This window comes from Primulina tabacum, chromosome 18 (genome assembly GCF_025594145.1).
Source record: "Primulina tabacum isolate GXHZ01 chromosome 18, ASM2559414v2, whole genome shotgun sequence".
Lineage (NCBI taxonomy): Eukaryota > Viridiplantae > Streptophyta > Magnoliopsida > Lamiales > Gesneriaceae > Primulina > Primulina tabacum.
Genome location: NC_134567.1, coordinates 26,514,009 through 26,573,200, shown reverse-complemented (window position 1 = coordinate 26,573,200; position 59,192 = coordinate 26,514,009). Strand labels below are relative to the sequence as shown.

The 59,192-nt window shown below is 36.9% G+C and overlaps 8 protein-coding genes across 12 annotated transcripts in view; 2 read left to right on the top strand and 6 right to left on the bottom strand.

The window, feature by feature from the left end:
• Window positions 1-4,125: 4,125 nt before the first annotated feature.
• Window positions 4,126-8,161, bottom strand: LOC142532567 (cyclin-dependent kinase G-2). 2 transcript variants are annotated; one of them, XR_012816558.1, is made up of 7 exons: window positions 5,903-8,161; window positions 5,361-5,496; window positions 5,197-5,285; window positions 5,088-5,110; window positions 4,888-4,999; window positions 4,697-4,803; window positions 4,126-4,608 (listed from the first exon to the last, which is right to left on the bottom strand). XR_012816558.1 is itself a non-coding variant. In XM_075638862.1 (6 exons), the coding sequence occupies exons 1-6, from the start codon at window positions 7,582-7,584 to the stop codon at window positions 4,506-4,508; spliced, it is 2,229 nt and encodes a 742-aa protein (XP_075494977.1). In that variant the 5' UTR covers window positions 7,585-8,161; the 3' UTR covers window positions 4,126-4,505. The 2 variants fall into 2 exon arrangements, 1 of the variants encoding a protein (XP_075494977.1); XM_075638862.1 differs by lacking the exon at window positions 5,088-5,110.
• A 1,942-nt stretch (window positions 8,162-10,103) lies between these two features.
• On the bottom strand, window positions 10,104-16,532 carry LOC142533712 (uncharacterized). Of its 2 annotated transcripts, XM_075640577.1 has the most exons (8): window positions 16,377-16,532; window positions 16,129-16,206; window positions 15,278-16,018; window positions 15,009-15,117; window positions 14,592-14,712; window positions 13,774-14,505; window positions 11,042-12,686; window positions 10,104-10,832 (listed from the first exon to the last, which is right to left on the bottom strand). In XM_075640577.1, the coding sequence occupies exons 3-8, from the start codon at window positions 15,468-15,470 to the stop codon at window positions 10,414-10,416; spliced, it is 3,219 nt and encodes a 1,072-aa protein (XP_075496692.1). In that variant the 5' UTR covers window positions 15,471-16,018; window positions 16,129-16,206; window positions 16,377-16,532; the 3' UTR covers window positions 10,104-10,413. The 2 variants fall into 2 exon arrangements, with proteins under 2 accessions (XP_075496692.1, XP_075496691.1); XM_075640576.1 differs by lacking the exon at window positions 16,377-16,532 and having other exon boundaries at window positions 15,278-16,356.
• Window positions 16,533-20,160: 3,628 nt separating this feature from the next.
• LOC142533706 (protein Iojap-related, mitochondrial) lies at window positions 20,161-22,523 on the top strand. Its single transcript, XM_075640566.1, has 4 exons — window positions 20,161-20,539; window positions 21,347-21,434; window positions 21,834-21,931; window positions 22,118-22,523. The coding sequence occupies exons 1-4, from the start codon at window positions 20,219-20,221 to the stop codon at window positions 22,187-22,189; spliced, it is 579 nt and encodes a 192-aa protein (XP_075496681.1). The 5' UTR covers window positions 20,161-20,218; the 3' UTR covers window positions 22,190-22,523.
• Window positions 22,524-23,194: 671 nt separating this feature from the next.
• LOC142533345 (TLC domain-containing protein At5g14285-like) lies at window positions 23,195-25,605 on the top strand. 3 transcript variants are annotated; one of them, XM_075640085.1, is made up of 2 exons: window positions 23,195-24,339; window positions 25,457-25,605. In XM_075640085.1, exon 1 carries the CDS (start codon window positions 23,573-23,575, stop codon window positions 24,326-24,328), a length of 756 nt encoding a protein of 251 aa, XP_075496200.1. In that variant the 5' UTR covers window positions 23,195-23,572; the 3' UTR covers window positions 24,329-24,339; window positions 25,457-25,605. The 3 variants fall into 3 exon arrangements, with proteins under 3 accessions (XP_075496200.1, XP_075496201.1, XP_075496199.1); XM_075640086.1 differs by lacking the exon at window positions 25,457-25,605 and adding an exon at window positions 24,615-24,766; XM_075640084.1 differs by lacking the exon at window positions 25,457-25,605 and having other exon boundaries at window positions 23,197-24,485.
• Window positions 25,177-29,214, bottom strand: LOC142533346 (uncharacterized). The gene is made up of 9 exons (XM_075640087.1): window positions 28,994-29,214; window positions 28,833-28,915; window positions 27,224-28,458; window positions 26,962-27,135; window positions 26,356-26,460; window positions 26,165-26,260; window positions 25,923-26,020; window positions 25,802-25,843; window positions 25,177-25,471 (listed from the first exon to the last, which is right to left on the bottom strand). The coding sequence occupies exons 3-9, from the start codon at window positions 27,341-27,343 to the stop codon at window positions 25,423-25,425; spliced, it is 684 nt and encodes a 227-aa protein (XP_075496202.1). The 5' UTR covers window positions 27,344-28,458; window positions 28,833-28,915; window positions 28,994-29,214; the 3' UTR covers window positions 25,177-25,422.
• Window positions 29,215-30,150: 936 nt separating this feature from the next.
• LOC142533523 (lysine histidine transporter-like 2) lies at window positions 30,151-33,676 on the bottom strand. Its single transcript, XM_075640335.1, has 7 exons — window positions 33,381-33,676; window positions 32,710-33,093; window positions 32,217-32,610; window positions 30,970-31,075; window positions 30,719-30,810; window positions 30,558-30,626; window positions 30,151-30,476 (listed from the first exon to the last, which is right to left on the bottom strand). Exons 1-7 carry the CDS (start codon window positions 33,560-33,562, stop codon window positions 30,378-30,380), a joined length of 1,326 nt encoding a protein of 441 aa, XP_075496450.1. The 5' UTR covers window positions 33,563-33,676; the 3' UTR covers window positions 30,151-30,377.
• A 1,707-nt stretch (window positions 33,677-35,383) lies between these two features.
• Window positions 35,384-53,714, bottom strand: LOC142533522 (uncharacterized). Its single transcript, XM_075640334.1, has 3 exons — window positions 52,241-53,714; window positions 40,982-41,815; window positions 35,384-36,104 (listed from the first exon to the last, which is right to left on the bottom strand). Exons 1-2 carry the CDS (start codon window positions 52,919-52,921, stop codon window positions 41,120-41,122), a joined length of 1,377 nt encoding a protein of 458 aa, XP_075496449.1. The 5' UTR covers window positions 52,922-53,714; the 3' UTR covers window positions 35,384-36,104; window positions 40,982-41,119.
• Window positions 53,715-54,982: 1,268 nt separating this feature from the next.
• LOC142533524 (uncharacterized) overlaps window positions 54,983-59,192 on the bottom strand; it is a 4,507-nt gene continuing 297 nt past the window's right edge. Inside the window, exon 1 of the mRNA XM_075640337.1 lies at window positions 54,983-59,192. This exon is cut by the window's right edge and continues 297 nt beyond it. Coding sequence (XP_075496452.1) covers window positions 57,963-58,697 — 735 coding nt within the window. The 5' untranslated portion in view covers window positions 58,698-59,192 and the 3' untranslated portion in view covers window positions 54,983-57,962.

Genomic DNA, 59,192 nt, shown 5'->3' with positions numbered 1-59,192 from the left:
TTGTGATGAAATAATCCTCCATTATAAATTCATACCAAACATCATGTTATTTATCCGACCATATTATTAATCCATATCTTTCATTCTTTAATCCCTTTGATTACTAATCATTCAGTTATATCATCACTCGTATCAAACGTAGTACAATTATCTGACATAATGCATAAGATAGCTAGCTAAAGGCAAGGAGAAATGCCTTTAATATATCTTGCTTCATTTTGTGTGTGCAGTCACTGAAAAGTTTTCTTCATCACAGAAAACCTCGATGTCTGTAAAAGAAGGAAAAATGGCAAAAACTTCCGAGCTTTACGAAAAGCTCTATGTTTGGGATACGCAAATCAGCTGGCGGAGGGCATGATGCGACATAATGGTTATCGGACACTTGGTTTTAAGTCACAATTAGCTCAGGTAGATGATTCAGTGATCCAAGAATTACAATTTTTCTTGGTTTTGCAAATTTTAAAGAAGCGAAACTTCTGCCATCATTAAAGTGACTGACGTTGTAATCTTAAAACGATCAGCGTTCCAATAATTCTTCTTGAACCCAACTCATGTCATTTATGTTGTTCATGCAGGTTCATCCAGCATCAGCACTGAAACCAGATGAAGATGGAAAGCTCCCGACTTACGTTGTGTGTCACGAGCTCATCGCTACGTCAAGACCATTTATAAGGAATGTTTGTGCAGTCGAGTCCCACTGGGTCGGAGGGCCAATCTTGGCGAAACTTGATAAATTAGATGTCGGCAAGCAAAGGTACAATCTAACCATTTTTACAAATATGTTAAACTTCATCTCAGGACCTCGAGTCTATAGACTCCACGAAGCCTGCCTGAGTCTTGATTGATCTTTCCAGTCGTGGAATTAAGGAAGTGCCATGAAAAACCTCTAGTGGATAACTCCGACCAACCCAAAGATAGTGCTGATATTGCTCCACTTTCTGATGACCCTGATGCTAAAAATAGCAGCAGCTCGCGAAATATTTCTCGCTGAACGAGCCCGTCGATAACAGTGAAGAGAAACATAAGCCATGGGATTTTATAAGCCTTACAATGCTGCCAATTTTAGAGTTTGACAGGGAGGTTGAAGTTGTATTCGTTGCACACTGACATCGCAATTTCTAACACCGCCTGCATTTAAACATCGGAGACATGATCCCGCCGTCACATCAAGATATTTTGGCCGTTCATGCTACCAGTTAAAAGTATTATTATCTTATAAATTAGCTATAGAGAGATTTTTAATCTGACGTGTCACAATATGAATTTTATCAGGATAAAATTCCCAAATGTAAGGTTTAGTGATTTGGAAAAGTGAGGTGATTAACCTTTTAGAAGTGGGCGTTAAGAAAAATTTCAGAAGTTGAGAAAGATGCACTTAGAGTCGGACAATGGACATTATAATGGAAAAATCCACGAACCTGTCAACCAACACAACCTGAATATTTACGTTTTGACGCATCATTTCTCATCTACTCGCCTATAAAGACTTCAACAAAGACCGCATTTGAAATTTCCCAAGCTCTTATCATATCATCATAAATTCAAGCTTTTATTGTTGGCCAATTCGCATTTGTTCCGTGGCCTGCAAAATTCTAACACAACCTCAGTGCACTAAGAACATGCAACGAGACCTCATTCCTCACCTCATTTCAAGTCATCAAGTCCTAAATTCCCTTCACAGACCAGGATATGATAAGAAAACACAACCCCACATAGCAGGCTTGTATTCAAATTATCCAATAAACGCAAACAAGAAAATTACCCCATAGCAATGTGAGCCCTACATTGCAGTAAAGAGTTGAAAGCTGTCACACCAAAGCGGCAGAGATGGTAGCTCGACCACTCATTTCTAGCGAAAATGGACTTACATATTACATGAATTCGTGGGTTTGGGTAGCAAGTGAAAGTGGAGACGGGAAAAATGAAGGATTTGAAAAGGGCTTCTGAGATGTCAAATTGGATTTAAATGTATGTGCAATAGATAGCGAGAAATCAATAGGTATGATCTTCATGGCGATGGTGTCCTTAGCTTGCGAGAATTTCATGTAATGATGCTCACGAACCATCAACCAGATGTCTATTATCTCCCCTATCCGAACTTGAGTCACTTGTATACATCTTCGGAACACTATCAGAACCTTTGATGCACAACCTACATAATATATACACATGCATATAAATTTTTTTTTATTGAACAGGGCTAGTGGTCACAGTTAATGTATTAAACAAGAAATTGAAGACGAAGGGGAGCAACAGATCTGAAATAGCCAACCGCCTTTGACATAGCCACAAAAAAGTATCCATTCTTCAATCGCAAATGAATTGGTACGATCCATTCAATCCTACGATTTTTGGTCTTTCAAGTTGTACTGTGTATCATGGGTCAATTTTATTGAATCAAGATTCAACCAGAGAGGAATTTCAGAGTTAGACATAAATTTCACGTTTTCCCTGCATTCTCCAAACCGACTCATAGAAGAAACAAGGATCAGAAGTGCTGATCGCTAAGAAATCCATATGCAAAAGAAATACCTGCTTGTTGTAATAAAACTCTGCCTGAAAATCTCTGAGATATAGTACCTGTGTATCACTTGGAGCAGCAGAGAGTTCCATTAAGGTAAAAGTTCTATCCGGTCTCTTTCTATAGTGCTCAAATTTCAGGTAAAGAATTTCACTGGCTGCAAAATAGTTGAAAAGTATATGCTAATCCACGAAGTATTTTGGTCATGATTCGCCCACCAAATGGAAAGCTATGGAGGTATACTCGAGTTTGATCCAGAATGGATCTTGTCAAACAAGCCATCGCGGTTCAGAAACTAAAACAATCAAGACCACATTCATATAATATGAATTGTCAAGATCACGAGTAAAACGCTAAATATGGTAGATGACTGATTGTTTAGATGCTTCAACAGATTTAAATGCAACAAAATGTAAAAGAGCATATCAAAATCAAAAACGCATAACAAGAAAAGCCTAAGAAAATACAAAAAAACCAGTTTGGGTAACTTCATAAAGTAATTCCAAATATAATGATGAATATGTATGTAAAGCCAAATTTTCAAAACCATTGAGGAACAAGAAGCCGTTGAGGAATAAGAAGCATAACAACTCTCTTAAAAAGCTTTAGCCTCACAGCGAGATCAAAGAAAAGACAGCAAGGGGAACCAAAAGCGATAAAAAAAAACACGATCAACACTTTCCAACTAAAAAACAACTGTGGTCAGGATTAAACATAACACAAAATGTAAGTAAAATATCGCAGTGTACCTCTTTTAATCTGCGGTATACATAAAAGTGTATTTGTATAAATGGAACAGTGATTTGAATTTCAATAAACGTACTTCGACGTCGTGAATTCCCCAACCTGCTTGCTTGGATACTGCAATAACATTTCAGGTTGATGTCATATAAATTCAAATCCATTGTCAAAATCATCATTTTGCCATTAAAGATGGGGAAATATGAGATTTTATGTTCTTAGCAGGATGTACAAGCTAGTCAAGCAATATCTCCATTCATTTTATGAAAAACGCCAAGCTAAAACAAATGAAAAGGTAGGCTCCATCAGACACAAATACTGATAGGACTTTCAATTGCTGCAACTGGCATGCATTTTCGATTCCTAATAGTACTTTTTTAAAAAACATTTGCAGTACAGACACTTCAATCCAATGATTGAAGTTCTACAGGAGTCAATTCTCAGTTTGATAGATTTTCTATTAGAAATGAAAAAGGTAAATTAAGATTATAACAAATTGGAAGTCAAACCTAGAAAAGAAAAGGAAGGAAAATGTAAAAGTCTACAGTGTACAATACACGCAATGATAGCACCTTAATACGGCCACAATGTTGCTTAGGGGCAAACAATAAAAAGCACCGCCCAAAAGCAAAATGACATCATGACATATGAATCAATGACCAAGTCATGATGCCGTAGGCAAAATATTCCACGTGCGCAGAAAACTCTTGCCCCCGTTTCCTCCAAGTAACCAGAACTAATACTCACATTTAGGATGCAATGCTACCCGTCAAATTCTTTGAGATGAAAGTAAAAGAATGTCCCATACACTTAACTCCCCACCTCTTCCAAACATAATATAAGGATTAAATAAAGACAACATATAAAAACAACACAAACAGAATTAATTTAGCATTCAAACTTAATTTTGAGAAAATTGTCTGCAGTGACAAGTATAAAATATGTTACATGAACTAGAATAACCAGAAACAGTTTCGTAACAGGAAGTGCCCAGTGGCATTCTTGGGCAAGGCATATTAAAAAACCATTCCTGGGAGCAACAGATTCTAAAATATAACTGCACCAATTTTGATCCGAGCAGAAGCCATAGAAATGCTTATCCACCTAAATCATTGAAGTACCTGCTAAATTACAGTAAATTATTCATCACATAAACAATGCAGCACCTTCAATCCCATCCACGGCTCTCTCTCAATTGTCTCCCACATCTCCCAGAAACCAAACAGGAGAGAGATTTTGGAACCTATTGACCAAATAAACCAGCAGTGCCAAATTCTCCTTGTTGCAACTCCTTCCTCCGTTGCTCTTCTAATGGATCGGGACTCTTCATCACTCTTCGCATGCGCCTGAAAATCAAATTAATTACAATGTATTATAAATTGAAAATTCTAATAATTTATGTTAAATGTAACAAATTTTGATGTAAAAAAAGACCTGTCTTGTGCATGCTGAGCTGGAAAAGTAGGCATAAATTCCTTAGATTTGGGAAGCGGAACCTCAAGAAACCACGGATGATTGAGGGCCTCTTCAGCAGTCATTCGCTGACAGTTTACACAAGTGAAATTACTTACTCAAAGTTTGGATATGCTTCATCTAAAAATTTGAAACAATAGATAATGGAATACCTTGTCAGGATCATATGTTAACAGCTTGTTCAACAGGTCAAATCCAGCATCAGAAAGTACAGGTGACCCAGTAAAAGATGTTGCTGGAAATTTTCTGCGTAAGAGATTGTACCTGAAATAAATATGTCACTGGTTAGAAGCAACAAGATGTCTAAGCCAAGTATCTGACACTGTCACCAATGGAGGCCAGAAAGCCAGACCAGAATCACCCAAAGCTGGAAGCCTGGGAAAACAGTGGCAAAAAGAAGAGAACATAAATTTTGAGACCAAAATTGGAATGAATTAAAAATATACGAATCTGGTACTTACTTATGCTTCACAAAGTTCACCTTGACTCCAGGAAGTTTAGAAAACCCAGGCCAGATTGTCTCATTCGGGGTGCCAAGGATCTTGAATATCTGCCTCATTACCCCAACCTTATCAAACTAGATAAAATATATAAATTGGCCAAAAAAACCTCAATGAAGATTTACCTTGTCAAGTTGCTCAACTTCTGTCTTCCCATTGAACAACGGTTCTTTTGATAATAGCTCAGCCATAATACACCCAAGAGACCACATATCAATTGCAGTAGAATACTGTTTGGCTCCCAAAAGAAGTTCCGGTGCCCTGAAAATAAATCAATGATTTAGATGTCCTTCAATGAATAAACCAAGAGAAAGTGGGAATGCAAAATATCATTCAGAGCAGTACAGTATACTAACACAATAAACTTCATGATAGGACCATAAAGAAAATGATAGGTTCATGGACATTATTGTGCCAACATTAACATCAGAAAAGCACAAGTTCTTTTCTCAAAAACTGGTACAAATACAATGACTGAAGGATATTGAAAATGGGGCAAAATAGAAGATCAGATATTGATAGGATCTAAAGATAATCATCGAGAAACTAGTTACACGCGTTAGCTGACAAAAGCACCCTAAGTACACTGAAACCATGTATTTAGTTAAAGCAGATGACTTTGAATTATAAATTAAAAAGATTTTTACGCGCATAAGTTTAAACTTACCTGTACCATAGAGTAACCACCAAACTAGTATAAGGTTTCAGAGGACTCCCATATTGACGGGCCAGACCGAAGTCACATATCTTCAACTCACCACGATTATTTAATAATAAATTTGATGTTTTCAAATCCCTGTGAAGCACCCAGTTATCATGAAGATACTTGACACCACCTAAAAGCTGAAGCATAAGACATTTAACTTCACTTTGACTAAAAGGCTGTTTGATGGTCTCCATCAATCCCTTGAGATCATGTTCCATGTACTCCATGACCATAAATATGCTATCAAGATTGCTACCCACAACCACTTCTTTTACATCGACAATGAAGGGGTGATGAAAAGACAGAAGAATGTTTATTTCCCGAAGAGACGTCAACGGAAAGCCTTCTCTCTCTTTCTCCATCTTGACCTTCTTCAAAGCAACAACTTCTCCAGTCTTCTTATCTCTGGCTCTGAAAACAACCCCATAAGTGCCTTCATCTATCTTGTTCAGTCTCTCAAACTCATCAACATTTCTGCATCCCTGAAGCATATTAAAACTCCTCTGAGGGGGGTGTGCTGGCTCTGGTGTACCACGAGAATCATGATCGTCCCCAGATTCCATGTCAGACTGGCTAACACTGGTAGCATCGTAATTGCGAACATCATCTACATCCATAGAGTCATTTTTCTCATCATTGTCATGGTTACTATCTCTACTGGAATACCTAACCCGTTCCTCAGACCCAAAGGACCTCCTCGTAGTTCCTTCAGAACCTTCTCTTTTCACCTCTCCAAGGTCTGGACTTAGTGATTTTTGAATTCTCCTTTCATTTGACTCAGAAAGAGAATTCCTGCTTAATTGCCGAACATCTTCATGATCAGAAATCTCACCTTCGTCAACCGGGGAATCAATATCGTCTGCCCAACGAGAGGACTTTATAGTTCGTGTAGTAGGCACTTCTTCATCGCCATCTACTGCATCAATTCCATGTTTATTCAATAATTCTTCAGGTTGTCGATGGGATGTTTCAGCAGAGAAATCTGACAAATCAGGTAGTAATTCCATTGAGGAAGCTTGGGGCACATCACACTCCTTCTCATCTTCAGTTTCAGTCTGTAAATTCACATCAAACATGTGGTCAATAGCTGGTGATTGGTGCTTAGGTTTTGATAAAGGAGGCGGTGGTGGTAAGTTAATAGTCTCTGAAATTTTTCTAGTCTTGAATGCTGTATCATCTCTGTCCCAAACAATTGGCGAAAACTTCCTCTTATTAGTTAGCAAAGGAGACAACTCGTTCCCATTTAAAAACTTATTGATTTCTGTCACTTTAATAGCTTGAATTTCTGAATCAATGGCCTCATCAGACCCATCACTTGATAGCTCCCCAGGTTCCCGATCCATGGTGTGAACCGCATATCCACGTCTCCTAGGGCCACCACCACCACTTCCTGAATCGCTCCTGCTGGAAGTAGAGTGATATTCACCATTCATCACCTCCCTTTCCCTAATATCCTTCTGTCTGATCCTAGCCCTGTTTTCAAGAATATCTCGACTCCTGACCTTACTTTTCTCATATTCTCGAGCCCCATTACCCTCATAGGCACCTTCTGAATATCCAACCTCTTTCCTTGATAACCCGAAATCACCCTCACGGTTTCTAAACTCATTGTCTCTGTAACCCCCATGTCTTCCAGCAGCCATAAATCTAGAGGTGAATTTCTGTCTATATAAAGCAAACGAAACCCTACCTCACCCACCCAACTCCCCTAAATTGATTATTCAGGTAAAAACCCAAGCTTCAACCCTAAGCACTCCGATTCAAGCAATTCCCAGGCAGATACCCTGTACTTTTTTTAGATGAACACTACTAACTCACGAAACAGCCTTCCAATAAATTTTATTTTGTATTGAACATTCAAACACAGATCTAATAAAGCACCGTATCCAAAAACACGACAAACGACGTGTAACAGCTGAATAGCCACTCAAATTTCAAATTTCCAACAACTAATAGAGAAACCAAAACAAAAATCATGCGATCGAGAAAAGAAACCCTAGAAAAGACCCAGCGTAATAAACACTTCACTTTCGCCCACTTCCGTTAATGAGAACACGGGATTGGAAGCGCTTACCGACTAGGTTTATCGTGAATACGACGCAGGCGAGTGCTGAGGAGAAATAACGAGGCGGCCGCAGGCGCTTGTAGAGAGAGAATATAATAGCAACGACAGAGAAGCCAAGTTGAGGCCGCGTAGAAAGAGAGTCACCTTATATGGCCGAGTATCTTTTAAATCCGAAAAATCTCCCTCATTATATTCTTTTAATTAATAATAAATAAAAAAAACGATAATGATAATAATAATAGTTAATCTATTTTAATTATATATAAAAATTGCTCTAATAAGAATTTAAAAAACAATTATTCGGTTTTCTATTCCATCTAAAATAATATTTAATTAATCAATCCAAACAAATCAAAAAAATAGATGCCTGACGCGCTGGTATTTTTTTCGTTCGTTTACTTTTTCTTTTGTTGATTATGAATTCGTTTCTTCAAATTACTTGTTTGTTACTGTTCTTTTGTTTATTAATACCAGTCAGAAGAAATTTAGAAGAATTCCGTATGTTTTTATTGATGATATATAGTCTTCGCGATGGGGATTTTGGGGATTGTGGGGAAATTTCATGGATATCATCACACCGAAGCAAGAAGCAATGACATTCATTGCGTTTCTTACCTTCATAAAAGAGTTTTCTCAGACTGTTCTAGCAGAATCAATACCCAAGATCGAATTTTGCCAGTCTTGATCGTGGGTGCCGGGCCTGTGGGCATTGTTCTCTCAATTCTTCTTACGAAATTAGGTACTCCTATCTCGATTACACGAAATTGTTTGATTTTATTTTCAATTTTGTTATGAGGATTATAAAATTTGAATCTCTGTTGCCTTTTTCAATCAAATTTCCAGCTCTATGATGTCCATTGTTCTAAACTGTGGGTACTGCATTTATCGAGGATTGATAATGCATGCCTGTTCGGGGAGGAAAGTGTTTGAAGACCATATGCACAACACCACAAAGTAACTGCGTATCAAGGTTAAATTATCGTTTCAACTATTTCTCATTTTACATCTAAAAAATGCTACTCATCCTATTAGGTAAACACTCAGTTAAATTCAGTATCCTGCAAAACAGTATGTCAAGTAAACAACACTTGATAAACCATATATAACATGTTCGTCCCAAAAAGTGTTGGACTCACTCACCTATGTTTAGTGCGATTCTTGTATCTATGTAACGAAGATGTTGAGCGGCCTCTCTGTGACCACTAGGTGCCAACATCTCGGCCATCCTGACCAACACCTACCTGTCTTGAGGTGATGTGTGCAACACATGCACTGGGCGGCTGAATTTGGCCCGTGGCTCTGGGAGTTCTTGGATGTTGCATCAAACATCTCCGTGGAATCGACACATCCCATTTGCTGCTCGTGGCTAAGTACTCGAGCCACAAATTCAAGTCCTAACCATTGCTGTTAGATATATGTGCAGCATCCTAGCTGCCGGCCTAAAAGTTCGAGTCATTCAGATTAAATTTGGTGTTTGTGCGAATGCGTTTTTTTTTTTTTGGCTCGTTTATTATCATAACTATTCATATAGACATACACATTACTTTGTAACCAATAAGTGACGCAAATGCGTATGCTTTGACACGGAAAAATTGACAAAGATAAAGAGAGTTTCAAGTAATTCAAAAGTAAACATCAAAATATCATGCACGTATATTTTTATCGTGTGTTAAGATTAAAACTTGGATTGACCTAATTATAGGCAGTCCAACACATAACGGTGGAACCCGAGTTATGATATCATGTTAAGATTGTAACTTGAACCTAACTCAACCCCGAAAGCTAGCTCAAGAGGAGAGGATTGTCAAAGTTCATATATACAACTCTCAAATTATTTATTCAATCGATGTGGGACAATTAACAACATGTCTTTGGAATTTTGTATTCTCCACCTGAACTGTTCCCTATTTGTCTGTATTAGGATTTATCATTACTTTTTTTCCCCAACTATATTATTACACGTATTTTTCTGTGCTTTCTTAAATCGGCGAAAAAACCCGTCTAATATTTATTAGCGATTTGATCATGCAAAATTCCTTTATTTAAATATTTATTTTGCGTTCGTATATTAAATAGAAAGTGACGAGGCCCCATAAATCCAATTTCAATACGAAATGTATATTTCAAGTGCAACATTATTTACCACCAACAATTACAAATAACCATCCGAATGCAATTTCCTTGAGCGTCGGAAGAAAAGAATTTACCACAAAACCAAATACTAACAAACAAGAATATTGCAATTCCTCTATTATGATCAGCCTAATAATAGAATCAGAACTTTACAAGAATGATCAAATCTCTAAGCGGGAAGTGTATGTATTTTTCTTACAAAAGAATTAGAACCAACAAAAGGCCTGAAAATGATGGTAGAAACACATAGCAATGCCACAGCTGCCGGAGAATCCTACATGATTGTGCAATTACACTTGGACTCCAACTTTGGAGGCTTCATGCTGTCCCACTTATATGGAGATTTAACTACGTGTGGAATGAACTTCGCTTCCGTTTCAGCATCAATGGAAGCAGGTTTTGGGTCGGTTTCCAACTTCTTCTGTCGAGTTTTCTGGGATCTGGAATTACGATTCCCAGTGTTTCTTGACCGGATCTCCGGTCTGTCTGAATTGGATTTCGCAACAAACGGGATCTCCGGTTGTAGAACTGGTTCCACTCGTGGTGTTTCTTTATCTATAGCTATGTTCACAGCTTCGTATGCGAGATTGTGGACAATGGAGCTGCAGAAGAGGATTGCGTCTGTTGCTTCTTCTAGAGTCAAGCTTCGGGACTTTCTTCCATCGGAGTCTTCCACCATAATAGTTGATTCTTCTACAATTAGAGTGAAAGTTTCATGAATTAGAGAAGAGAATAACACTTGAAAAGGTTTAGCCTTCCACTGCAGAATAAGACTAGGACACAATAACAAGAAAAAATCGTCAAATATGGGGAAGGAAGAATAAAGAATAAGAAGCTCGAACATAAGATAAAAAATGAAAGAGAATCAGAAACACAAACATTCGAAATTCTGATGCACATACCAGGGGCACCACGGGCTGAATCTGAAATATAAAATTCTTCCAAAGTTGTTATAACATTATTCTGTGCCACTGAATCAGAGGGCTCCAGTAATTCATCTGTGTGGGAATTATTGGAATCTACATCAGAATGACAATCAGCAGCAACAATATCAGCACTATCTATTTCCATTTCGGGTTTAGTATCCAAAGAGCTTGGAGTGTGAGCTTCTTCAACATCCACTACAACAGGGCACGGGCTTTGCATCTCACCTTCCCCATGACCACAGGGCTGCGAATGTGCAGATAGTGTATCTGCATCCATTGAATTATTAGAATCCGAAATCGAAACTGGCAAAACTGAAATATCTTCGGAGTGGACATTCATGAGATGGTCAGTTAATTCAGCAGCAGATTTAAAGATGTGGCTTTGAGAATCCATATATTCAGAAGCCAGAGATTGTTCACTAGGATCTACACATTTTACGGCCCCAATACTATCTTCGTGGCAACTTGATGCTGCACTTTGGACCTGGAAGCAATGACTTGAAGCACCGGACAAAGATGAGGCAGATTGTTTGTGCTTTGTAGGCATATCAAGCATCCAATTTTCTGTATCTGATTTTCGGCCACTTGATTGCCTTTGAACCCGAGTTTCTATTTTTCTCGAATAGCCCATATCAACAGAAGATGACACAGATGCACTGATGTGCCCAATGGAGCTTCTTATGCTATTCATAGAGTCCCTCATATAGGAGAAATCATCACAGCAGGTGGTACTCGCAGTAAAACTCCTGCTTTGGACAATGGGTCCTCTGCTGCTACTTGATTTCTTCAGCAACAAAGAAATGCCCGCACCTTCAGGAACTTCCACCTTAGAATTTAAATTGGCCCCGCCATGCTGCAACTGCTGGTGGCCAAAGTCTCCATACAGCTGATGAATAATCTCTTGATCGGTGGCAGAAGTCGTTATCCCTTCCTCAACCAGAAGTGCTGCAGGATTCTGACTTGGCTCGCTATATGAATCTTGACCCTCAGCAGTAACCTCATCAAGATAATCTATCACAATGTTACCAGAACAGGTAGCTTTCAATGGTTCTGGAGTAGACTGGTCCAAAATCTCAAGCGAACTATGCCTTGTATTTATTTCCAAATTCGCACACTTAGCACAAAATTGTAAGTATCCTTCCATCACATCTTCATCTGAAGGAAACTTGAGGCCACATTTCGAGCATATTGCCATATCTGGTGGACCATCACCATTTGAATAATCATCCATAGCTGCAGCCTTGTCAAGTTGGCTATTTCGGTCAGCAACACCAAACCGAGAATTTACTATGGAGGGGCCATCATGCTGACTAAGAGTGGACTCTTTCATGATCTTGTTCCCAAAATCTTCATTCAAAGCATCAGCTTGATCCATAGAAAATATTTCATCCTGCAAATTAAGATATTGTGCTTTCACACTTTCACGGGTCAAATCTTCCTGGTTTAGCTCAATTTCTCTTGTATCAAGTGCTCCACTCATTCCTTGGTCAGAACTGGCATTGCTGCTAGTTGTGATTGAAGAATTTCGGGATGTCAGAGAACGATGATGTACACTTGCAAAAGTTGAACTGGGGACACTGGACAAGAGGGGTCTAAACATATTCTGAGGGCCCTTCTTATCCTGCATACAATTACATGGAAAAAAATGTCACCTCGTGAAATCAGTTAAAAGATACAGCAATAAAACATGCTTCAGGAAGTGACATGGCCGTATCATATTTGACCTGTTGGGAAACCATCATACAGACCAAGTCGTGGTCCACAGTCGAGAATAGGCAATAATTATTAATCTTGAGTCCCTCCACCTTATATTAAACCATTCTACTTCACCCATCCCAAAACTAGTTTTAAGTATCCTTCAAATTGTAATTTCATCATGCATCAGCCATTACCACTATTTTTTCCGTGCACAAATGCAAACAAGTATTTCCTTGTTTGATGATGATTATGAAGAACTCGTGAAGTCATGTTTTATTTTTTGATGGTTACAATCATTTTCTGAAAGGTGAAGCCTAGAAGTAGAAGCTCATGCATGGCTCTTGATATCAAGTTAGTAATATGGTGCAGCCTGGCGAGTTAAGTTGATGGATCAAGAAGCTATAAGCACATCATAGCAGGAAAAGTGAGAAAAAGATTAACTACAACCTTGGTATCCATGACCTTACTATCAGAGAAAAATAAATCCAATCACAGCATCAAACTAAGCAGTTTGGTATATGCATATATTGACACGTGGTATGCAAATTTTAAGTAAACATATACAAGAAAATACTTTCCTCATCAACTATAGAGTCAATATTAAATAACATTAAAAAAACTCAAACTAAAACTAGCACTAAAAAAAAGAAAAATAGTAAATAGAACAAACACCATCCAGAAAATCTGGTGAATAGTGCCAAAAAAATCAGCATTCTATGATTAACCACAATGTTGCACTTCCGCTGTGCAAGGAACAGATGGACACAACAGCATTTATTAAAGACTGTGCACATGCAAAAATAGACACACATACAAGATATATTGAGAAAAGTAAAGCCATTTAATTTTCAATTAAGAGACATGGTCGGTCACTTAATATAGCAAGTCATTGTTGAACTGCATTTTGACACTGAGCAGAAGGAAACAAATATCAGACAACTGGAATAACAAGATAGTGTGATCCATTACCAAGAAACCAAAGGGAAAACTAATACAGAAAGTTGCCTAACCATTTGTCGGAGCGCCAGGTCGAAGGATCTTTTGGGGGCGGAGCTGTACAAAATTTTAGACGGTTTCTTGGAATATCCAACAGTCCTCATGTTTGGGAGAGTCCCTATGCTTCTAGGAGCTGAACGGTCTGAGCTGCTGATAGGTAAGGATTGTGGCGACTCAGCATCATCATCACCAGATGATGCAACTGACGCTTTGCTATGGACACTAAATGGATCCCTATCATGACTGTGTGACGAACTGACACTTCTAGAAGCGGTTGGAGACATGGATTGTCTTCCAGATCGGGAGCTGTTCCTTGATGCTGGAGAAGTACCTCGTACATATGATGCTGGTCTATCAGCCAGTGAGGTACGAAGATTAGGTGGGGCCTCTGAAGAAAAGCCAGGGATGTTAGATTGCCATGTGCTTATTTTTGGCGAAGCAGAGTTCCCCCGACTCGTCTTGATGGGGGAGGCACCTCTAACTCCCGATGGGGAGACACCATTGACTGAACCAGTGCTCATCCTCCTTGGGCTGGGTGTACTAGACCGCAGAGCAGGTTTTGGTTTACTCGGTGGGGACGACAACCTTCTTAAAGCAGAAGGCTGTCGCAAAGTAGGCGGTGGGCTTGAGTGTGTAGCAGAAAGCGGCCTACTTCTTGATTGCAGTGTATTGTTACTCGACTGAGGAGATGGGCTCAAGCGTTGAGGACTTGCGCTACCTCTACTATTTGTGCAACCCTTCTCTGTCTGCAGTTAAAACACATTTATGAACAATTTCAGACGAACATAAAAAACGAGTCATATCATAATCAAGTCTTCTTGTAAGATCATACTGAGGATGACAGCGGGACTGGAACAGGTTGACTCCTTGACCTCCCCCTAGGCGCAAGATTAATTGGCGGCGCATCATCATCCAAAGAAGTAAAAAGAGGAGTTTCAGGAGGCGTTATCAACCTGCAACATAGTTTGAATGACACGGTAAGGAACACAAGGAGAATGAAATACCGCCAGTCATCATTTTATGCAATCACTGATGGGTATTACTTTTGCCCGAAGTTCAATATCAGAACTTCTAAGTTTCAATAACATGGATAGAATCATCAGGAAAATGTTAATGCGCAAAATGGATTTTTGCTATATCCTGAAACCACATCGATAGTTGCTTTTAGCCCTTTTTTTATACCAACAAAATTCAAACGAGAGAAAGAAAAGAAAATCAAGAACAAAATAACAAAAATAAAAGAACAAACCAATCATAGTCATTTTTATCTCCCTCTGTGTTCAGCAGGTCACTACTCTCACCCCTAGCAGGAATGGAGATTCCAAGCTTGTGATCTGGTAAGTACCTCAACTTTGTAGCTGCCAAATGCCATAAACGAAAAAACAAAAGACAGGAGACAAAAAAAAGGCAACATTTGTCAGCAAGACTAAGCAAATAAAAAAAAACCACATTATTATCTAAATACCAAAGCCATAAATGCAGATAATCTGAAAGCAGATCAAGGGTGTGAAAACTCACAGAATATCTCCTCAAAGTCGTCATTCGACTGAAGCAAGAAATTCTCTTTTTCTTTGCTCCGCGACTCGTTGAACAGAGCAAGATCGTCGTCATCTCGATAGTGAATCCCGCTCTCGAGACTGCGCCCTCTCTTGTGATTCTCTACCGTCATTTCCCTACGTGGGAAAACCCTCACAGCCGGTGATGGAGGCATTAATTTGAAATCCTCACCTTAAATTTAGCCTATAGTTTACCAGTCAAACGCTTCAGGAAAAACAAAAATCCTAACTCAAACAGCAAATCATTGAAATCACAAAATTCGATCCAGCATCTCCGTAGAGAAAATTCATTCCAACACTTCCCCTCTACAACACCTAAGAATCAAATCCCACTTCACATTCGGTACATCGAAGAAAAATGTCACCTTTTTTACCCATTTGCACCAATATCATGTAACTCTGTATTTCTTCTGCAGCTCAACGACGCCCACTTCAAATAACACTTAAACTACCAAAGTCTACTAAATTATCCCAGACCCAATCCAGAATCCACTTCCGGAACCAACACTCCAAACCCACCACAACTTACCACCAAAGCAAACACTTTTAACACAGGCAGCAAAATTCAGCAGCTCCAAAGGGTGAAACAAGCTCAAGAACAAGCACAAAAATGTCATTCCACGATACCCACTTCAAGACTCACAGCTTTACTGCAAAACCCTCAAGTCCTCTGAACATTACACGCCCCACAAGTGATCTGGATCTGAAGGGAAGTGAGCAGATCAAGAGAAATCCAAGATCAGGCAAAACTGTAGAAAGAAAACCTAGAAAAGACGGATGAAAAGATGAATAAAGGGCCTAATTATTGTTCACGTGAGAGGTAGATTGCAAGGGGAGAAAGCGAAATGTGCAGCAGGCAGTAGCACCACCACCACGACAGCAGCGGCAAAGCTTAAAAGGAAAAAAGAAATGACAAATGAAACTCGTAAAATAAAAAAATGAAGTGATTAACAATGAAATTCGTAAACAATAAAAAAAATGAAGTGATTAACGATAATAATTGTGGAAAACAATGTGTAGACAGTGATCATCTGGCATTGTTTTTCGCTTTATTTGACTACCTTTCTATAGTTTTGTTACTTCCTCTCTCTCGGTCAGCTTTGATTCTCCATTTTCTTTTCTTTCTTTTTCTGCAGTTACCATTTTTTCCTTCTCTTTGCTCTGCCTTTCATTTTCTTATTACACTTTTATTTTTCCACTTTTTCTGTAATTTTACTCCTAAATTAAATGAACAAAAAAGGAGGGTAGTGTAATAATAGTGACATAAATGAGTGGTTTGGGACATAATTTCATGGTTTTGCGGTTGCCGCTGTTCAGATTAGGTGTGAGAAACTATGTTCATATCTAAAGAGATAATGGTGTTTTTATTTCAATGATAGCTCTATTGTGACATAATTTTACGAAATTTTTTTTTATACACGTATCAATTTTATTTATATTTACAATAAAAAATAATATTTTGACATAAAAAATAATATATTTTCAAATTGATCTAAATAGAATAAATGTCTATCAAAATTGACTCGTTTAAATCGTTTCACATGAATTTTTATATTATTTTAATTAGTGACTTTGTTGCTGTTATTATTATTATTTGGGTTTTCATTTTATAGCATAGATCAAACATATTAAGAACATGTTTTCGCATAATGTGTTCGAAAATTGTAAATGGGAGATATAAACTAACAAAAGTTCGCGTAGTAATCCGCCTAATTTGACTTAATTCGACTCGATTTCGAATTTGTTTAGTTTTTAACATGATTTCAATAATCGGATAATTTAGACAAACGAATATTAAATATGACTGTATGTAAGTTTTTTTTTTTTTTTTTTTCCAAACAACTATTGTGTAATATAGAGCAATTAAACTAGGAATCCTCCATATACATGATTGATCTCATTGTTGGAGCATTTAATGATTTAATTAATTAATATGCCAAGAGGGAACCAATAACACATGTGTTTAGTTTTGGTATAGATGGTAAATATTTCACGTTTGCCTCTGTTTGTAGTAAACAACATTGTCAAAATTTTTGAAGGTATTCTTGTCTTGAGAATATATTTGCAAATTTCCCCTTGTGTTGAGAAATTCCGTGGGGTGTTGATATAGACTTGAAAAAAATTTAATCACAAATGCAAATATATGAAATACATGATTAAATTATTTGTTTGGACACATACCTATCTATGAGTAGATCTCTTGTGAGAGAGTCTCGCGAATCTTTATCTGTGAGACGAGATCAACCCTATCGATATTCACAATAAAAATTAATATTTTTCATGGATGACCCAAATAAGATATATGTCTCACAAAATACGATCCGTGAGACCGTCTCACACAAGTTTTTGCTCATATCTATATCCATATTATAAGGCTGAGATTCATATAACAACTCTCTCTCGTTTTCAATTAGGTAGGTCTCCTGTGAGATTGTCTCATGGATTTATGTTTTTGAGACGGTTCGACACGATATATTTGAAAAAAAATATTTTTCATGAATCGAGTTAAATATGAGATTTATAGCATGAAATTGAACTGAGATATAATCTTATGTAGGTTTGTTTTTGTTTTTGTACGGGAAGAATTTATTTATCATTAATGTATGTAATACCAATACGAGCATGCGTTTGATTCAAGGGTAATAACTTTGCCTTATACACAGAACTAATTCGACTCTTTGAATTAAATTCTACCTACACCAACCAATATCAATTTAATATTTTATTATCTTTAAAAAAACCAATGCCAAATTTGGTGATAATTATTCAAATTGTCCCATCAAGATTTTTGTTTCCCCCAAGTGGTTGTAGCAATTATTACTTTTGATTGAAAGGAGAGAAAACTCTTCCATACTTTTAAAAATATCCAAATTTTTTCCAACCAATAAGTTAAGGAATCATATTTTTTCTTTCATATATGATATAAAAAAAAATTGACCAATAAGTTAAGGAATCATATTTTTTCTTTCATATATGATATAAAAAAAATTGATTTTTTTTTTTAATAATCGTTGCAATGGACCACATAAGCCAACAACTAGAGAACGTTTTATAATTATACAACTTGTCACAGCACACTCAATTCATCCCCCATCAAATATAATATATATTAACGGGTAATAATATACGCGATACATGTTATCTATATAAAAAAATTATTTTTAAAAAAATTTAAAATGAACTTTATCAATTTTTTAAATTGAAATTATATAAAAAATAATAGATAGGATGAAAAAATATTTATTTGTGAATCATAATATAGTAATGATATGTTTAGTTTTATAAGATTGATGATATTTTAGAAAAATCCAAAAGTATACGCGAATTCATTCTGTTAGTGCAAAATTGTATATATAAATGGCAAAAACTTATGTGAGACGGTCTCACGGGTCGTATTTGTGAGACGAGTCTCTTATTTGGGTCATCCATGAAAAAATATTACTTTTTACGCTAAGAGTATTACTTTTTATTGTGAACATCGATAGGGTTAACCCGTCTCACAGATAAAGATACGTGAGACCGTCTCACAAAAGACCTATTTTATATAAATATATGTGAGTGTGCGCGCGCGTGCGACAAAAAGAACTAAAAATTTTAGTCTCTTAATTTAAAAAGATAATTATCATTACATATCTTTGTCACATAATAATTACGAGATCAGTAGCATCTCTCCTTCGTGTTAAATTAACAAAATTAATCATTGCTTGTCGTTGAAAATTTCAATTAAGAACTCTAATATGTAAGATTAATATTAAGACTTTAGTTATAGGTGCTCCGTAATTTAATTATTAGAATAAATAGATATTTTTTAAAAAAATACATGTTAACTTTGAGAATAGAGAGAAATTTGAGAAAAATTTATGAATAAGATGAAATAGATATGAATATTATTAATAAGCTCACACAATCAAATGGCATAACAAATTATTAAAGGGTAAAATTAGAAGTGGTTGCTTTTAGGTACTCAATTAATATTCATATAGTTAGTTTGATAAAATGAAAAGTGTATACTTGATTATAATTTGATATGCCTAATATTTATGTTTGAAACAAAATTATATCCTGGTGTTATATATATTTAAAATATAATGATGCTATTTTTTTAAATCTTTGGAAATAACTATACGTTAGATCAAATTAAGTATGTAAACGAATTAAACCGACTCTTGAGATTTTTTAGATTACTCTGGAAATATGTGATTCTCATTTGAAATTATTAATTTCGAGTTAAATTCAAACATGTTTGAATTAGCTGAATTTGATTTTAAATTTTTGCTCGATAGTTCACGAGCTGCTCGTGAACTATTATATTTTTATTAGTATAATTATATATATTAAATAAATATATTTTGAAGATTTTAGTTTCAAAATAGCTCATAAACATGTTCGAATATTTCAAACTAAAGTCGAACTCGAGACTTGATGCAAATCTAATTCGAACAAGAAGTATAATTTTTTTGTATCCGAATTCAATTTGAACTAAAATAAATAATTCAAAATTTAAAATTTTATTAATATTCAATTCGATTTGATTTGTATACCATTTAAATGAGTGACGTTCTCATCGAAAATTTTTATTTTTTTTCACCAGAGTAGTATCATAATGTCAAAAAATGGATGACGTGACTTTGAAAAATTGACCCGATGACATCGAAAATTAAGAGTAGATCTCTTGTGAGACCGTGTCACGAATTTTTATTTGTGAGACTGATCAACTATATCGATATTTACAATAAAAAATAATACTTTAGCACAAGAAATAATATTTTTTCATTAATTATATGATTTTTAACATCGCTTAGTCATGGATGATATGCAAATATATCACATACTATAAAAATAAGTCAAAACACAAAAGCCCTATTTGCGTGGGCTATACCCCTGCCAGTGCGGTGGCGATTCAATGTGGTCGGTGTTGCGCCGCCGAGTTCTGTCCTCTACGTCATTTTCCATCAGTCATCGGTGTGAAGACCTAACCTCTTCTTCAATTTTCGCTCGTCAAATCGGATTCTCCAGCATTTCACATGACGTCACAGACTTTGTCGCAACGAAGAAGGAATTGTTAAGCTTGGAGGAGGTTGAAAAGATCCTCCATGATGTCGGAGCCGACGATGTTAAGGTTATTCCAGCTCCAGAACGTTGTGAGTTCACAGATTACATGGTGATCGCCACTGGTCGGTCTCCGTGGCACGTTCGCAACATCTCTCAAGCCCTAATTTACAAGGCAGGTTTCTGTTCCCCATTCTAATCTGAATGTGTCGATATGTCACTCTTTCTGCTGCAATTTTTTTTAAGGCAGCAGCTGACGAAAGCTGTGCCTGTGAAGCACTTTGTAATTTAATATTTTGATATGGGAACCACATGTTTTTATTCGTCCATCGAATTCCACCATATTTATACATAGATTGTACTCCGAGTGTGTTGTCTGTGTGCGTGGATTTACTGCGTGTTCTCAAATGGCGTGGATGGATAATGATATCAAAGTGTGTGCACCAAATTGCAATGATTTTCTAAAATTATTCATTTCACTTATTTATAAAACCACTATGTATATGTTATCGTCTTGAAAGGTTGAGTTTTAATGACAGATGTCAGTGAAATTATCGTAGTAGGATTAAGTGGCTGTGGATTTACCTAAAACTATAATTGATGTGCGTACCCAAATATTTTAAACCATACACAAGTTCAAATGTCAAGTCTCAATTTCTGTTGGTCAATTTTCGATTCCCCAAAATTTAAGTTTCATGCCCAATTTTTTTACACATGAATGCCTGCACATCTCCTCACTCTGTATGATATTAGCATAGCATTAAAGTAGTTGTTGTCAATTTGTTTTGTGAAAGATCTGTTTTTAGAGGTTTATACATGAAATTAGTCGGGATGGTGCTTGAATCTTCCTTGAACCTTGAAACAACCCCATGGTTACTTGTTGATGTAGATTACTTGTTGATGTAGATTTAGTTTAGTCTATAGATGTAGCTTCGGACATTACAGTCTGACTTTTGATTTACTATTTTGTTAAAATGAGCAGGTTAAGCAAAAGCAGAGAGGTGCAAGTAGGATGTTGCTGCCTACTGTGGTAGGGCAAGAAGGGGGGAAGTGGATCGCAATAGATTCTGGTACCCTTTTTTGCTCCTTCATAGGTTCCTTTCTAAACAATTGAATCACCAGTCCAGATGTTCTTCATTGGTGCAAATGGTAGCAAGTGCTATGACTACAATGATTAAAATGCTTACAAGATTTGGTAAAAACCTTCGGTAACCATGTTGACAAATTTTGCATTCAATTCAATTGAATTGCCTTTTCGTCGAATCTCAAGCTCCTTAAAAGCATACATTTTCTTTCTTATGTACATCTTAAACCACATCAAACTCTATGAACTTCATAGGACAAACCAATAATATTAATAGAAGTGTGTTTAGAAGTTGATTAGAAAGGGTTAACATGTTTGGTGCAGTTAAGTAGTGATTTAACATTTTAACACCTTGTGATTGCATGACTTCTGATGATTTTGATAGGAAAATTGATCGTGCATGCTGTTGATGAGAAAGCAAGAGCTTATTATAACTTTGAGGGGCTTTGGGCCTCAGATAAATCGAATGCTGAACAAGTTCAGGTATACTACAAATCTAGTATTATTAGCTGAGGAGTTAACTCGCTTAGTTTCATATGATACATTGTAAACTTCTGGCATTTCAAAGTTCAAAACTTAAAAAAATAAAAAGCAAAATTTGGGCTTGCAGTGTCATTTTTCTGCTTGAGACATGCTTGCTTCAGTCTTGCAATGTTTTAATAATTACAGGATTTGGAGAAGGCTTTTGTCAAGGTTCGCAGAAAGAATAACTCGAAGAAATCTTCACAACCACACATGTAGAGTCATCTAGGGTGATGCCATTAACCACTGCTTCAGAAACGGAAAATCATGATCCACCTGTACGTCTAGATGCTAAGTCGCCAATGGACATTGCGATGAATGGAATAACATGAAGAAGCATGTTTAAAATTTCATGTTTTACTGCTGCTTCGTAATGTCCAAATGTTCAACAACAAATTTGAGCCTCTAAGAAATTCTCCCATGTTAAACCGAATCTTAACTGTATTTGCTTAATTCTCGAACTTGTTGATAAGTGGCTCTAGCGATAGAATGCCGAGGTGGCGGAATTATTGGCTCTTACTCATGCATTTTACCAAGAGTGTTTCTCTCTTTATTCCAATTTCATTAAATCATGTCGGTTTTTTATATTTTTATGGAAGTTGACATGTGTTTGTGATCAACGTAGTAACATTTGACGATAGTATAAGAGGAGAAATATTTCAGATGAAGTATAGAATAATCTTACGTCATTGGACTGGCTGGCTGGCTAAAACGTAAACAGCGGTAAATATGCAGCATGGACAACATTGAATTCCTTGAATAATCAAACTGGATTTCATGCATACGAAGAATTTCTACTGTCTACGAACATTTTGAATGTTAAATTTATATATTATTTATATTTAACGAGTTAACATTGAATTCTTTAAATAATCAAATTAGAATCCAGGCAACCGACAATTTATGCTGTCTATGAATATTTTGAACGTAAAATTTATATATTTTTTATATTTAACTAGTTAACATTGAATTCTTTAAATAATCAAGTTAGATTCTCAGGCATACGTAGCTTTCGTGATTATTATTTAAAGAAAGTGATGTCAATTACTTGATTGGGGTGGTCACGTAACTAAAACAAGGAATGGTTAAACCTTTCAAATTGTCATTATTTTAAAATTAAAATTCCGAGGATATTATCCACCAGTAGAAGTCTTCGATTCCCCATTGATGGATCACCAATCGACAAGCAATTTGCTTGAAATGATTACAATAAAACGATTGCCAGCTGGAAAAACATTATTCTGATCCTAAGGTTGCTTGAAGAGAATACGATGAATGTTTGAGTAACTTAATAAAGCAGGTGTAAAACCAGAATATTCCATCAGCAATAAGGTTTTCTTGAAATAATGGACGTGACACGTGCCCGTGTTTCTATTGAGGTCAACCATGGGAGAATGGCCTCGAACTCGATAATCCCCTCACGCAACCTATCCGGAAAGAAAATATCCCAAGTATTTTTTCTTGAATTTTTCTTGCACACAATTGGTAGAGAACTCAAAACATTGGTTTTCGGCTGTAGATCCTAATTTTCTTGCACGATTTTTTTTTTGATCTTTCGCAAGAAATATTTGAAAACCTTCGATTTTCTGTATTTCTGCTCCAATGGAAATCCCGAAATTCTATGATTCATCCCTTCCTGTATTCATTTCATGGTTCATACTCGTCTACTTATTGGGATATTTCACCATCTTCAAGAACTGGGGTAAACTGTACAGGGCTGAAGCTTCAAGCTGTCTCATGTCTCTTGCTCATGGCAACCCTGCATTCGTTTCATCCATTTTCTCAATCTTACTGTCTCAAAACAGTGTAACCCAGATAGAATTCGATTCTCCAAACACTGCCTTCCAAAACTCAGTACTTGAATACAGCATATCTTATTTCTTACTGGACCTCTTGCACTATATTTTCTTGGTCCCAAGTGATGTCCTATTCATTGTACACCATGTAGCAACACTATATGTCTTAATGACATGCCGATATGTGTTTGGAGTTGGAGCAGTTGCAATTCTTGGAATTTTAGTTCTTGCTGAGGCTACAACTACATGCCAAAACACATGGAGCCTAGCTAGATATCGCAAGGATGATTCGACCGAGGCGGCTGCTGTGTTAAATTTCTTGTCGCCGATTTTTTATGCATACTACAGTGTGGTGAGGGGGATTCTTGGACCACTGCTTGCCTACAAGATAGGATTGTATTTCACCCGTGGTTTAGGTGATGGTGTGTTCCCTAATTGGGCTTGGATTTCTTGGATTGTCGTCATAGGATTAGGAATTGGGGCCAGCATTTTGTGGGTTCTGCATCTGTGGATTGACTTCTACAGAGAGAGAACCGAGAAAAACGCGAAGAAATTGAGCTAAGACATTCTAAGGTGAGTGTAAAAGTTCAATAAAAAAGTGTATAGTTAATTAGTTGCTACAGTACTTTGTTTCTAGGTATCTTTTACTCATCATGTTGAATCGTTGTTGTACATTGGCTGCTAAGAATGCGGTTGCCAAAATCATAGCATATTCTTTAGATGGTTCACTGGCATTTAATTGCGAGGACAACAATTTATTTGCGAAGTAACAACCACTCTATATTACACTTTAAAAACACGACAATAAAAATATACCATCGTACTAGTTAAATCTCCTTATATTACAGAGAGTTGAAAGAGCACATACCAATTCAAGATTTTCCAGCGAATCATCATATCGCAAGATTGTGATGCAAGGTGCCAAGAGCATCAGCTTCAATCCCTCATGAAGAAAACTACTATCAGTGACTTCAGATTTGTTTTGAGATTGTATTCAATATGCAATTATGTTATGAAGTTTAGAGAGTCTGTAAGATAGCTATCCATGGTTCTGCTACCGGGTGAAGGACTATATGCGAAAAATTGATTCACTTGTTTTGCCTTCCTCCTCCAATTATTTCCTCGAGGGAGATCACTGTGCTCAAGGAAAATGGATTTCATTTTAGTTTGGAAACTCGCCTACAATAATCCACAGTGACTCCTGTATAGAGAAGCTGTGAAACTATATATCTTCACTGTGATTAATAGAATCGTATGGAGAAGAATGGTTCTTAACCTTCACGAAATGAGCCAAGTCTGAAGGCAAAAAGAGAATATCAGGGACGATAAATGGAGAGCTTCACGTGGGAGGGAATAATCCAAGGGTACATCTTCTGCTGGTGGATATAGAGGATAGAAGCTGCTATAATATATAGAAATGAATCACACATCAATTTATAAAGGAGAAAACAAAGCAAACAATCTGAGGCATAGATCATTAAATCACCTGCATTGGTTAATAACATGCTTTGCTAAATTAGTCATGCGATGCTTGGACCCACTCGGATTTCGATAGATTTCCTCTGCACTAAGGTGCTTTAGTATGTCAACATTGCCGCAAGCAACTTTCACCTGTAGAACAAAACAATTAATCGGGAAAATCTTTGGCATGTAGAATCACTTCCTCTTGTTCGAAAATTCTCTTTTGCAGTTGGAATCACTTCCTCTGGTACAAAAAATTCTTATTTTATGTTGGTGCAAAAAGAAGGCCAAAGAAAATTTGCTAGTCTTCAGAAAATCGAGTGTCATGCGTGAAATTTAATATGATTGGTGGTAAAGCTTATGGAATGCCAAACCAGGTGCTTCTCAGATCTTAGGTAATTTTTTCTCTCGAGATATTGGAAGCATTTTTTTATTTTTTGGGTTTTTTTCCTTATCAAGTATAACTTTCATTTGATGTTTCATTCCTCAAACTTCAGGAAATATGTGTTTTTAAGAAACATCAATCACATCCCCAGCAAAACACTACTATGATCATTAAGATTATCATTGGCACCTCATTTGCAGAGAAAGTCCCTGGGTTAGGCATGCTGTGTATCTGGTCCACCAAAAAAATCAAATCTATCATCATTTGACGTTATAAAATAGAATCATTTCGTGCAGAGCATAGTTTTCACCTGATGATTGAGATCAGTTGGGTGAATATTGAAAGCATGATGTCAAAACAACATAGAGCATATTTTAATACTATGGTGAGTACTATACCACAACTTACCTGCGGGAAAACAAAGTCGTGATTAGCATCCCTGATGGATGGTGAGAATCACACGCACCACAGAACCCATATATTCAACATAATCTTGTTGCTTCGACAGATGAAGAAAACTCATTAGAGCATACCCCTTGTGACTTGACTAACCTTTCCAAGGATTTCAACCTGAAACATTTCATGAAATGTGCAATTCACGAGTCCTTTCTTAAGCCCCGGATGATCAGAATCGACGAAAGGCCCTAGCTGTCAAAGACAAATACAGAGCTGAAGATTTTCATCCCTCGTCACCAAGGACAAAACTCAAAAGCAAATGCTACATGCGGAAAGGAGGTCCTCACCAGGACAAGCAATTGAGGCTGCTTCCGGCATGCATATGCTAGAAGCTCAATTAAGGGCTCAAAGAATAAATTATCATTTGTTGTAAACAGAGCTGCCGCAACAATCTGTTCTGAGATTCAAGTGATTAAAAAACTGCATTTAGGATCTCAAGGTTTTAAAAAATAGAAATCACAATATAATATCCTAAACAAGAAGTTTAATTTCATATCTAGTTCTGTAATTTATACATGCAACACAGCAGGATGATCCATTCCTTGGAAGCAATTTCAATTTTATAATTTATAGGTAAATAAAAGAAATCACATTCGCCAAATGGCACACAAAATACTCTCTACAACCTTGTTATGCTATTTTTAGAACATAATAAAAAAAAATCTTAGTTCCTCGAAGATTCAGTGATTGACTTATTTAGACCACTTACATCAAACACAAAGAGAACATGATATAAGCAAATCATGGGTGAATTTTTATAAACTAAGAAAGTTCTGAATATTGTGCCAGACCTTAAAATTACAAGCTAATCAAAGTTGTAGATGATAATCAGTTCCATAACACCTGAACATACTGATTCTTCATCATTATGTAACGGAGAAACATTCACATACCAATGACAGCTCGGGCACATCTAGAGAGAAATTTGTCATCTGAAGATTCTGATCTATGGCTTTTTTTTTTGAAGGATGGTCCTCACAAAAATCAACAGATAAGGGGGCATAATCAATAATCTTTGACGCAACAAGGCAATGTCCACTAGGGTTGAGCCCTTCAACACCAACAATCTGTATTTGTCATTTTAAAAATTTGACTCTTATCCTGCACAACTATTTGCAGAGTAAAAAAGGATTTTCCCAAGAAAAGTCGCCTAACCTGTCCTGGGAAAACAGAGAACTGGTTTAACTTTTGCAAATCAAGACGAACACGCTGTCCTCCGGAATGCTCAGCAGTGTCAATAGCACAAACCAGACATAATGGATGAATAACTACCATAGACTTTTGTTAATGGATGGTAACACACGCCTTACTAAAAATATTTGCCTTGTCAAAACTTGATGGAGTAGTGTCACTCTCAAGCGTGGAAAAGTGTGATAATCTTGGCACTAATAAATTTATAACCAACCAGTCAACCACTGTGATCTAGTCATACAGAGAAAAGTAATCATGTTATCCACCCAGTGAACGAAGTGAAACTGCTACTGGAAATGCATCGTTGAATTTTGAAACAACACAAGATTTCTTTCTGGTGGTTGAAATGCCAATGAAATCCATTTATGCAACAAAAAAATTGGTAGGAAACTTAAATGAGTTGACAACAGCGCATTACCTGCTTGCAGCAAAACAGGCTTCTCCTTCAGGCGGCCTTCTTCCTCACAACAGATCATGCCAACAGCAAATATACTTTTTTGAAATAGCACAATTCATTAGATATTAGGATAGAATATTTTGTGAAGATAGCACGATTGTGGCATTGGATAATAACCGCAGGAGATCATGCCTTCAGTTCAATAGCTTCTTGATTCCTTAAAACTTTCCATATGTTAACAATAGCATGAGAACACAATCCTCAGTAATACGGAACTGAATTGCCTGGGAAGCAATGGAAGGGTCGACTAGTTCATTACATATTCCACCCGATACAAATGATATTGCTTGGTTTTTAATGAAATTTTCCAGAAAAAAACTAAATCACCAAAAACAAGTTTAGGAGCTTTTCCGGCATAGAAAGGTTAGCATACTGCAGTTCTAGAAAAAAAAATACCTTGTCATCATCATACATGAACCTGCAACCTGGCTCGAGTTGAGAACTAATAATGTGCATGGTACACTTTTGGTTTGGCTGAACTCTCTTGATGATGCCATCCTCAGTATTTGTATGATATTCAATCGTAACATTTTGTGTACTGTGATTCTCATTAAGTGAGGATTGGACAGCGAACTTGCTCTTTCTTTGCCCAAAAGGTGCCGCTGAATCTGGAGGTATTCCAGAGGCAAATTTGCTTCCATTTGTTTTTTCTGTTGAATCTTTCATATTCGCAGATGTGGGTTTACTGGTGGGAGTACCCAGTATGTCTTGTTTTACTTCTTGATATTCACCATCCAAAATCCTATTTAATATAAACCTTTTATTCGATAATTTTATATATGAAACAAAAAATTGTGGCAAGCAAAGAACACTATCAAACTAACTGTTGTGGTAATGGTTTGTTTCACCTTTATAAAGACAGAATCATACTCATGGGAGATGAACTGGAAATTATTTTGGGCAGTGAAATATCCAAAATGGGATAGAAGATCAAGATTCTGTTAAATAAATTGCTCGCCAAAACATACAAGAGAAATGCAGCAGAGCAAGCAATACCTCTTTAACGCTCAGAAGTTTAAAAGTATCAAATAAGTTAAATGCGTATTCACAAATGACAACAAAGTGTTTGGGACAACATATAGGTGATATGACCTTTGAGAATGTAAAATCACTCACATGGCAACATCATTGGAGTACAAATACAATCCACACTCTTTTTCTGTGACTTGATTCAGCTTCGAACAGTGAATTCCAATCCTCTGAGTAAATAGTAAAGTTAAAAAAAACGAACTCATACCCCTTTGCCATTAATTTTAGGCAAAAAAATAAACACCTACCTCTCCAAAAGAAGTGGTTGAACCCGGTTTCATAATTCCAACCTATCCTGATTGCCTCATGGTAATTGCAACATTTCAGACACTTCATAACTTAATTGCAATATAATCAACTTAATTGCAGGTGGAATATTTCATTAAGTCAAACAATTTATACAAAATTTGTATCACTTCCAGAATTGCAAAACCAATTAAAAAATGAAAGAAACATAAATTCGACGACTTCAGAAATTATTCCAGTCTCGTCTTTTGCGTGAGATAGAACACAAACGAACTGTTTTTCTCCTAACTCTTCGTTGGCCTTCTTTTTGTGGGCTGGTTCTTGGGTCGGCCCAACCGGTCCAGGAGTTGAACTCTTTTTTTTTAAGAGAGGATTCAATTTTCAAATATTGTCCAGTTTCCTATCTAACATTTGAATATTTACATGTATAAAAAAATGTAGTTAGAGGATTTTTTTTGAGTTGGGAGAAGGGATTATTATTATAACTTGTTTCGAAACTGAAATCTCGTCTCAAACTTAAAACTTTAGTGTTAGATGGATCACATACCATCCGCTAAAAGATTGCTTTTAAATTGTTCTTATTCGATGAAATTAGCCGCAAAATGACCAGTTGTTTTGTATTTAAAATATGTATCAGACTTTCTTTTTCTTTCATTTTGTTTATATATATATTTGGAGAGCCCTTATTATTATATTGACCTCAAATTCGAGATCTATCTCATATGTTTCTTTTCAACTTAGCTTTCAAGAAAATCTATCAACAGTTTTAGTCTATTGAAATCAATAATTAGAATTTATAAATCTTCTGTTTCTTATTTCATGTTTCCAGTGGCTTTAGCACTACTGATCAATTGAGCTTTCAATAGTTAGTAAAATAAAATGTCAATTTTATTTTTTTATTTTTGGAAAAACAATCATCCCCAAGTAAATTTGAATACATTTGTGTGCATTAAAATACATTTGGGAGGGTTAATTTCCAAAACAAATTTTCCGTAAATGATTTTCTTAAATAAAAAATACTCCCAGTTAAATCAAAAGTTTAAATCACGTTAATTTATGATTTTTTTTAGAAAAATTACTAAATTGGGTTAGCAAAAACTGAATTGAGGTTGAGATGGATAGGAAAATAAAGATTAAACAAATGAAGGGAGAAGAAATATGGTTCTAAATAATTATATTGAATTAGGCATCACAATTTATTTAAAAATAAAAAATCCAATTAAGTACCATGACTACAAACTAGTAAACATAAAACTAACATTATTAATTAATATTCAACTACATTTGATTTAGAAATCCCAAATTCTATAAAATACCAAATCCAATCAAGGATATGAAATATTTACAAGAATGACTTCGAATCTACTTCATATCGAAATAAAATATTTATTGGTAGAATTTATAGTTCTTGGCTGATAAAATTATGCTCCTCATTCCTCCAATGGGCGCTACTATCATCAACGCAACCCCAAGAATGATGCATATCTGAAATTCAACAAAAAAAAAATTTAAACAAATTTATTCCTTAAATAATAAAATACACACTGGCATATATAATAAACTTACCCAATTAGTACACCACGACAAGCTGAAGATTCTGGGTTTCCGGACAACGAGCCACATGATGCAAGGCAGCTAAAAACACAAACAAAATTTAATAATTAATAATAATATATTTAGTTTAATGAATTAATTAATGATGATGTTTTTTTTTTTTTGGGACTCACGAAGTAGGTTGTTGGTGCCAAAGCAAATCCACCAAAGAATCCGAGAAGGCCACCGAAGAAGGGGAATGTCATGCCAATGAACATGGTGAAGCCTGCAATATTGGAAACAAAAACAAGGGTTTCATCAAGAAAATGATAATAGAAACATTCGTAATTTCGACGGCGGATTTAGATTAATCAATACTATAATGACAAAAAATTCTTGATAGATGATTACATTAATCTAGACATTGTGTTTAAATTGTTCTTACCAACGTATAAAGTACGAGTGGTGAAACGGAGCTTAAATGAAGGAGCAAATTTCAATCTCTTCACCAAGAAAGTCTCCAGCATGTCAAAAACAGGCATGGCGTAGATCTACATGGAAATGAGTTAGATCCACACATCATATAGAATCATGGTTCGCCGGAACGGCCATTAAGCGGTCGGAACGGAACGGGAACGGTGACAACCGTTCCAAAGTTCAAGGGCAAATCGGTGATTGTGTTGTAGCGCTGTTCTTCGACGTTTTATCGGCGATTTAACGGGAAAGCGGAACGGAACGGTTTTGGTGTTTAAAAAATATGGTTATGAGATATTCATGGTTCATTACGGTGTATGATAATAGAATGGTTATGTTATTGATATTATATTTCATAGTTGATGATTATGAAAATGAATGTGTAGAATAGAAAGTTGATCTTGAGCCAAATAGGAAATGGAAGTGCATAAACGGTATGAAAAATGTGGCAGTAGTTGTGGTTTATAGTATAATGTCTTGTATATTTATCCAATTGTTGTGAGGTCACTTCCATTAGAAAGATAAGATATAAGGCTATAACTTTCATGTTTTGAGTTTTGTTCAAATCATTAGGGAAGACGAGCCAAAAGTGGCCCGAAGTCTGTCGTGTGTATCGTTGTTCTTGCACTGACACATGTTAGGAAAATGAGCATAACTTTTTACTCAAACCTTCAAATGACATGAGGTCAATTGGAGATGAAAGAAAACACATAGGGCTACAACTTTCATGTTGACCACTTTTCCTAATTCGTAAGTTAAAAATGAGTTTTCGGCAGAATGTGGCGCGCATGTGGACAATCACGTCAATATCCAAATGTTCGAAATCAATTTAATCTACGAGATATTGATGAAGAATATAACAATGATCTCGCTCCTCCGCGTCACTCTTCATGGTATTAGCTTTGGTATGTTATAATTTTTAGCGTGTATTTCTTATTGTGCTATTATTGTAAAATAGTTTTGTATTGAGAGATTAATTTGTAATAACTTCATATATTTTATTTTTTAGTATGATGTAATTTATATTTTAATTTTTTTTACCAATTTTTTGAATTTATTAATTTTTTTATACAACCGTTCCGCAACTGTTCCGCAACATAACATTGGAACTGAAACGGTAGTTGCCGTTCCAAGCACCGCAACCGTTCCGGCGAACCATGTATAGAATTATAAAATTGATCTACTGAATTTTGAGGTACAGTATAAGTTTCATCTAACCTGATAGCTTCCAATAACGTGTATCAAGACGAACATGTTAGCCATGGCGATGAGCCAAGTTGGTTTCTCCAGTGTAATCAAAATGTTGTCATCGACAGAGTTCCCGAACACGTAGTAACCGACAAAGGAAACGGGGAAATAGCACAGTGCGACGACGAGATACGCGAAAATGACACCCTTCCACATAGGTTTCTTGGATGGTTGCTCGGGTGTTGAAGGGATCGTTGCCTGGATTTCCAACACGACATTGTGGCCAGCATATGCAAAGGCAACATCTCCCAGTGCATTGAAGAAGTTAAACGTTTTATCCGACGCACTCGTGCTCGATGAGGCATAGCTTACATCCTTCTGTACACCCTTAGCAAGTGAGGCTGTCCATGCAATGGTCGAGTAACTGTCCAAGAACCAAGTAAGTTTTAAGAAACTTAATTGAAACCGCAATATGCTGACAAGGGAATGCCAAATTTGAGTATCTATATCGACGTTTCGTTACCTGAGAGACATTACAGCAGCAGCGAGGGAGATAACAGAAATGGAGTTGAAGTTGGGCAGATGAGACAACACAAAATGAATTGATGCAAATATCATTATGAAATAGGTGAGCTTGATATCCTTGCTGTCAGGCCAGACGGTGTGGTGGAATTTTTTCAGCGATTTCCCTCCAGTCACCATGTAAATGATACATGTACTAACTTCGACCACAAGCTGCTGAGGTACGACAATGTATAGCCCGAGTTTCTCGCCAAAAGCATGTTGTCCCAACTCGTGGTACCTGTCGAATCTCTTGCCGGGTACCATTTCGTGCATTTCCACCATCTGCCACAAGGTGTATAGGGTAATGATCCATGATAATACCATGACTGTTATTCCAGGTCCCCTGAACAAACGTGCGAAAAGAAATTAGGGTTTGCGAAAACCAAAATGAAATGACAGGAAAGTTAGAAAATACGTCCCGTTTGTTTGATATATCATATATATACATGCTTTTACTTTTCGTGCTGTGTCATCAAATATTGTTTCTAACCCAAGATTTATTTTACTTCTAGTCATTTTTTCACGAAATGCTATGACGCGGGATATATTAGCAATATCCAAGTCATATCTCGTTAAAGTTTCACAGACTTATAGACCAAAAAGCCAGTAACAAAATCAGGACGTGCTTACCATCCCATGTGTGACATTGCATACGGAAGACTGAGCACACCAGCTCCAACCATGGCGGTAACGTTATGGAAAGTGGAGTACCACCATTTCGCGTTACGAGAAGAAGTGATGGGAAGCCAATCGTCGATGGCCTTCTCCTGCTCCGTCTTTGCATCGTCCCGTGGTTCTACAGATGGCGCCATTGTCTCTTCTCTTTCTTTGCTTTTTCAAACTGAAAAAACAATAGAATTTCAAAGAGGGGATATATATGCTCTTCCTTTCCTTTTGGTTCAAACCACAGAACGATGGAGATTCTTGTTCCTGTGAATTCAAGATTTATAGAGTAGCTTAATTGAAATGCGATGGCAGTCCTATGGTTTCTCTTCGGGGATTAAATGGAGACCTGTGGGAATGTGGGTGGAATGCCGACATTCGTGGAGACGAATTAGCGAGAAAGTGTGGACGAAATCATTTGTTGGTTAGCAAAAATTAAGGATTCTTGTAGCACACGAGGAATGTGTGTGAATCTTGGCTGAGATAAAAACTTGGAATTAATTGCTGAACTTACGTGTGTTTTATCCATAAACGGATTCATGCCATAAACTTGCAATTTCAACGCTCTACTAGTAAATTTTTTTAAAAGTTTTTTAAACATGAAAACTACGTAAACGTGTCATTGATCAATTTTGTGATACATATTTTCAAAAATATTACTTTTAACTCTAGAATGGATCGGGTCGACTTATCTCATGGATATAGACTTATTTTTTTATTATTAAATTTCAAATCTAATAATTTGAATTTATAGTTCGATATCTTTTTATTTTGAAACTCTCCCACAAAACCTTATCTTTCCCTCTCTCTATATCTGTACTTATATTATATGATTAGTATCAATCACTTAAAACAAATAATTTTGATTTTTTAAAATAATAAGATAAGATAGAATTACCTAGTTTATCTTTCAATTAAAGTCACCATAAATGTTCTTAAAATAATTAACTTGGATTGTGTTTGGATGGAAGTGGAACACTACAAAAAAAGGCTAATTTGAGACTTACACTAAGTAATTCAAATCAATCTGCCTACTTATTACTGCTAAAATTATACTAATCATGATGGGTTCAAATTCTAAAAATATTAGAGTCATTTGAAATTTATTTAAGATGGATCTGAGTTTTTTCTGTTTAACTTATTTAATTAATGAAAATAGATTTGCTGTCAAATTGACTCTATCAAAATGAAATATTTGATATTTCTGAATAATTCTACATAAATGTCTTCGGGTCATATAATAAAAGACAAAAACTTGTGTGAGACGGTCTCATGAGTCGTATTTTGTGAGACGAATATCTTATTTGGGTGATCTATGAAAAAATATTAATTTTTATGCCAAGAGTATTACTTTTTATTGTGAATATCAGTAGGATTGACCGTCTCACAGATAAAGATTCGTGAGACCGTGACCTACTCATAATAAAAATCACAATAAATATATATTTCAGTGAATTTTTTATTCACCTATAACTATTTTTGGAACACCTGAAATATAATTTAAAAAATGGGGTTTTTTAGATATTTGTTTGCATATTCTGGAAATTTTTATCGAATGGCCAACTGGGCAATAAAATCACAATCCCGATCTATTAGTCACTACGTACGATAAGATCACATGTAAGATTCTCACTTTTCTGAATTCCCAAAATTATTAATATATTATTTTTCAGTTTTTATCAAATACTTTTCAATACAAAAAATATGGAGTCAATTATTTTCTTCGTGGATAGTAAATTCTATGCATATAAATGATGACGTGCATGAATTGTGGATGATCCATACAAGAAAGAAAATATATAGACTAACAAATTTTGGTATTTTTAAATGTGCGAACAAAATATATTTTAATTCTTTAATAACAAAATTACGAAAAGAATGCTAACATATTTTGTTATGGATAAGAGAGTACAAATACATGATTTTCAGATAAAAACTGAATGTAAAGTGGATATTTAAAGCAAATTCATCCTTAAAAATTCCACGTACTTAAAACGAAAAAGCAGACACATAGAAATGGGTCCGAACCGTAGAAAGTAATGAATTTCTAACTTTGATAGGGACCAATCTCCAAGCTTACTCTTACACAACTCCTATGCACAGATTACGGTCTCCACAGATATGTGCACAACAAAAGCTGAAAAACATCAAATATACAGTCGACTGTCGAGGTCATATATAGTCCAGGACCCAAGTAGAACTATCGAAAAATTCAAACAAACACGTGAAATCTAACTTACTGCACAACTAAGGTTTCTTGATTCCGACTTTTCCTCGGCGGAGAGATCATCAAGTTCTCTGCAGCCAGGCCCTGAGCGCTGAAACACAGGTAATTGTTCAGCAGTCTTGAATTGAGAGACTTGTGTTTACGCCTCATTTCCACTTTTTCGATGTTAGGGGATTGGTTTGAGCTCGATGGACCGCCACTTTCACTTCCGCTGTCAACATTTACGACCTTTCTTGGAACAGCAGTCGACCAGGACGACTCGGATAGGCGCTTGAAGGGGAACCCAGGTTTGACTTTGGCAGCATTAGCAGCACACCGTGTGTCAGCCCTGCAGCATGCTTGTTCTTTGGGGATGGGCTATGAAGATTACTTTGTACAGATTATCCTATCATTGTTTCAGAAACGAGGAAAACCGTGAAAATTGATTCCTTATTGGGATAGGGCTGTTGCTGAAACTGGAATGCCTGTTGGGAAATTACCCCGAAGTGATGCCGATCACGATGATAATATAGTGCCGAAAAAAATGCGGAATAAAATAATCAACAAGAACACAAAGATTTACGTGGTTCACCCAAAATAGGCTACGTCCACGGAGCACTGCAACTTTTATAACCGGAAGAAATATTACAACAAGTGTATACACCAATACACTAAATATTCCTCACACTCCCAAACCCGTGTATACCGAGAAAATAATTTCTCTAACTCACACAAGAGAATTCCCGCACTCAAGAAAAAAATACACTCTTTTTTCTATGCACTCTCTTTTTTTTTTATCAAAGCTGAAAAGCTTTTGATTTTGGGATACAATAACTGAAGGAGTTGAGCTCTATTTATAACCAGAATTCTTAAGCCAAAACAGAAAATCTCCCGATGTGGGATTTCATTTTCTGATTTTAAATTCCGCGTGGGCCCCATCTCATTAAAAACTCACCTAACAATTCTCCCATTTGAAGACTTGATTTCAATCATGTCTTCACACCATCATTGCAGCAGCTCATATATCTCCATTTATACTTGCAGTCCGACTGAAGTTGAATACAACTTCAGTTTGTCAATGGTTACTGTCTTTGTGAGCATATCGGCTGGATTCTTACTTCCAAGAATCTTCTCTAGCATCAAGATTCCATCTTCCAGCACCGATCTGATGAAATGGTACCTAACCTGTATATGCTTTGTCCTAGCATGATAAACAGGATTTTTTGCTAAATGAATAGCACTCTGACTGTCACAGTGTAACGTGCTATCTTCAAGCTTCTGACCCAATTCTTCCAGAAAGGATCTCAACCATATCATCTCCTTGCTAGCTTCTGTAACTGCAACATACTCAGCCTCTGTAGTCGAAAGCGCAACAATCTTTTGCAGCTTAGACACCCAGCTTACAACTGTACCACCTAATGTGAACACATATCCAGTAGTACTTTTCCTGCCATCCAGGTCACCACCCATATCGGCATCGACAAAACCCTGTAAGCCCAATTTTGACCTCCTGAAGCATAAAGAACAACTAGCAGTACCTTTCAAATACCTGAGAATCCACTTAACTGCTTCCCAGTGTTGCTTTCCTGGATTACTCATAAACCTGCTCACGACTCCCACTGCATGTGCTATGTCTGGTCTTGTACACACCATTGCATACATGAGGCTTCCGACAGCAGAAGCATAAGGAACCTTATTCATATAAGCCTTCTCCTGCTCCGTCGATGGTGATTGTGCTTTGGTTAGTTTGAAATGGCTAGCCAAAGGAGTACTCACAGATTTAGCTTCATCCATATTAAATATGCTAACCACCTTTTTCACGTACTCTTCTTGAGATAACTTCAAGAATCCATTCACCTGGTCTCTAAAGATCCTCATTCCAAGGATTTGCTTTGCAGCACCCAAATCCTTCATGGCAAATTCCTTTGATAAATCTTTCTTGAGTTTATCAATTTCTTCCAGACAAGCTCCAGCTATCAGCATATCATCTACATATAGCAGTAGTATGATATAAGAACCGTCAAACCTTTTCACATAACAGCAGTGATCAGCTTGACACCTTAGGAAACCATTTTCACTCATGAATCCATCAAACTTCTTGTACCACTGTCTTGGAGCTTGTTTGAGACCGTACAAGCTCTTCTGAAGTTTGCACACAATTCTCTCTTTTCCCCGTACTTCAAAGCCCTGTGGCTGCTTCATATAAATTTCTTCATCTAGGTCACCGTGAAGAAACGCAGTCTTTACATCCAACTGCTCCAAATGTAAGTCTTCCTTCGCCACTAGTCCAAGTACTGTCCTGATAGTGGTTAATTTAACCACCGGAGAGAAAATTTCGGTGTAATCAATTCCTTCCTGTTGTTGGAAGCCTTTTACAACAAGTCTTGCCTTGTACCGCTTGCTACCATCATGCTCTTCTTTTAACCGGTACACCCACTTGTTATGTAACGCAGTGCAGGGGAGTACCTCTCAGGTGGTCCAATGGTTCTCAAAGATCTCCTGAGTTCAATCACCGGAGTTTGTGGGTCATCATCTTGTGCAGTTTCTTCTTCATCTTCCTGGTTACTGGTTTTCGATTCATTCACAGGAATATATGTCAATGGCACTTCATCAGTCTTCTTGACTTCAGGACATTCATCTCCAGCTCCAATGTCGGACTTGTCCTTGTACAGAAGTTTCTCATTAAATATTACATCCCTGCTCCGAATGATCTTCCGATTTTGGTCATCCCAGAAACGATAACCAAACTCATTATCTCCATAACCAATAAAGAAGCACTTCTTTGATTTCGGATCAAGTTTTGTTCTGCTTGCTGAATCAATATGAACATAGGATTGACATCCAAACACTTTCAAGAAAGAAAGGTTTATTTCTTTGCCGCTCCATACCTCTTCGGGTATTCTCCAGTCAAGCGGTATCGAAGGTCCTCTGTTGATCAGATATGCTGCAGTGTTAACAACATCAGCCCAGAATGATTTTGGCAATCCAGAATGCAATCTCATGCTCCTTGCGCGTTCATTCAAGGTCATGTTCATCCTTTCAGCTACACCATTCTGTTGAGGTGTACAAGGAATGGTTTTCTCCATCTTGATCCCGTTCTGTGCACAATATTTCTTGAACTCATCATCTTCATATTCTCCACCATTATCAGATCGTAAGCACTTCACCTTCAAGTTGGTCTCATTTTTCACCATGGCTTTCCACCTTTTAAAGGTCTCGTAAACATCAGATTTATTTTTCAGAAAATAAACCCAAACTTTTCTACTTGAATCGTCAATGAATGTGACATAGTATCTCGAGCCTCCAAGGGATGTCACAGGAGATGGTCCCCATACATCAGTATGAACCAGCTCCAACTTTGCTGCTTTCGGTTCTCTACCGCCTTTTGAAAAGCTCACCTTCTTCTGCTTTCCAAAGATACAGCTTTCACATAGTTGGTGTTCAATAGTCTTTAATTCTGGTAGCTTTCCTTTTGACACCAGCATCTTCATTCCCTTTTCACTCATATGTCCAAGTCTATAATGCCATAGACTTGAATTGGCTCCAGCATCCACAGCTGCTAGTGTGTCTCTGCAACTGGAAGTCATATACAGTGTTCCAGTTTTCTTTCCTCGAGCAACGATCATGGCTCCTTTGTTCACTTTCCAGGAACCATCACCGAAGGTCACATTATGGCCTTCATCATCGAGCTGTCCCACCGAGATCAGATTGCGTGTCAATTTTGGTACATGTCTGACTTTGTTGATTTTCCAGACAGATCCATTTGACATCTTCATTCGTACATCACCCATACCAACAATTTCCAAAGGTTTTCCATCAGCCAGGAAAACTTTTCCGTAATCGCCAGCGATGTAATTATCAAATACATCGCGATCACCAGTGGTATGAAACGAAGCTCCCGAGTCCATAACCCAAGAATCAACAGGGCTTTCCATGGATAATAGCAGAGCATCATGTACTTCCTCAGTGACAGCATTGGCATTATTTTTCGTTGATCTGCAGTTCTTTTTCAGGTGACCAGTCTCACCACAGCTCCAGCACTTCATATTCTTTTCAAGGATGTTTTTGTCTTTTCCATTTCTTGATTTGGATCTACCGCGCCATCGGTTTGAACTCCTTTCACCATTCCTGCCTCTTCCTCTGTTATCAAGATTTAGAGCAGATCTCGATGATGTTGCTTCACTCGAGTCTTTCCTGCGAACTTCTTCAGCAAGGATTTGATCTCTAACATCATTGAGTTGTAGTTTTCCTTTTCCAACAGAGTTGCTAACCGCTGCCCGCATCGGTTCCCAAATGTCTGGTAAAGACGCCAGAAGAATAAGTGCCCGAATTTCATCATCAAATTTGATGTCCACCGATGTCAGCTGAGAGACAATCGTGTTGAATTCATTTATGTGCTTTGCCACCGAAGCACCTTCTCCCATCTTCAAGTTGAATAACTTCTTCATGAGATGTACTTTATTGTTTGCTGATGGCTTCTCGTACATGTCTGACAGAATGGTCATCATTTCCTCCGTGGTTTTGGCCTCCGCCACGTTATGCGCCACGTTCTTCGTTAGGGTCAGTCGTATCACATCTAACACCTGTCGGTCAAGGAGCTCCCAATCATCATCCTCCATCTTTTCTGGTTTCTTTCCTGATAGAGGTTGATGCAGCTTCTTACTGTACAGATAATCTCTTATCTGTAACCGCCAGAACGAAAAATCTGTTCCGTCGAACTTGTTGATTCCCGGTCCCGATCCATCATCTCCGGCCATCACTTCTCTAGCCTTAGCAAAAAATTTAAAAAATCTTTTCTGATGTGGAAGATCAGACAAGGCTGCAACCATAGAGCATACTCAGAATTTTTAAGAATTTTCACAACAAGACTCTGATACCAGTTGTTGGGAAATTACCCCGAAGTGATGCCGATCACGATGATAATATAGTGCCGAAAAAAATGCGGAATAAAATAATCAACAAGAACACAAAGATTTACGTGGTTCACCCAAAATAGGCTACGTCCACGGAGCACTGCAACTTTTATAACCGGAAGAAATATTACAACAAGTGTATACACCAATACACTAAATATTCCTCACACTCCCAAACCCGTGTATACCGAGAAAATAATTTCTCTAACTCACACAAGAGAATTCTCGCACTCAAGAAAAAAATACACTCTTTTTTCTATGCACTCTTTTTTTTTTTTTATCAAAGCTGAAAAGCTTTTGATTTTGGGATACAATAACTGAAGGAGTTGAGCTCTATTTATAACCAGAATTCTTAAGCCAAAACAGAAAATCTCCCGATGTGGGATTTCATTTTCTGATTTTTAAATTCCGCGTGGGCCCCATCTCATTAAAAACTCACCTAACAATGCCTTCTGTCCGATATAACAAAATCGGTGTCTCCTGAGTGGAATTCATCCGTATTTGAGTTTCTTTCTCTATTTGTAGGCCAACGGAGCAACATCTTGAAACGATTTGCAGCATTGCTTAGAGAACCGGACCTCCTATGTTTACCGGATTGAGATTTCACCAGAGTAACCTAGCTCTGTGCCCGTCAAATCGCCACTCAGGAGACACACATCTTCAAACCCGGAGTGTAAGAATATTTCTGCATCAGGGATTTTGAAAACTGTCCCTGGACTACCACCAATACCATTCGATCTCAAATGGGAAACAATAGCTTTTCTTGTGATTCTATCTTGACAATTCGAAATCCCTCCGGCTGATATCAACCGTTTTATCAGAATCTCCGAAGATGCTGATTTTGGCCGTTGCTTGAGGATATCCAAAGGTGTGTTTCCATCAGCATCGCAAAGATTAAGGTTTATGCAAGGAACTGACATGAGAAGTTCGACTATATCATACTGTATGTTCTCGATGACAGCCATGTGAAGAACCGTTCTACCCTCTTTGTTCTTAACATTGATTGTGTCCTCGAGATCTACAAGTTTTCCAGCAACCAACAGTTTCATGAGTTCAATTTGCCGGTCGAGTATTCGAAAAGTCGGGGTTCTAAAATCAGCAACGGCCATGTGAAGAAAAGTGTCTCCATAATTGTTTGTTATTGAGGTAGAAGAAGGCGATGCATATACAAGAATCTCGATGACAGATAGGTGACCTAGGTACGCAGCCACGTTCAAAGCTGTGTTACCTCGATTGTCGACCAAGTTAATGATGTCATGTGTTGATTTTAAAAACTTAACTACCTGCAAATTGGTGAGAAAAAGAGTTGAAATCCAGTTTCAGAAGTGAATGTCACGCAAAAGAAATGCATCAAAACAGAACTCAACATAAGCAAGAACGAATTCTGAAATTCTAAGGTTCTATCACAATTAAATATTGATACCCTCTGGTAAAAGACACGTCGAGGCCTTGGAAGCAGACAAAGATTAAAAAGATTGTGCACTTAACAAGCATATACTACTCGGCGTGATGCAGTCAAATTCATACAAACCTGATTGTACTAACTGTCGGATCCAAGTTTTCTACGCGCCAAAACGCAGCGAAAGTTTTAAAATTTTTATTTATTTTGACAATCAAAATATATTTTGCTTTGGGCGCTCGTATGATTTTATAATCAAACATGCATAGGGCGTTAGAATTTTATACCTTTGGTGAATAATTTCACTTGGCACCAACTACTCCGGTATTAGCGGACGTAGCTCTTGTTGTAAATCCCTACGAACATTCTTCGATCTCCGAATCAGGTCCACGACTGGATTACTTGTTCCTCTACCAACTTGCACTAGAAAATATAGAAGATCTTTTCGTAGAGATAAAACAAGAAGAAAAATTCGACTCAATAATATAAGCCAAATTTTTCTTTTCAAAAGAAACTGGTTTCGAGAGCCTTGCAAAATTTCAAGAAAGTTTCGAAAAAAAATTCTTGTGCGATGAAAAGGGATTTCGAGAGCTTCAATTCTTGTTGTGTGTAGCTCACCAAAATTTCCACCGAATGCATGCTTTTCATAAGGATAAGAAATCCTTATTTTAATACTAATATCTCATACTTAATTAATTGGATTAATTAAGTTAATAAAATATTCTTATTGCATGCCAAATATAGTTCTCGAAAAATCATCCTGTGCAATAAGAATAAAGAATTCTTATTATTTCTTTAATCCATCATTTACTTAATTAATCTAATTAATTAAGTCAACTATAGATTGTAATTGCATGCCATATCCAAAGCCAATCTCGATTTTAATGCATTAATTTATTATGCTTTGTGTGCAAGTTACTAAAATTATGGTATCATGAAAATTTCCATATTACATAAATCAATACCATAAAAACTTAATGGGCTATATTTTAACTCAATTAAAATATAATTGATTATCAAAGCTCATTTGAACTTTAATAAATTTGCATGATGGGCATATACCCTTATAAGCTCATGATCCATGCTCACATTACATTAATCTCATCACAATCCCGATCGACGATCCAATATCATCGATGTGACGATTTCAACTTATTGTTATTGTGATGCACACTTTAATTTCGAGATCACCAATATCCATATAAGGCAGGTGCACTCCCTTTGACTATTTTAGAAGTCATGCTCTCAAAATAATTTCTATAAGCTTTTATAAACTTTATTTATAAGCTTATCGATTGATCATATCAAACTTATTTCTTATAAATTCAATGAGTTGAATTTATTATCTCAACGGGAACAAGTAAACCAGTGCTTGTGTGACCCTCAATGGTTCAGGGATACAGCTAGCCGTGGGTTCACAACTCTTTGTGATTCAGGACATAATCTTTTATTCGGGCTTACCCTAGTTAGCCCCATTCTTTTCATCAACACCTTGATCAAGAATGTCAGAACTCATTTCTGATTGTACCCACCGGATCATGGTAAGAGCGTCTAGTAACATCGCCCCATGATCCCCTAGGTATCACTGATAGTGCCTGCAAGAACCAGTCGATTATGATTAACGTACAGTACGGTCCCTTCATCTCATACATCCCAATCGAGTCTGCAACCATTGGTTCATCGAGGGTTGCATATTAATTCGATCATAATGTGATAACTATAATAGTGGTATCGCGTGTACTGTTGGAGAACTCCTTCTCCAACGTACATCTTATACTCTGGCCAGAGATTCCATGCACTATTATTACATCATATCACATAGGATATCCACACCCGCAGGTGAGCGGTGAATCCCCGACTACAATGCATTGGCTCCTATATGTGTCGCAACTATACCCAACCTCGCCACCTGGTGACTCTCCTGGAGCCGGTAAACGAGTCAAAGCACAGCCCTAGCATATAGAGTTTCAGTGTTGTCCCGGGTCGTAAGGACTAATGGTGTACAATCATAACCACGGACTTATCCTCTCGATGAATGATAACCACTTAGAAAGTCCGAGGGAGGGTTGTTCAGTATAATCATCATATGACTACCCATCTGCATGTTTGGACATCTCCATGCCCTTACCAAGAAACGCAGTACACAACATTACAGATGCTAGTCTCGAGCTCAAGCGACCTTTATCCCTGTTTTAGGCGGCTGAATCGACTAGGAACGAATTTAGAATATGCAGTGTTTACAAATGAGTTTCAACATCGAATTACGATTCATTTGTATTAAAGCATAATCAAGGACTTTATCTATGCTGTTTGCATGGGTATACAGATAAAGTATAACAAGACCATAAAAATTTAAATTATTTTAAAATAAAGATTGTTTATTTCACTTGAGTCAATAAATTCCCTAGCCAACCGTTGGCTTGCAGGGCATCTACTCTAACAATCTCCCACTTGCCCTAGAGCCAACTACCCTTAATCCCATTGCTTCGCGATGCTTTTCAAACAATGGTCCTGGCAAGAGCTTTATGAGTGGATCGGCAACATTATCTGCAGAGGGGACTCTTTCAACTGATATGTCTCCTCTTCCCACCATCTCCCGTATGATGTGGAACTTTCTTAGTACATGTTTGGATCGCTGATGAGACCTTGGTTCCTTTGCTTGCGCTTCGGCACCAGTGTTGTCCTAGTACAACGGGATTGGATCAACTCCATTAGGAATAACGCCCAACTCTTGGACAAAATTCCTCATCCAAACTACCTCTTTGGCTGCATCAGATGCAGCAATGTATTCAGCTTCAGTGGTGGAATCCGCAACGGTGTCTTTCTTGGAGCCTTTCCAAGAGACAGCTGCACCATATAGCATGAATACAAAACCAGAGGTCGATTTCGAATCATCTACGTCACATTGGAAGCTAGAATCAGTGTAGCCTTCCAATTTTAATTCTCCACCCCCTTAGACCATGAACAAGTTCTTAGTCCTTCTCAAGTACTTAAGAATATCTTTCACGGCCTTCCAATTCATTGGACCAGGGTTCGCCTGATATCTGCTTGTAACACTCAAAGCACATGCAATATCAGGACGTGTCGATATCATACCATACATGATACTACCAATAGCTGACGCATCATCTCTATCTCTTCATCAATTTTGGGACACATAGATAGAGTAACACCGTGACACATTGGTAAATATCCTCTCTTGGACTCTTCCATAGAGAATTGCTTTATAATGGTATCGATATAAGTGGCTTGGGTGAGTCCCAACTTCCTCTTCGATCTATCTCTATAGATCTGTATTCCTAATACATAAGATGCTTCACCCATGTCCTTCATGGAGAATTTACTGGCCAACCATACTTTGGTTGATTGCAGTAATCCTACATCATTCCCAATGAGCAGGATATCATCAACATAAAGTACTAGGAATGTCACTGCACTCCCACTAACTTTCTTGTACACACATGGTTCCTGAGGATTCTTTGCAAAACCAAACTCTTTGATAATGCTATCAAATCTGAGGTTCCAACTCCTTGATGCCTGCTTGAGACCATATATTGATCTCTGAAGTTTGCATACCTTATGCTCACTTCCTACTGATGTGTATCTCTCGGGTTGAGACATATAAATTTCTTCTTTGATGTCTCCATTGAGGAATGCAGTCTTTACATCCATTTGTCATATCTCATAGTCGTACCATGCTGCTATGGCTAGTAGTATTCTAATGGACTTAAACATAGCAACTGGTGAAAAGGTTTTCTCATAGTCAACTCCTTGCCTTTGAGTATATCCTTTTGCAACCAGTCTTGCTTTGAAGGTCACTACCTTCCCATCCGCCCCAAGCTTTCTTTTGTAGATCCATTTGCACCCTATAGGAACGATTTCCTCAGGCTGATCCACCAATGTCCAGACTTGGTTTGAATATATAGAGTCCATTTTTTGACTGCATGGCTTCAAGCCATTTGGTTGAATCAGTATCAGATATTGCTTCTTTTTTTAAGTTCATTTGATCATATCCGACACAAGACTCATCATGGTCTTGTTCATGAAGAAGCGTATGTCTTGCAGGTGGTCTAATAACCCTATCAGACCTCCTAGGAGCTTGTACTTCAACTACTGGTTCTTGGAAATAGGTTAAACTTCTACAGTTGAGGGAGTATCTTGAATTTCTTCAAGTTCTATCATCTTGCCTTTTCTATCTAATAGAAATTCTTTTTCCAAAAAAGTGGCATTTCTTGAAACAAACACTTTTGCTTCATTGGGACGATAGAAATAATACCCAACAGAATTCTTTGGATATCCTACAAAGTAGCACAAAGTGGATCTACTATCCAATTTGTCTCCCACTGTCTGCTTCACGTAAGCAAGACATCTCCATATTCTCATGTAAGAATATTTGGGAGTTTTTCCCCATCCATATCTCATATGTTGTTTTATCCAATGCTCTAGTATAGCCATTATTCAACAACATTGCCGCAGTTTGAAGCGCAAAGCCCCAAAACGATGTAGGCAATTCAGTGAATCCCATCATAGATCGAACCATGTCCAACAAGATTCGCTTACGACGTTCGGAAACACCATTCAATTGTGGTGTTGCTGGTGGAGTCCACTGTGAGAGAATCTCATTCTCTTTTAGATAACCCAAAAATTCAGCACTCAAGTATTCTCCACTTCGATCAGATCGAAATGCCTTAATACTTCTTTTTAGCTGGTTTTCTACTTCAGATCTGAATTCTTTGAACCTTTCAAATGCTTCAGATTTGTGTTTTATCAAATAAACACACTCATACCTCGAATGGTCATCAGTAAAGGTAATGAAGTAGGATTGCCCATATTTTGTGCTAACACTTAGCGGGTCACAATCGTCTGTGTGGATCAAATCCAGTAGACCATGTGCACGTTCCACGTTTCCATTGAATGGAGTCTTAGTCATTTTTTCTTTTAGACAGGACTTACAAGCATGTAGAGAATTTATGTCTGACAAGTCAAACATGCCTTCTCCCACTAGCTTGTGCATCCTTCTTTGGGAAATATGACCTAGTCTAGCGTGCCATATTTGTGTGGGATTTGGATCATCTAACTTTCTTTTGTTTGTTGTTGAAATCATGTTTACTCGGACATTCATTTATCATTTCCAGAACATTTCTGGCACATATAATTTCTTATGTCCGGACTTCTTGCAGTGAAATAAATATGTTCTAACTTATCGGGCTTTGTAGACCTTTTAAGTGTCTTTCAGAGTTTGCCTCTTACTGGGATTGTTTTTCTTGTGAGGGGCAGAACATTTCTTTCCCTTATCTTGTGGGCCATTTTCGTCTGACGAGAGGCCCATTATAAAAACAACGATTTTTCTTATTTTATGGTGATCTCATAAGTTATAAGCATATTGACTAGCTCTTCAAGGCTATCAAATATCTTATTAAACTTGAAGTTCACCATAACCCCGTCAAATGAGGAAGATAAATACAACAAATTGATGTTATCAATTAACTCGTTAGGAATCACATATTTCAGGCCCACCACATTTTCAATAAGCCCAATCATATGTACACAACGCTCATGGGCCAGAGCCCCATCTTACATGCATGTAGTCATGAGCTCCTTGAAAGTGGTGTGCATAGTTTCATGCACCATGCAACTCTTGCACGTGCATTCGAATGTCAGCAGCATTCAAAATTTCCTCAAACTGTCCCTACAGTTCATTTGACATAGAAGCGAGCACATCACACTTTAGCTTGCATACTATGGTCCTACCATCTTGCATGCATTGTCAGTTCAACAAGACTGACATTAGTGTGTATGTCATTTTCTCTGAATTCAGAACAATTTTCCCAACCAGTCTTGAAAATTAGATTCGATTAGCTTGTTAATAATAAAAATTGATTACATGACGAAATCGAAAATATACTGATACGGAAACAGAATAATGGTTGCTGATTATTTTAAAATAATTTTAAGATATAAAATATGGATTTTATTTTATAAATCTCCCTCCCACTATTTTGACATTTCCACCACCCTCTGATGAAAAGGGAAAATCGCATTTCCTTAGTGGGCACGTAGAGTCCAATTAGCCAATTATAATCCCGAATAATATCAGCCAATTATAATTTCTAAAAGGTAGAGTCCAATTGCATCCCTATGCAACCTCCGCGTGTTTTGCCTCACGTTTAATAAGGACCCAATAATATGACGTCGTTTATTTTCGCGTGTCAAACCAACCCATCAATATTGAATTGTAGTAGACGGTCGCCATGAGTTCCCCCAATAATATGAGCCGAAGTCATGGGAGTTCCACTCAATTCACATCATATGTCCGGTGGAAGTCACAGCTTTCCGGCGTACAGGCCTCCCCAATAATATGAGCCAGACACTGTCCGCAGGTAGCGATCAAGATGCAACCACGGTTGATGGAAGGCAAGAAAAAATTAAACTCCTTTAATTTTTACTTTTTCGGTTTGATATAAATTTTGAATCTTATTCAAAATGAGGGATTTTAATTTTAAAATTGTCTCATCATTTTAATTTAAAAATCGCGTGCCACGAGTTTGTATGTTTGCCGGATTCATGCAACTATATTATATAATAATATACATACATGCATACTACTATATATCACATATATCATAATATGACATTCAACAATAAATAAGGATGATCGATCGCCAACACTATTAGATCCATGTGAGCCATACATGGATCAAGGTCCAAAACCTAGGTGAATGCAGGGATGCAAATGCAACTATTACAAGAGCTTCCAATATTTTACATGTCTTCATCTCGTTCATCGGGCCCACCATCTTCCAGTCTTGATCTCCCACTATTTCTAATAATTACATTTAAATAGCCATGGCACATAAGGGATACATCTCATGGGGTGGGAACGGGCCATAAATCAGGCCCACTTTAATAATAACAAATATTAAAAACGAATAAAACAGTAAAATATCCTAACATACACCTAACACATTGGTCAAGGCTCTCGATCATCCTTCATGCATTTAATATCAAATATTAACATCAATTTAATTAAACAATTTAATTAATTGATAAATCATATATCTAATAATTTTATCACTAACCACCACAATTATTAAAAGATTTAATAAATTAAATAAACTTCTTTATTTAATTTCCAATTAAATCAATAATAATTGATTTCTTTTAAAAACTCATTTTTACCATAAATAATTAAAATCATATTCTAATTATTTATTTTACAAGAAAATTATTAATTTTCCAAAAATTAATTTTTCAAAATAAAAATTGAACCATTTTTCAAAAATAACAATTTTGCCCAAAAATTTGAAAAATCAGAAAATTGCACCCTTGGCCCAAACAATACAAGCCCATCAATTTTCACGCTTCCCGAGACGATCCCGGGCAGCCGCCCTCGCTGCCCGAACGTTTCGGGCAGTGGCAGCAACCTGTGCGCGCAACACCGCGCGGCAGCGTGCGGAGCCGCGTTGTGCGCCGCGCAGGGCGGCGCACAGCGTGCGGACGTTCCGCACGCTGCGTCGCTCCGCGCGCAGGGCGCTGCGCGCGGTCTGCCCGGAACAGTTCCGGGAAGATCGCGAAAAATAATTTTTTTTTTGTTTTTGAAAATCCGAAAAAAAATAATTTTATGGTGCATCAATTTTCTGAAAATTTTCTTGTGTGGTTAGAAACAAATTATTCAATATAATTTAAAATCATACGATTCAGAAAACATGGCTCTGATACCACTGTCGGATCCCGGTTTTCTACGCGCCCAAACGCAGCGGAAGTTTTAAAATTTTTATTTATTTTGACAATCAAAATATATTTTGCTTTGGGCGCTCGTATGATTTTATAATCAAACATGCATAGGGCGTTAGAATTTTATACCTTTGGTGAATAATTTCACTTGGCACCAACTACTCCAGTATTAGCGGACGTAGCTCTTGTTGTAAATCCCTACGAACATTCTTCGATCTCCGAATCAGGTCCACGACTGGATTACTTGTTCCTCTACCAACTTGCACTAGAAAATATAGAAGATCTTTTCGTAGAGATAAAACAAGAAGAAAAATTCGACTCAATAATATAAGCCAAATTTTTCTTTTCAAAAGAAACTGGTTTCGAGAGCCTTGCAAAATTTCAAGAAAGTTTCGAAAAAAAATTCTTGTACGATGAAAAGGGATTTCGAGAGCTTCAATTCTTGTTGTGTGTAGCTCACCAAAATTTCCACCGAATGCATGCTTTTCACAAGGATAAGAAATCCTTATTTTAATACTAATATCTCATACTTAATTAATTGGATTAATTAAGTTAATAAAATATTCTTATTGCATGCCAAATATAGTTCTCGAAAAATCATCATGTGCAATAAGAGTAAAGAATTCTTATTATTTCTTTAATCCATCATTTACTTAATTAATCTAATTAATTAAGTCAACTATAGATTGTAATTGCATGCCATATCCAAAGCCAATCTCGATTTTAATGCATTAATTTATTATGCTTTGTGTGCAAGTTACTAAAATTATGGTATCATGAAAATTTCCATATTACATAAATCAATACCATAAAAACTTAATGGGCTATATTTTAACTCAATTAAAATATAATTGATTATCAAAGCTCATTTGAACTTTAATAAATTTGCATGATGGGGGTATACCCTTATAAGCTCATGATTCATGCTCCCATTACATTAATCTCATCACAATCCCGATCGACGATCCAATATCATCGATGTGACGATTTCAACTTATTGTTATTGTGATGCACACTTTAATTTCGAGATCACCAATATCCATATAAGGCAGGTGCACTCTCTTTGACTATTTTAGCAGTCATGCTCTCAAAATTTCTATAAGCTTTTATAAACTTTATTTATAAGCTTATCGATTGATCATATCAAACTTATTTCTTATAAATTCAACTCATTGAATTTATTATCTCAACGGGAACAAGTAAACCAGTGCTTGTGTGACCCTCAATGGTTCAGGGATACAGCTAGCCGTGGGTTCACAACTCTTTGTGATTCAGGACATAATCCTTTATTCGGGCTTACCCTAGTTAGCCCCATTCTTTTCATCAACACCTTGATCAAGAATGTCAGAACTCATTTCTGATTGTACCCACCGGATCATGGTAAGAGCGTCTAGTAGCATCGCCCCATGATCCCCTAGGTATCACTGATAGTGCCTGCAAGAACCAGTCGATTATGATTAACGTACAGTACGGTCCCTTCATCTCATATATCCCAATCGAGTCTGCAACCATTGGTTCATCGAGGGTTGCATATTAATTCGATCATAATGTGATAACTATAATAGTGGCATCGCGTGTACTATTGGAGAACTCCTTCTCCAACGTACATCTTATACTCTGGCCAGAGATTCCATGCACTATTATTACATCAGATCACATAGGATATCCACACCCGCAGGTGAGCGGTGAATCCCCGACTACAATGCATTGGCTCCTATATGTGTCGCAACTATACCCAACCTCGCCACCTGATGACTCTCCTGGAGCCGGTAAACGAGTCAAAGCACAGCCCTAGCATATAGAGCCTCAGTGTTGTCCCGGGTCGTAAGGACTAATGGTGTACAATCATAACCACGGACTTATCCTCTCGATGAATGATAACCACTTGGAAAGTCCGAGGGAGGGTTGTTCAGTATAATCATCATATGACTACCCATCTGCATGTTTGGACATCTCCATGCCCTTACCAAGAAACGCAGTAAACAACATCACAGATGCTAGTCTCGAGCTCAAGCGACCTTTATCCCTGTTTTAGGCGGCTGAATCGACTAGGAACGAATTAGAATATGCAGTGTTTATAAATGAGTTTCAACATCGAATTACGATTCATTTGTATTAAAGCATAATCAAGGACTTTATCTATGTTGTTTGCATGGGTATACAGATAAAGTATAACAAGACCATAAAAAGTTAAATTATTTTAAAATAAAGATTGTTTATTTCACTTGAGTCAATAAATTCCCTAGCCAACCGTTGGCTTGCAGGGCATCTACTCTAACACTAACTGGGAATGAAACTCAAGCACCATCTTCCCACGTTATCAATTAGAAAACACCAAGAACAATTTTAAACATGTATATGCCTCAAATAACCAGAGGCTTCATACTTGTTAATTCTTAGAATATTTGTGCAAGTGAATTCCGGAACTACAATGATATATCAATACCGTTCTATAATATATACCATTAAACACCAAAAAATGAAGCTAAGAGAGGTGCTGCGTCTATTATGATAGAGTGAACTAAAGACAACTCACTGAGAAGTTCAAGAAAGTGCTTGAACACAAGCAACTCACCTCAACCTGCCCTCTACCGGAGGCCGAATGCAAAAGGGTAGATCCCTGAGCATCCCTATAACTCAAAATATCGCATCCATCCATCAAAAGATCCCTCAACATCTCAACATTGCCACCTCTAGCGGCGGCATGAACCGCTCTATTCACCATTTCCGAATAAAAAACTGGAGAAATTTCCCTTTTTTTCCCCTTTGTTGAGAGTAGTGCATACTCAAACAACATCCTGAAAACCTCGGAGTTCTTGCTCCTTGCCGCGGCGTAGAAGATATCAGTAACCCCATATTCCCCTTCTCCAAACACCAAAATGGGGTCCCTATCCAACAATTCCTTCACAAAAATCACATCCCCCCCTGAAGCAGCAGTGTACAAAAGCCAACCACCGTACCCAGCCCTTATCAAAGAATTGTGCCCTTTGTCTATCTCACATTCTTCGAGGAGTTTTTGGGCAACTTGAGACCTACATTTGGATACATCCTTAAACTTTTCCTCATCGTCCCACACGGTTTCGAGCCTTTGAATTCTTGGGAGAGAGGTTAATTTAATGAGAAGGTTTGGGTCAATGTAGAGAAGCTCTCTAACTAGATCATAATGCCCATTTGCAGCTGCCCAATCAATGGGGGAAGCAAACCACCATTGGTCTCCAGTGCTTTCCCATCTCAAGGGAAAGAAATTGGAAGGCATTGGCCAATACAATTAGCACAAAATTCTCAAACATCAACACAAATTACGAAAAAGAAAAAAGTATATAGCCAGTAAATCACTAGCATATAAAAAATGATACTTATGGTGAATAAACAGAGAATTGAAAACAATTATCTTACAGCGGACTCAGCGAAGAACAGCTCAAAAGGTGAGGAAAAAAATAGTTGCGCATAAAGTAAGTGTTTTTGGGATCAAGATTTTGCTAAGTCCAAAGAAGGTTCTTTACGTAAGGGAACCCCGACGAGGAAAAAACTGATCAAAATAAGCACATAAGAACCAAATCAATAAAATGGATTTCTCATAATTTACAGAGCAGACGAAGGAACAGAGAAAAGAGACTGACACCGCTAATCGTGGCAAACATGATAGATTTTGGATGAAATCTACTTGGAACCAGGACTATTTGAAGAGGATAATACGGGAAAAGAAAAGACCACGCGTTTAGTTATATAGTATTATATTATATATTAGTATAGTATTGCTGGCTTTTTTTTTTGGACACCAAAATTACTGCTCCAATTTCCAATCAAGAAATCTTAAAGACTTTCCTGGATTTCACTACTCACGAAAGGAAAATAGGACGGATTAGAAAAGATTACAGCTTTTTCCTGTTTTTTTTTTTTTTTTTGTGTGGCAACCAAAAACTGTACCCCAAATTCCAAAGGAGAAATCTTGATACTCGTTCTCGGATTCTCGAGATTGCTAGTGAAAGGCTATAACAAATAGGAAGGATAGAATTCAGCAGTACATCGTTCGTACGTGGACTGTGTTAAAATAAGGGCAAATTTGAAAAAAATATATCTGCACATCTTTTATTTAAGATTCAGTACCTAGAAGATTTTTTTTACAAATTAATACCTGATAACACTACAAACTTAGTTTTAACTACCTACGAAGATAATTTTACATTTTTGCCCTTTTACTATTTAAATAAATATATAATTTTATTCACCGAATTAATTGTGTGTTTTCTATCTATCAAAATATTAGTACATATTCTGTGGTTTCAGATACTTTATTTTTTTATTTGAATACTTTAAATGTGTAAAAAAATAATATATTTTCTAACAATCACCATAAATTCAGTCGTTGTTGGTTTTTCATTAAAAATACATTATGATGACTTATTCATGTCATTTTATTTTTAAAAAAAATATATAATTCATCAATCATCATTAAAATAAGATTAAGTACTTATTTTGACATAAAAAATATCTATTTTTAAGTTTCAGATACTTGATTTGGCTCTTTAAATACTCTAAATATGTAAGAAAATACTGGATCTTGAACGATCGCCATAAATTCAGTCAATGTTTGTCTTTTCATGAAATGTGTATTTGAATGACATATTCATCTCATTTAATATTTTTTTGTAAAAAAAATAAAATTCCCAACTGAGCATGTAAATTTTAAAATACTTAGTTTTACTTGAAAATGCCTATTTTCAGTTTGCAAATACTTGATTTCGTAAATGAGATACTCACAATATGTATTAAAATACTGAATATTCGAATAGACAACGTAAATTCATCAAATATTGGTATTTCAATGAAAAATGCATTTGGATGACATATTAATCTCATTATTTCTAATAATTACATTTAAATAGCCATGGCACATAAGGGATACATCTCATGGGGTGGGAACGGGCCATAAATCAGGCCCACTTTAATAATAACAAATATTAAAAACGAATAAAACAGTAAAATATCCTAACATACACCTAACACATTGGTCAAGGCTCTCGATCATCCTTCATGCATTTAATATCAAATATTAACATCAATTTAATTAAACAATTTAATTAATTGATAAATCATATATCTAATAATTTTATCACTAACCACCACAATTATTAAAAGATTTAATAAATTAAATAAACTTCTTTATTTAATTTCCAATTAAATCAATAATAATTGATTTCTTTTAAAAACTCATTTTTACCATAAATAATTAAAATCATATTCTAATTATTTATTTTACAAGAAAATTATTAATTTTCCAAAAATTAATTTTTCAAAATAAAAATTGAACCATTTTTCAAAAATAACAATTTTGCCCAAAAATTTGAAAAATCAGAAAATTGCACCCTTGGCCCAAACAATACAAGCCCATCAATTTTCACGCTTCCCGAGACGATCCCGGGCAGCCGCCCTCGCTGCCCGAACGTTTCGGGCAGTGGCAGCAACCTGTGCGCGCAACACCGCGCGGCAGCGTGCGGAGCCGCGTTGTGCGCCGCGCAGGGCGGCGCACAGCGTGCGGACGTTCCGCACGCTGCGTCGCTCCGCGCGCAGGGCGCTGCGCGCGGTCTGCCCGGAACAGTTCCGGGAAGATCGCGAAAAATAATTTTTTTTTTGTTTTTGAAAATCCGAAAAAAAATAATTTTATGGTGCATCAATTTTCTGAAAATTTTCTTGTGTGGTTAGAAACAAATTATTCAATATAATTTAAAATCATACGATTCAGAAAACATGGCTCTGATACCACTGTCGGATCCCGGTTTTCTACGCGCCCAAACGCAGCGGAAGTTTTAAAATTTTTATTTATTTTGACAATCAAAATATATTTTGCTTTGGGCGCTCGTATGATTTTATAATCAAACATGCATAGGGCGTTAGAATTTTATACCTTTGGTGAATAATTTCACTTGGCACCAACTACTCCAGTATTAGCGGACGTAGCTCTTGTTGTAAATCCCTACGAACATTCTTCGATCTCCGAATCAGGTCCACGACTGGATTACTTGTTCCTCTACCAACTTGCACTAGAAAATATAGAAGATCTTTTCGTAGAGATAAAACAAGAAGAAAAATTCGACTCAATAATATAAGCCAAATTTTTCTTTTCAAAAGAAACTGGTTTCGAGAGCCTTGCAAAATTTCAAGAAAGTTTCGAAAAAAAATTCTTGTACGATGAAAAGGGATTTCGAGAGCTTCAATTCTTGTTGTGTGTAGCTCACCAAAATTTCCACCGAATGCATGCTTTTCACAAGGATAAGAAATCCTTATTTTAATACTAATATCTCATACTTAATTAATTGGATTAATTAAGTTAATAAAATATTCTTATTGCATGCCAAATATAGTTCTCGAAAAATCATCATGTGCAATAAGAGTAAAGAATTCTTATTATTTCTTTAATCCATCATTTACTTAATTAATCTAATTAATTAAGTCAACTATAGATTGTAATTGCATGCCATATCCAAAGCCAATCTCGATTTTAATGCATTAATTTATTATGCTTTGTGTGCAAGTTACTAAAATTATGGTATCATGAAAATTTCCATATTACATAAATCAATACCATAAAAACTTAATGGGCTATATTTTAACTCAATTAAAATATAATTGATTATCAAAGCTCATTTGAACTTTAATAAATTTGCATGATGGGGGTATACCCTTATAAGCTCATGATTCATGCTCCCATTACATTAATCTCATCACAATCCCGATCGACGATCCAATATCATCGATGTGACGATTTCAACTTATTGTTATTGTGATGCACACTTTAATTTCGAGATCACCAATATCCATATAAGGCAGGTGCACTCTCTTTGACTATTTTAGCAGTCATGCTCTCAAAATTTCTATAAGCTTTTATAAACTTTATTTATAAGCTTATCGATTGATCATATCAAACTTATTTCTTATAAATTCAACTCATTGAATTTATTATCTCAACGGGAACAAGTAAACCAGTGCTTGTGTGACCCTCAATGGTTCAGGGATACAGCTAGCCGTGGGTTCACAACTCTTTGTGATTCAGGACATAATCCTTTATTCGGGCTTACCCTAGTTAGCCCCATTCTTTTCATCAACACCTTGATCAAGAATGTCAGAACTCATTTCTGATTGTACCCACCGGATCATGGTAAGAGCGTCTAGTAGCATCGCCCCATGATCCCCTAGGTATCACTGATAGTGCCTGCAAGAACCAGTCGATTATGATTAACGTACAGTACGGTCCCTTCATCTCATATATCCCAATCGAGTCTGCAACCATTGGTTCATCGAGGGTTGCATATTAATTCGATCATAATGTGATAACTATAATAGTGGCATCGCGTGTACTATTGGAGAACTCCTTCTCCAACGTACATCTTATACTCTGGCCAGAGATTCCATGCACTATTATTACATCAGATCACATAGGATATCCACACCCGCAGGTGAGCGGTGAATCCCCGACTACAATGCATTGGCTCCTATATGTGTCGCAACTATACCCAACCTCGCCACCTGATGACTCTCCTGGAGCCGGTAAACGAGTCAAAGCACAGCCCTAGCATATAGAGCCTCAGTGTTGTCCCGGGTCGTAAGGACTAATGGTGTACAATCATAACCACGGACTTATCCTCTCGATGAATGATAACCACTTGGAAAGTCCGAGGGAGGGTTGTTCAGTATAATCATCATATGACTACCCATCTGCATGTTTGGACATCTCCATGCCCTTACCAAGAAACGCAGTAAACAACATCACAGATGCTAGTCTCGAGCTCAAGCGACCTTTATCCCTGTTTTAGGCGGCTGAATCGACTAGGAACGAATTAGAATATGCAGTGTTTATAAATGAGTTTCAACATCGAATTACGATTCATTTGTATTAAAGCATAATCAAGGACTTTATCTATGTTGTTTGCATGGGTATACAGATAAAGTATAACAAGACCATAAAAAGTTAAATTATTTTAAAATAAAGATTGTTTATTTCACTTGAGTCAATAAATTCCCTAGCCAACCGTTGGCTTGCAGGGCATCTACTCTAACACTAACTGGGAATGAAACTCAAGCACCATCTTCCCACGTTATCAATTAGAAAACACCAAGAACAATTTTAAACATGTATATGCCTCAAATAACCAGAGGCTTCATACTTGTTAATTCTTAGAATATTTGTGCAAGTGAATTCCGGAACTACAATGATATATCAATACCGTTCTATAATATATACCATTAAACACCAAAAAATGAAGCTAAGAGAGGTGCTGCGTCTATTATGATAGAGTGAACTAAAGACAACTCACTGAGAAGTTCAAGAAAGTGCTTGAACACAAGCAACTCACCTCAACCTGCCCTCTACCGGAGGCCGAATGCAAAAGGGTAGATCCCTGAGCATCCCTATAACTCAAAATATCGCATCCATCCATCAAAAGATCCCTCAACATCTCAACATTGCCACCTCTAGCGGCGGCATGAACCGCTCTATTCACCATTTCCGAATAAAAAACTGGAGAAATTTCCCTTTTTTTCCCCTTTGTTGAGAGTAGTGCATACTCAAACAACATCCTGAAAACCTCGGAGTTCTTGCTCCTTGCCGCGGCGTAGAAGATATCAGTAACCCCATATTCCCCTTCTCCAAACACCAAAATGGGGTCCCTATCCAACAATTCCTTCACAAAAATCACATCCCCCCCTGAAGCAGCAGTGTACAAAAGCCAACCACCGTACCCAGCCCTTATCAAAGAATTGTGCCCTTTGTCTATCTCACATTCTTCGAGGAGTTTTTGGGCAACTTGAGACCTACATTTGGATACATCCTTAAACTTTTCCTCATCGTCCCACACGGTTTCGAGCCTTTGAATTCTTGGGAGAGAGGTTAATTTAATGAGAAGGTTTGGGTCAATGTAGAGAAGCTCTCTAACTAGATCATAATGCCCATTTGCAGCTGCCCAATCAATGGGGGAAGCAAACCACCATTGGTCTCCAGTGCTTTCCCATCTCAAGGGAAAGAAATTGGAAGGCATTGGCCAATACAATTAGCACAAAATTCTCAAACATCAACACAAATTACGAAAAAGAAAAAAGTATATAGCCAGTAAATCACTAGCATATAAAAAATGATACTTATGGTGAATAAACAGAGAATTGAAAACAATTATCTTACAGCGGACTCAGCGAAGAACAGCTCAAAAGGTGAGGAAAAAAATAGTTGCGCATAAAGTAAGTGTTTTTGGGATCAAGATTTTGCTAAGTCCAAAGAAGGTTCTTTACGTAAGGGAACCCCGACGAGGAAAAAACTGATCAAAATAAGCACATAAGAACCAAATCAATAAAATGGATTTCTCATAATTTACAGAGCAGACGAAGGAACAGAGAAAAGAGACTGACACCGCTAATCGTGGCAAACATGATAGATTTTGGATGAAATCTACTTGGAACCAGGACTATTTGAAGAGGATAATACGGGAAAAGAAAAGACCACGCGTTTAGTTATATAGTATTATATTATATATTAGTAT

What these genes read in the sequence shown, in the direction of transcription:
- LOC142532567 (XM_075638862.1), bottom strand. Translation starts at nt 7,584, where the DNA reads ATGGCTGCTGGAAGACATGGGGGTTACAGAGACAATGAGTTTAGAAAC. An exon ending in GTGGTTACTCTATGGTACAG is followed by an intron (nt 5,497 to 5,902) that starts GTAAGTTTAAAC and finishes ATTTATTTTCAG; the next exon opens with GGCACCGGAACTTCTTTTGG. An exon ending in AAGTTGAGCAACTTGACAAG is followed by an intron (nt 5,286 to 5,360) that starts GTAAATCTTCAT and finishes GTAATGAGGCAG; the next exon opens with ATATTCAAGATCCTTGGCAC.
- LOC142533712 (XM_075640577.1), bottom strand. Translation starts at nt 15,470, where the DNA reads ATGCCTCCATCACCGGCTGTGAGGGTTTTCCCACGTAGGGAAATGACG. An exon ending in GATAAAAATGACTATGATTG is followed by an intron (nt 14,713 to 15,008) that starts GTTTGTTCTTTT and finishes ACTATGTTGCAG; the next exon opens with GTTGATAACGCCTCCTGAAA. An exon ending in TTCAGCCCGTGGTGCCCCTG is followed by an intron (nt 10,833 to 11,041) that starts GTATGTGCATCA and finishes CTCTAATTGTAG; the next exon opens with AAGAATCAACTATTATGGTG.
- LOC142533706 (XM_075640566.1), top strand. Translation starts at nt 20,219, where the DNA reads ATGTGGTCGGTGTTGCGCCGCCGAGTTCTGTCCTCTACGTCATTTTCC. An exon ending in GTGGATCGCAATAGATTCTG is followed by an intron (nt 21,435 to 21,833) that starts GTACCCTTTTTT and finishes TGATTTTGATAG; the next exon opens with GAAAATTGATCGTGCATGCT. An exon ending in CGAATGCTGAACAAGTTCAG is followed by an intron (nt 21,932 to 22,117) that starts GTATACTACAAA and finishes TAATAATTACAG; the next exon opens with GATTTGGAGAAGGCTTTTGT.
- LOC142533345 (XM_075640085.1), top strand. Translation starts at nt 23,573, where the DNA reads ATGGAAATCCCGAAATTCTATGATTCATCCCTTCCTGTATTCATTTCA.
- LOC142533346 (XM_075640087.1), bottom strand. Translation starts at nt 27,343, where the DNA reads ATGGTAGTTATTCATCCATTATGTCTGGTTTGTGCTATTGACACTGCT. An exon ending in ATGTGCCCGAGCTGTCATTG is followed by an intron (nt 26,461 to 26,961) that starts GTATGTGAATGT and finishes ATCTCAGAACAG; the next exon opens with ATTGTTGCGGCAGCTCTGTT. An exon ending in GGACTTTCTCTGCAAATGAG is followed by an intron (nt 25,472 to 25,801) that starts GTGCCAATGATA and finishes TTTTTGTACCAG; the next exon opens with AGGAAGTGATTCCAACTGCA.
- LOC142533523 (XM_075640335.1), bottom strand. Translation starts at nt 33,562, where the DNA reads ATGGCGCCATCTGTAGAACCACGGGACGATGCAAAGACGGAGCAGGAG. An exon ending in GCTGCTGTAATGTCTCTCAG is followed by an intron (nt 32,611 to 32,709) that starts GTAACGAAACGT and finishes GTTCTTGGACAG; the next exon opens with TTACTCGACCATTGCATGGA. An exon ending in CACTCGTACTTTATACGTTG is followed by an intron (nt 30,811 to 30,969) that starts GTAAGAACAATT and finishes CCAATATTGCAG; the next exon opens with GCTTCACCATGTTCATTGGC.
- LOC142533522 (XM_075640334.1), bottom strand. Translation starts at nt 52,921, where the DNA reads ATGCCTTCCAATTTCTTTCCCTTGAGATGGGAAAGCACTGGAGACCAA. An exon ending in CCGGTAGAGGGCAGGTTGAG is followed by an intron (nt 41,816 to 52,240) that starts GTGAGTTGCTTG and finishes ACCAATTTGCAG; the next exon opens with GTAGTTAAGTTTTTAAAATC.